The sequence below is a fragment of the Hoplias malabaricus genome, chromosome 8 (genome assembly GCF_029633855.1).
Source record: "Hoplias malabaricus isolate fHopMal1 chromosome 8, fHopMal1.hap1, whole genome shotgun sequence".
Classification (NCBI taxonomy): domain Eukaryota; kingdom Metazoa; phylum Chordata; class Actinopteri; order Characiformes; family Erythrinidae; genus Hoplias; species Hoplias malabaricus.
The window spans coordinates 37,387,936-37,460,024 of NC_089807.1; the positions used below are offsets into that span (position 1 = coordinate 37,387,936).

At 38.4% G+C, this 72,089-nt stretch overlaps 4 protein-coding genes and 1 pseudogene across 5 annotated transcripts; 2 read left to right on the plus strand and 3 right to left on the minus strand.

Moving 5' to 3' along the window:
• The first annotated feature begins 822 nt into the window (after positions 1-822).
• Positions 823-50,859, plus strand: wu:fc21g02. 2 transcript variants are annotated; one of them, XM_066678213.1, is made up of 9 exons: positions 823-924; positions 1,801-1,847; positions 2,060-2,344; positions 2,473-2,754; positions 3,782-3,993; positions 4,540-4,656; positions 7,757-7,843; positions 13,276-13,386; positions 50,716-50,859. In XM_066678213.1, the coding sequence occupies exons 2-9, from the start codon at positions 1,805-1,807 to the stop codon at positions 50,812-50,814; spliced, it is 1,236 nt and encodes a 411-aa protein (XP_066534310.1). In that variant the 5' UTR covers positions 823-924; positions 1,801-1,804; the 3' UTR covers positions 50,815-50,859. The 2 variants fall into 2 exon arrangements, with proteins under 2 accessions (XP_066534310.1, XP_066534309.1); XM_066678212.1 differs by lacking the exon at positions 50,716-50,859 and adding an exon at positions 14,110-17,540.
• On the plus strand, positions 28,277-38,870 carry LOC136705490 (ecto-ADP-ribosyltransferase 5-like). Its single transcript, XM_066679093.1, has 6 exons — positions 28,277-28,325; positions 28,636-28,775; positions 29,066-29,185; positions 29,563-29,829; positions 33,439-33,600; positions 38,067-38,870. The coding sequence occupies exons 1-6, from the start codon at positions 28,277-28,279 to the stop codon at positions 38,868-38,870; spliced, it is 1,542 nt and encodes a 513-aa protein (XP_066535190.1).
• Positions 41,527-42,311, minus strand: LOC136705491 (GTPase IMAP family member 4-like; annotated as a pseudogene).
• On the minus strand, positions 43,925-44,709 carry LOC136705492 (GTPase IMAP family member 4-like). The gene is given in 2 exon segments (XM_066679094.1): positions 43,925-44,082; positions 44,085-44,709. Coding segments are annotated over 2 exon segments (783 nt in total).
• On the minus strand, positions 46,323-47,107 carry LOC136705494 (GTPase IMAP family member 4-like). Its single transcript, XM_066679097.1, is given in 2 exon segments — positions 46,323-46,480; positions 46,483-47,107. Coding segments are annotated over 2 exon segments (783 nt in total).
• Positions 50,860-72,089: the final 21,230 nt, after the last annotated feature.

The window sequence follows — 72,089 nt, forward strand, 5'->3', positions numbered from 1 at the left end:
AAGCCACAAACTGTGTGTATGTCTTGTGCCCTGTGATAAACTGGCATCCAGTCCAGAGTGTGTTTCTAACTTGCAATAAGTGATTCTGGGTAGGTTCCAGACCCACCTCAACTGGATAAGCAGTTAAAGGCAAGGAATGAATGTATTATAACCTAAAGTTCACCAAAGATCTACGTTCTGTAACAGATATATCCAGCTCCATATGTAGTGCATATGGGTTAATTATAACTATATTATAAATGCGTTAAAAGTGTATGAGAATTGGTATAATTACTAAATATTACTATATAATATTAATTATAATTATAATATTAATATATATATATATATATTTTTTTTTTAATGCGGTGTATTATCTACCCAGTAAACATTTAGCCGTTGATTCAACGTTGAAATAACGTAATGAATGCCGTCTAATCAACGTTCTCTTAAGGTTGAAATTATTAATTGGTCCCGAAATAAATTACTTGTATAAAAGGCATTTTGGACGTCCACTGACGTTATCGATTGGTCACCACTTGATAACTAACTTATTAAGATGGATTTTGGACGTCCATTGACGTTTAAAATATGTCCTTGACGGACAGACTACTTTTAGACCGATTTTGAACGTCCGGGGACGTTCCTTGTTTACTGGGTAACTAATTTCAAGTGTCAGGTCTCAGGCTTCGATCATACTGATGAATAAAGGAATTCGACATTTTCATCTGGTTAAGAATTCAAATCAGGTGCCTTGTGGGAAACGGGAAAATGACGGGAATTTAGTCCGTGCATTTGAGTAGGTGTTTGTTATCTAATCCAAGCCCAGTGGGCGTTGCTATTGCTGGGGGATGGGTTATAAAAAACGCCCTTGTGGCGCTCAGGAAACTAGCTAAACCACAGTAAAAGATTCTCCATTTTCTTACTGAATTCAACTCAGATTAAGTGAGTATTGTATATATATATTTTTGTTTGTTTTGAAAGAATTGCACGTATTTGACTGTTTTTCGGTTTCTAATATTCGTTTAAGTGTGGTTTTATGGCGGTTTATTTTTGTTCTATGCCAGTATAAAGTGAATAACGTTGTTGTATTTACCAAACTCAGTTTTTCGTTCCGTATTAAAAGGCTGCTTTGGTTAGGTTCTGGTGTCTCAACATTTCATGTGGATTTAATTAATATTTAAGAAAGTCCTGTGAAGAAGCGGTCTTTTACCGCGGCTTTTTCCGTACGAAAGAATGTTTTTGTTCCAGTTTCTGTCTTTATTGTACGCGAGATGTCCACTAAAATTATTTATATGCTTTACGCATATCTTGTTTATCGACTTTCGTGCGTTTTTAAGTGTCTGAAGCCATTTCTTTGTCAATAAAAACCGTGTGGTTCCCCTGCCATTAAATCCCAGCCCATATTACATTAGTCTGGATGATGTTGTAGAGAGCAGCCAATAATAGCACTGATCACGCTAGCATCACAAGCAGATGTTTCAGATTATTTGCGATTTCAGACCTTTCTTTTTGTCCTTTTAAAGTGTACATTTTGTAAATAATATATTTACATATATTTTGTGGAGGATTTTCTTATACTCTTTTTTAAAGGAGAAATGTAATGTCTTTTTGTGCTGTAACTGCAACAGAGGAAGATGTGATGCTTTCCACCACTCATGTTTTTAAAGCATTAAAGAGGTTAAATATGTTATTAATGTCTTAATGTATAACAAAGACAGGACAATAGCATAATTATAAAATATCAGAGCATTTCTCACTTATTTGTATTTATTATTCTAAGATATTGGCTGGTAACCACTAACATATTTCCTTCCACAGAAAAATGTGGGGCTGTTGGATCCTGCTCTGTGCCGCCTTTTTTACAGGTAGGATAAAACACACTAATTCCCCCACATTCATTATTACCGTTCTCATTTTCATGTAATGTGTTCAAGTCTGAAAAATAATTTTACTAGTCTTTGGTGAGGAAGTTAAATTTCCTGTATTTTAATATGTGGATTTTGCATTACATTTTTTCTGCTTTTAAATTTCTGTGGCTGTTTGTTAAAGGTTTTTTTTTTGTAATCTCCTCTCCTAGGGTCTTGTGACACTAAGGTTGATTATGTGACTTTGATGCATGGACACCAGTTGTCTATCTCATTGTCGGCAACTGTGACAGACACATTGGAGTATGCAACTCCTGATGAATCCAAACATTACGTTCTCTGTTCAAAAACTGGTATTTGTCAAAGGGGAAGATTAACGGGAGTGAGTGATCGGAAGCGTTTTACAATTACCTCTGTGAATTTTGACGATGAGGGAACTTACATTCAGAAAAACTTTTGGAACGTTGTGACTCACGTCACTAAAGTAAAGGTTGCTGGTAAGTGACTTTGGACTTTATGCAAACTCTATCCTGTTTTTATCCTTCTTTTTCGTGGTTTTTATGCTACAATACAACCATACTGTTATTTACAGCCTAACACCACCATTCTATTCATGTTTTAAAAGCCAAAAAAACCACCAAGGATTGTATACCTGGTGAAACCCTCAGTATTTCAATGGATGGCCTTAAGAAGGAAGATGTCAATCTGTTTTTCTCCAACTATAATGAGCGGATCCAGCTTGTGCAGCGAGGCACACCTTTGAGGGGTGTCTCTGACTTCTCTGACCGTATAAAAGTGACCAGCAGCTATATCGAGGTGCTCAAAGTCAATGTGTCAGATGTGGGCAATTACACTCTCTATGACGGTCAAAATCGTAAGGTTGTGACTGTGCTTCTTAACCTGGTTGGTGAGTGTCTCTTGTTAAGATTTTCTTGTCCATTATGTTTTGCTGTCTTTAATTATATTTAAAGTTTTAATCATTTCTGCAGTCTGGGTTAGCAGATATCCATTTAGATTTCTATTTGTCATTATCAGAGAGTAAGGTTAAATCATTTTTGGAATTTTCCTTACAAAAAAAAGAAGCAAGCATTTGCAACAAATCAGATCTAAAAAAAAACTATTTGCAATTTGTTCTGAGCCTACCCACAGTCACAGGGAGAAAGGCAGGGACAAACCCTGGACAGGGTGCCAGTCCATGGCATGCTTACACAATCACTTGTACACTTATGCTTATGGGCTCTTTTGTATTGGTAGTCCTCTTGCCAGCATTTGCCTTTGACCCGTGGCCCGAGGTGGCGTTTGGATTCACAACACCAGAACCTTGGAGCTGTATAACAGCGACCCTACCTGTTGTACCACCATGCCGCCCCTTCATTGTGCTGCAATACATCCTTATATTTGTTATGTAATTACAGCAAGCTCTCTGGTGATCGTTAACATAACAGAGTTTTGTAATCTGATCATAGAAGTTTGTGTGGTTGCTAAGGGACACTTTTGCAATGGCAAGTGACTGATATTTAGAGTGTGAGACCCTGCACACATGCCTCACTAAGAAGGTCTATATTTAGAATAAGCTGTAACGTGTGCCCCAGATGAAATTCTAACTATAGAACTATTTTAGCTGACGGGGACAGATGGACAGCATACCTTGTTATAAAATTGACCAAATGCTCACTAATGTTCATTATCTTCATAACATTTATTAATCTTCATGATTTAAATGGAAGGACTGGCGCCCCCTCCAGGACCTTGCACCCAATGACACACCGTGGCCCTGAACTGGATATGCGGTTAGAGACAATGAATGAAATGAATTAATGAATGATTTAAGCTTCAAAAAACAAAATAATCTCCTAAATGTATTTACTGCATTTTGTGTAGGCATAAACTGTAGTAATGCAATATTATCTTTCGTATTATCATTCTCTGTGTAGATCATCATGAAGGCGTAAGTGGAGGTCCTCTCATGGCTCTTCTGCTGCTGTTGGGCATACCAGCTGGTATTTGCTGTTGCTGTAGGAAGAGGATCTTTAAAAAGAGTTATCAGTCCACTACCACAACTGTAATGCAGTCTGAAAATGTAGTTGCCCCTCCTGGACCCCCACCAACTTACAACAGCAATATGACGCCTATGGGCCCTGGTCAGGTAAGACTCTTACAACAAAGTGATGGATAGGTTAAAGAAATGTCACTGAAATATGTGCAAAATGTGGAATATTCTATCATAGGAATGCATTTATTTCTTAATTGTTTGTGTTTTAACTGTGAAAGTCCAACATCTGACCTGTGGCAGTCAGTAGCACATTACAAAGAATGTGTGTGACTGCTCATTCTGGGTTGAGGAACCGGTCTGTCCACCGGTGTGTTACAATTGAAATGTACACAAAGGCACAGTTACAGTAGATGGGGGTGTTGTTTATTTTTTATATGTTTTTGCTTTGGGTGAATATGATGCTTAAAGTAAATAAAGTAACATAATAATAGCAAAGGTAAGTAAAAACTGATAAGAACATATTGTCATTCTTAATTCTGTCTTTTAATTTAGAACAGATGTTAATCTAGGGAAAACATGGATTTGTAAAGGTCACCTTGTCTCTATATTATAATTTATTATTATTATATTAAAATTAGCTCAAACAAAACAACAGTAATAAGAATTAATAATAACTTTTTGTTTGGTGCTGTTTTGTAGATGTATACCCCTGGTTATCCTGCTCCAGGTGGGAGTACAGTTCCTCCTCCTCCTGCTAACGTTGCTTATCCTCAACAGCCTTCGTACAATGTTCAACCTGCCATGCCCCATAACCCTGTAAGTCAAATACACCTACACATGCAAATTATCACACACACACACTCTCTCACACACACAGACACACACACACAAGAATTCAAACAATTCTGTATACAGGTCAGCATTCTTGGGTGCTGGGAGACACTGAAAAATATGTATATTAATTGTTTTTAACTTCAGATTAAGTTTACTGATATAAACCTTTCAAAGAGTCAGGGTGCTATGTGTGCAAAAGTGTTTGCCCCCTAAACGCAATAACTGGTAGGGCCACACTTAGCTGCAACAACTGCAATCAAGCGTTTGCAGTAACTTGCAATGGGTCTTTCACAGCACTGTAGAGGAATTTTGGTCCACTTATCTTTGCAGAATTGTTGTATTTCGGCCACGTTGGAGGGTTTTCGAGCATGAACCACCTTTTTAAGGTTATGCCACAGCATCTCAATAGGATTCAGGTCAAGACGTTGATTAGGCCACTGCAAAGTCTTCACTTTGTCTTTCTTCAGCCATTCAGAGGAGGACTTGCTGGTGTGTTTTGTATCATTGTCGTGCTGCAGAACCCAAGTTCGTTTCAGCTTGAGGTCACGAACAGATGGCCGGACTTTCTCCTTCAGGATTTTTTTGGTAGACAGCGGAATTTATGTTTCCATTTATCACAGCAAGTCTTCCAGGTCCTGAAGGATCAAAACAGCCCCAAACCATCACACTACCACCACCATATTTTATTGTAGGTATGATGTTCTTTTTCTGAAATGGTGTGTTACTTTTACACCAGATGTAATGGGACACACACCTTCCACAAGGTTCAACTTTTGTCTCATCAGTCCACAGAGTATTTTCCCAAAAGTTTTGGGGATCATCAAGATGCCTTCTGCCAAAATTGAGATGAACCTTAATGTTCTTTTTGCTCAGCAGTAGTTTTCGTCTTGGCCATTTTTTCCCAGTCTCTTTCTTATGGTGGAGTCATGAAAGCTGACCTTAACTGAGGCAAATTAGGCCTGCAGTTCTTTGGATGTTGTTGTGGGGTCTTTTGTGACCTCTTGGATGAGTCGTGGCTGCGCTGTTGGGGTAACTTTGGTCAGCTGGCCACTTCTGGGAAGGTTCACCACTGTTCCAAATTTTCACCATTTGTGGATAATATAATCTTTATAATATTTTCCAGACTTATGGAATTCAATTACTTTCTTTCTCATTTGTTCCTGAATTTCTTTGGATCTTGGCATTATGTCTAGCTTTTGAGGATCTTTTGTTCTACTTCACTTCGTCAGGCAGGTCCTATTTAAGTGATTTCTTCATTGAGCGTACTGAGGGCAGTAATCAGGCCTGGGTGTGGCTAGAGAAATTGAACTCAAGTGTGATGAACCACAGTTAAGTGATGTTTTAACTGGGAGGCAAACATTTTTTCACACAGGGCCATGTAGGTTTGGATATTTTTTCTCCCTTATATACATGCAAACAGAGACGTCATCAGCCCACGTGCACTATTGTTGGGAATCAAAGCTCAAGAAATGAACGAGTCATTATTCAGTGTTATAAATATCCACTGATTTTATGTAGGGTGGGCCATTTATATGGATACACCTTAATAAAATGGGAATGGTTGGTGATATTAACTTCCTGTTTGTGGCACATTAGTATATGGGAGGGGGGAAACTTTTCAAGATGAATGGTGACCATTGCGGCCATTTTGATGTCGGCCATTTTGGATCCAACTTTTGTTTTTTCAATGGGAAGAGGGTCATGTGACACATCAAACATATTGGGAATTTCACAAGAAAAACAATGGTGTGCTTCTGACCACTTATAAAATGTGTTCAAAGTGCTGCCCATTGTGTTGGATTGTCAATTGTCTCTTCTCCCACTCTTCACACACTGATAGCAACACCACAGGAGAAATGCTAGCACAGGCTTCCAGTATCCGTAGTTTCAGGCGCTGCACATCTTGATGGTATGGTGTGGTATATGGGGTACAAAGATAGTGAGGTCATTCTTCATCAGTGGAAACCTCAAGGCCACTGGATATGCGAAATTTCTACATGATGATGTGTTTTCCTGTTTATGCACTGAAGCTGGCAAGTTCCCTGAGTTTTTCCAGCAAGGCGGTACACCACCACATTATGGGTGTCAGGTCCGAGCATTCCTAGATGAACAGTTTCCTGGAAAGTGGAATGGTCCCCAAGGTCTCCCGATCTGACCCACTTAGACTTTTATCTTTGGGGTCATCTGAAGGCAATTGTCTATGCTGTGAAAATACGAGATGTGCAGCACCTCAAACTACGGATACTGGAAGCCTGTGCTAGCATTTCTCCTGCGGTGTTACTATCAGTGTGTGAAGAGTGGGAGAAGAGGGTTGCATTGACAATCCAACACAATGGGCAGCACTTTGAACACATTTTATAAGTGGTCAGAAACTTGTAAATAACACATGAAAGAATAAAGTTACATTAAAACCAAGCACACCATTGTTTTTCTTGTGGAATTCCCAATATGTTTGATATGTCACATGACCCTCATCCCATTGAAAAAACAAAAGTTGGATCCAAAATGGCTGACTTCAAAATGGCCACCATGGTCACCACCCATCTTGAAAAATTTCCCCCCTCCCATATACTAATGTGCCACAAACAGGAATATATATATATATATGCAACACTAAAAAGAAGAGAACAAGAAAACGTTTGGAAAACACTCGATTATGGTATCATTATCTTTGCATTTCTTTATGGGGTTTTTTAATACTGAACAGTTCAGTCTGAATGTTTTTTTTGATGGCGTGAACAAGCCAGTTTTGGAGATGACATCCATTTTATAACATTTCAAAACATTGCTTAGCTCCTTTGATTTTCTTACTCACATTTAATATTTTCCTTAATTTACTTTTGTTTGGTTTGCAAATCAGGGGTGTGCATGTTTCCAGAAATTTGAGGCAAAGAACAAAAAATCAAATAAAAAATTCCACTGGTTCCAAAGGCTCTATATATTTTTGCTGTCAAAATGTAATTTTTTCCCCCAGATATAGACAGTTTTGCTAGTTTTTGGAAATTATTATAGAGTAAACATACAAACACAGGACATACGACAGAAGTAAATGTTCTCATGATTCTGTTTTGTTGTCTGACAGAACCCTGCTTATCCACCTGCGGCTGTATACCCACCTGCCCAACCTCAGCAGTGGCCTGGTGCTCCATATAATACCCCTGCTCCTGCTGTATGATTTGCTTAATTTCTACACATTTTTCTACATTTCATACTTTTTCCTTCACAATTTTTTTTACTCTGAACACAATGTGAGCATTATACCAACATTTTGAGCATATTACTATTAACATATATGTAGTATGATATGATGAATGTGTATTAATTCCTAATAAGAAATTTGACTTTCTGAGATGCGATTTTAAATACTCAAACTTTAGCTGGTTTCAGAGACATCTCCTTGCACAAGCAGATGGAAGGTGAGATAAACCTTCAGAGCAGGCTCATAAACCCCTCTCCAGGGACCTCTTTTATGACCCAAGACCACAGGGTCAAGAAAATAATCTTTTGGGAGACACTCCTGAGGATTAGTTTATGCTCTGTAGAAGAACTTTTCAAACTATAGAATTAAACCTTAATTCCAATTGGTTTAAAACAATTTGAAGTTACATATGTGCACAACTGTTTGAAATGAATTCCATTTGGACAATCAAAATGGGTGGGATTAATTTACATGTGTTTAAAGTCATTTTTGTTTTATATGAATTTGTGTAGAATCAAGGTATCCGCATACTATGTGTGTAGTTGGTTAATAATTATGTAGAAAATGGTTGTCTTAATGATATTACTTTGTGTTAACATCTAATCTTTTATATTGCAAAAGTATGATTCAGAATTCTGGGATGGTCAGGAATTGTCTTCAAGCCTTTGTCTTGTCAAGGGTCATAAATTGTATGTAATGTCACTACCAAGGTACAGGAAGCAGTCAATCAGGAGCAAGAGAGGCTCCAATCTTATCCAATCAGTATTAAAGGCGGGTCTTCTAAACTCTGGTTAAAACCAGTGGCGCCAAATTCTCTGCTCCTTCTCTTCTCTGCCCTTTCTGCTTCTCAACTCTTCACTTCAAGACTTCAGACACTTGGGGCGTTTTCTCTTTTAGCCTTGTTCAAGGCTAAAGAGGAAAACGACTCTGGTTTTGAAATGACTCTGCAGGCTCCTCTGCAGGCGTCAGACTCATGGCTTTCTTAAACTGTCTTGGGCTCCTTAAACATGGCCCAAATAGACAGAAGTTCTATATTAATTTTGTCCCTAATAGAGAACTATAGTAAACAGGGCTGTAGTTATGCCAGCAAGAATTCAACACCACACCCAGAGCATGAAGGGAACCTTAAACCTCTGACCCTCAAAAGGACGACACAGCTTCCAGATCAGCAACAACGAAGACTGCCACACACAGAGGTCCCTGTTTTGTTTTAAGACTGGCAATGGTGTGCTTTCCCTTCAGTGTCCAAACTGGAATGGCCAAACCAGTGAACCTACCCCCAGGGGGAGGAGTTAAGTAAATAGGGTGTCGCCACTGACCCAGCCCTGGAAACACCAGGAGCCCTGTGGCTGACTTGTGCTATTGCAACTGAAGTCAATTTATAGTGCCCCCTTTCGCATGACTTGCGTTACTGCATTTAAAGTTTCTCTGGTGCAAATTAATTAAAAGCATTTGTTTTTCATACACTAAATTCACATGTAAATTGTAAGTTACCTTTGATGTACTGTTTCTATCATTTTCTCATTCTTCCATAAGTGGAAGTAACCAATTACTGATTATAAAGTCTATATTGGTTTAGGTGAAATAAAATTAAACTGCAATAATTAACCATTAATTAGTATTAAATCTGACACACAACCCAGTCACCAAGCAACAGTGGTAAGATCCCTGACTGAGGTGTATTTTTAATTAGCAAGCTCAACAGGAGCCACATTGTCAGAATATACAGCCATGATCCACATAACGCGCTTCAAGCCAAAGCCAGATGGCTCAAATGAAATCTACTCGTACCTAAAAGATATAGATTTCTTTTTGCAAAGGCTCCCCCGGAGCCACGGTAGATGACAGAATCTACCTGATCAGAATAACATCCAGCAGGGAAGTCAGCAGTTTCATTGAACGGCAAACTAACTATGTCAGGAGACAATATGATGTGCTCTGTGACACTTTGGAGTTCTCCAATCAGCTGTCACAGGCAGGACTGATGACAGCACTGCAAGTTAAACAACAAAGGCAGGAGTCACCCCATCAGTACTATCACCACCTTAGACAAGCTTATTTCGGGCCCCGAAATGAACCAGGAATGGAAGAAGAGTTAAAACACTTTGGCTTAAGTCTCCATCCCAATACTAGTTATTATCTAGGGGTTGCAGCATGTCCACACACCCTGTCTAGCAAACAGCTGCATGACTTAGCACTCAAAGGCTTTTTAAAAGACCTGCAAACTTTAAACCAACGGCCAGAAATGCCACAAAAGTTTAGCCATTATGCTCAGCCTTACCCTATGGAGCTAGACGAAGCCCCTAGGGCTGAATCATGGTATCCAAAGCCCACTCGATCTCACAGGCTTACAGAAAATCAGGAGAATAATAAACCTTTACAATCCAATAGAAGTTGTCCTCACTGGTCAGGTGAAACCCAACACCACTCAAACCCCTGTGTTAATCAGTTAATGTCAGGGCACCCTCAGAATAAATTCCCCCCTAGTAGGCATGAGAGTCCAGCACCCAAGGAAAATATGTTTGACCACGGATGGCCCCAAAACTCGCACACACGGGACAAAACCCTAGACAAAAGTCCATGTCCTAACTCGACTAACGAGAACAAGGATGATAACTGGCACCATTGTGAAAGCTCAGATGATGCGAATGAGTCAGAAGTATCTGGAATTAGCACGGAAATTCCAGTAACCGCTAATGTCACGGTTGTTCAAGGTGATCCACCTGCATCACAGTTCATGGGCCATATAATAGAAAAGGGGGGTGCTCGTAGATTAAACCTGACCACAATCCTAGAAAAGAAGCTTAGACAAGAAGCTCTCTTGGACACAGCATCAGACATCACTCTGATGTCATACACACTCTTTGATGAAGTGTGGGCTGCAGCAGACCACGCCCCACGGAGATTACAGTTACAAAACTGTTCCCTCCAAATTGTGCCTTATTCATACACTGGTATCGAAATAAAGTCTGTGGTAAGAGTGCTCATAAAAAGAGGACCCATAAGTCTTGTTCACCCTGTATATGTGTCTCCTTTTGAAAACATTCCCTTCCTTATTGGGAAGGACCTGCTCAACAGGCTTGAGTCACTCCGGGCCCAGGTGTGAAAATCTGGGCCCAGGTTCACAAACCCCTGCCCATCTCACACTCACATCACCTTGAAGCTCAGTCGTGTCAGCTAAACCCCAGGTTCTCAGAGATTATTAACACCTTTCAAAGTCCAACAATGACAAAGGATGCCATGAGCCAGGGGATCTCAGCTCATGATGAACAAATGACTGTCCACACTATAACAGTCCCTTTTTCTAACACCCATTCAGATCCCAAATGGCCTCCAGAAAGTGATAAATTAAAAGACGTGACAAATCAGGGTAACCACAAAAACACCCCATGTGATTTTGACTCACTCCATTCAATTCCCACGTGCAGGACAAAAAGGGAAACATCACATAGTCCAGCAAAATACATACAACACACAACAGTATAAGGGCAGCTTGCAAAACTCCTCAGAGCCGCATTTGAAGTCAGCCAGCAGAGACTGGAAAAGAGCAAAAAGATGCAAAAATGGTTATGACCAAAATGTGTTCTGTGAAAGGCTGAAAAGGGGGGACAAGTTGCAAAAGTACAACTAACTCATGTATCGCCGTCCGTTGCTATGCACAGCTAATTCATTAAGCCACGACGAACTATTCAAAAGGGGGGTGACGCAGTCAGCACATAGTACTGTTTAAAAAAAATTTCCCTCTGGAAAACTTATTTTTCTTTCTTTCTTCAGCAATCTAAGGTGACAATGCTCACATTCAATGCCTAACAGGCTTCTGCCCACTAGTCATGTTAAATCAGAGTTCTTAGTAGTTAGCTTAACTATAGAGGAACACACTGCTTATCCAGTTCACTAAGGAAAATATTTTTTTAAGTATTTGCATGGGTAACTCTTCCTGAAAATTTCCTTTGATAACAATAATATTTCCTAGATAACAGACACTTTTAAAGTAAGGTGAACACTCATACTAGCATATTGAATCAAGTCCAATAAAGGTTTATTCCCATATTAAATCATCCCAGAAAGGTATCAACCCTGAGTGTATGAACGAATGATTCCAATGACCTTGCTGTTCACATTCATCTCTACATTATCAGCTCAATGCTTCTAGAAAGAAAGCATGATCTGATGAATGTAGAATGATATAATGAATGACCCAAGACCACAGGGTCAAGAAAATAATCTTTTGGGAGACGCTCCTGAGGATTAGTTTATGCTCTGTATGAACTGCTTAATGAAGAACTTTTCAAACTATAGAATTAAACCTTAATTCCCATTGGTTTTAAACAAATTGAAGTTACATATGTGCACAACTGTTTCAAATTAATTCCATTTGGACAATCAAAATGGGTGGGATTAATTTACATGTGTTTAAAAATCATTTTTGTTTTATATGAATTTGTGTAGAACCAAGGTAACCACATACTATGCGTGTAGTTGGTTAATAATTATGTAGAACATGGTTGTCTTAATGATATTACTTTGTGTTAACATCTAATCTTTTATATTGCAAAAGTATGATTCAGAATTCTGGGATGCTCAGGAATTGTCTTCAAGTCTTTGTCTTGTCAGGGGTCATAAACTGTATGTAATGTCACTACCAAGGTACAGGAAGCAGTATCCAATCTTATCCAATCGGTATTAAAGGCGGGTCTTCTAAACTCTGGTTAAAACCAGTGGCGCCAAATTCTCTGCTCCTTCTCTTCTCTGCCCTTTCTGCTTCTCGACTCTTCACTTCAAAGCTTCAGACACTTGGGGCGTTTTCTCTTTTAGCCTTTTTCAAGGCTATAGAGGAAAACGACTCTGGTTTTGAAATGACTCTGCAGGCTCCTCTGCAGGCGTCAGGCTCATGGCTTTCTTAAACTGTCTTGGGCCCCTTAAACGTGGCCCAAATAGACAGAAGTTCTATATTAATTTTGTCCCTAATAGAGGACTATAGTAAACAGGGCTGTAGTTATTCCAGCAAGAATTCATTTTATTAATTAATTCATTAATAATAGTTAATTCTAGCTAATTTTGCTGTATAATATGTGAAGATGGCCTACTTGTCTAAGCTAAAATTAGACAGGTAAAGACACTACATATTATTTAATGGCTCCCAAACATGGAGATTATCAAAATGAATTAAATAATGAATTATTAATAAAATAATAATTATCATTGACTTCGCTATGTAGTACTTATGCCACCACAACATGCTCATAACTATTTCCACTACATATACTTACTGTTTAAATGGCTCATATAATGAAAAACATGTAAATACTATGTATGTTCTGAGAGTAGATATTCTTTGTGGACCTTAGAGGCCTTGTGTCTGATGTCATGTTAATTGTGAAATGCTTTGCGTGTTTTTGCAGGCTTTTCCCCCAATGATGTATAGTGCCCCTCCTGGCTCTGAGATGGAAAAAAACCAAGGGGACATAATGTTGAACCAAGGGTTATCCACTACTCCACTGATTGGACCTGAGGTAAGTTTATTTACCTATATGCATAAAAACACACATTGGTAGGTGGAATTGGTGACTGAAAAGTGGACACGGACGTAGGTGTGAGTGTGTGAGTGAATGTGTGTGTGTTGCCCTGTGAAGGACTGGCACCCCCTCCAGGGTGTATTCCCGCCTTGCGCCCAATGATTCCAGGTAGGCTCTGGACCCACCGCGACCCTGAACTGGATAAGCGCTTACAGATAATGAATGAATGAATGAATGTCTTTAACTAAATCATCTCATTGGATTAGAGAAACATATACAGCTTGTTGAATTGCTGTGTATAACACTGTAAAGTAACATTTATGAAAATGATTCCTGAATTGTTTTACACCAGAACTTAGTTGTGGCAAAATAACTTTCATCAATGTTTATGTCAAAGGTGAATAACACCTTAAATACGACCCTGTTTGGGGTCGGGTGGTCTAGAACACAGTCTAGAACCACAAATATTTGGATCATGTTTGTGGTTAACTGGTTTAGAGGGGAAAACATTCCAAGGGGTTCCAGAGAAATAAAACTATTGATGTAGATACTTTCTGTGTGGTTCAGGGTTCAGAAAGCACTTCTGGACAAGTACTGTTTTTTTTTTGTTTTTTTTTTGCTTTTTGCTTTTGAGTAGATTAGAAGATTTAAAAGAGAACTAATATAACATCCGATATCTGTCTTTGATTTCTCATTCTAATCATTAATTTCCCCTGCTAGGTGGGACAACCTCCAGCCACTGATGTCCTTAATTCTTCTGACTCTGCTATCCAGTTCAACATTGGCACAGGAAAGGGCCCTGCCCAAAATTTCCTGTAGTTCTTTGTTTGTACACACATTAAGCATTAAGTAAAAGGGACCAAAGGAAAGACTATTCATTCACAATAGAGTGTAATTGCTCAGTTCATGATGTCCTCAAAAGAAAACAGATGCTCATAAAGTGATGGTATTGCCAAGAAATACTCAGTTACTGATTTTGGCCTTTTATAAATGTATCAGGGTCTGCCCGTGGAAATCTGAAACTACTGTGAATTACTGGCTGAACCGCTGAAGTTACTTTTCACTTGCAGTTTTTTCAAACATGTATTTAGTATTTCTTTTTAGTATTTTTAATGCTGCATTAATGTGTGTTATAAGGAGTATCAAGATAAACTTTTTGTGAGTTTTACATACTTCACTCTGATAATGTCCAGGGAAATGACCATATCACTGTTTCAGTTGTCTTCCTGCAAATGAAAGTGAGTCATATTAAGTAAAAGTACTGAAATCCTCTCTCATATAGGTCAGGGCTTTTTCTGCTTTAGGTTCAGCTCATTTCCAGGTCCAATGTGAACTGAACCGTGCATGTATAAGCAGGGAAGTCAAAAAATATGACTGGAATTGCATGAATTGTAAGTACAGATTAATTAAGTTATTCTCCACACAATCACGCAATATTAAGAAAAATTAACAAGAGGACGGTGCATGTATTTTTAATCGTGGTGTATGTTCAGTTCTGTGCTTACCTGTCCAAAGTAGTAGCTTGAATATAAATCTGTAACTAGTGTATACTGTTTGTCCTCAATGAAATATACTTGGCATGAGTGGTTGCTGCAGTCTTGTACAATGAAGTGCCGGTTTATTAGGTCATATCCAGAAAACTTTTGCATTATCTTTGCTCTTTAGAGCAGAACTTGTTTGCCAGGGCATGGATACAGTGATATGTGTTGAGCAGATATTCTGTACACTGACATATTGTGGTCCCTAATTCTGTTCTCTGCCCTGAATATGAGAGTTAACTGCCCTGAATGTGAGAGTTAACTTTTGCAGGTTTCTACGAGTAACCATGTGTAACCATGCGTAACCATACGAGTTTCCTGCCATGGTTCGAAAACATATGTTAGTAGGTGGATTGGTTGCTCAAAATTGTTCGTAGGTGGGAGTGTGTGAGTGAATGTGTGTGTGTGTGTGTTGCCTTGTGAAGTACTGGGGCCCCCTCCAGGGTGTGTTCCTGCCTTGTGCTCAGTGATTCCGGGTAGTCTCCGGACCCACCACAACCCTGAACTGGATAAGTGGTTATATATAATGCATGAATGAAGAATGCTATTGCTAAGATTAAATCTCCTTATTGAAGTCATACGATTGTAGAAACGGTTAAAACCATAATTACTGTAGAGCGTATGTTACTTAAAAATAAAAAGGAAATAACCTGCAGACAAAAAAGCCTTAAAGCTAATATTTGTCGATATTCACTTCAGCTTCTTTTGCCTGGCAGAAAATTATAGCACGTTTTTTTTTTAATCCTTATTTAACCATTGGAGGGATCATTAGGATAGGTCAGGAGTTTTTACTTTATTTTATTTTATGTAGTATTATTATTACTATTATTTTTGTTTGTTACACAAATATATTTTCTAATGTACAGGGGTGGACAATCAAACTGAAAAACCTGGTTTTAGACCACAATAATTTATTAGTATGGTGTAGGGCCTCCTTTTGCGGCCAATACAGCATCAATTCGTCTTGGGAATGACATATACAAGTCCTGCACATTGGTCAGAGGGATTTCAAGCCATTCTTCTTGCAGGATAGTGGCCAGGTCACTACGTGATGCTGGTGGAGGAAAACGTTTCCTGACTCGCTCCTCCAAAACATCCCAAAGTGGCTCAATAATATTTAGATCTGGTGACTGTGCAGGCCATGGGAGATGCTCAACTTCACTTTCATGTTCATCAAACCAATCTTTCACCAGTCTTGCTGTGTGAATTGGTGCATTGTCGTCCTGATACACGGCACCGCCTTCAGGATACAATGTTTGAACCATTGGATGCACATGGTCTTACTGGTGCATTGTGCAATTAATGAAGATTGGCCACCAGGCTGCTTCAATTTTGCCATGAAACCTCCCACACTACAATGACAGGTGTTTCAGTTTCATTGTCTAACCCCTGTATATGTACTCCTAAAAATTGTCCAAATGAGTATAACACCATTAGAAGTTCCTTTCTTAGTGTAGTTTTTCTCAGTACAGTTGTATGCAGTTTTGGACTTAACTAAAGTGGTGCTCTCTGGCTAGGAAGGCTATTACACAGCTTTGGACCCGCCACACAAAATGCTCTATTTCCAATTATTTGATCTTGGATTGATTACTAATATAAACCTGCAGTCACTTAAAAATCACTGGTAATGTGCAAAATTTTATTTCTCTTTGATTTACCACATCATTTGTTGGTAAACCATTCCATTTGTAGCCATTCTAATGTAATTATTTTAAAACTTTATACAATCTAATTAGTTGCTCTTAACAGACATTACAACTACAGCCCTACCAAGTAATTACCTCATACAATTTAATGCAGCATTACAGTACTCAACACAGATAATGCAGAATATAATTGTTCTCAAAGTCCTTCAATGTTAGCTATCAGGAGAGAGAAAATTTCTTAATGTTCAGCACATTTTTAAAATAATTGAGACATCCACTGAGACATTTTCAGAATATAAAATTGAGCTAATCTTTCAAATTATTTAAAAACAAAAAATTGCAATTATTTGTTCCCACAGAGATGATATGATGTGTTTTTAATAATTTAATGAATGATATGTTCTCAAAGGAGAGAGGAGAAGCCATTTTATATGAGCAGTGTTGGGTGCCCAGAACTGACATTAGCAACTCCTGGTATACTACCTCACCCTCATTATAGCTGCAGCTTTGTTATTTCATTCTGTGACGTTCCCCTAAAACTGCATCTAGTGCCTGAGATTATAACTGATTATTAAACCAAAAACCTCTATGATAATTAGTGTGCAAAAGTATGATGTATGTGTACGAATATTGTGATAATATGTTACATTATTCCTATAGATAAACATGTTTATAGCTAATATTGTTATATGTTTAGTACAGTAGCCCATTATACCCTCAATTAATATGCAGAAATACGAATCGTATGATATACTGTAGGTCTTAGCCATATATTGTATCTAGAACTGTGTATTATTGTGTAAAATAGTCAATCACAGCTGGAAATTTAAAACATTGTCAGACATAAGAAACACACTTTTTCTATATATTATATGAAAAGGTGTGAGATGACACTTCTACTTAAGTGCTCTTCAGGAAACAAATTATACACATTAAACAAAATAATAAAGAGAAATAAAGAGACATCTGCCTAAACCCTGTATTATGTCTTTATTTTTTAGGTGAAACACTAACACTAACCCTAACCCTTGTGTTGCACTAAGCTATTTTTTAAATACTACATCTTTATTAGATGAAAAGAGCTTCAGATCTTTGAAATATATCTGAATAATTCAAATGACCTTGTAACTACACTCATTGATCATTTAATCAGCTCCACTGGCAGAAGGTGCAGTTTGTAATTCTGTAATTACAGACTGAAAGCCATACATTGTTAGCCCCAGGAAAGGTTTGGCTGGTGAGACTTTCTCAGTAGTGAATCATTCTGTGGTGGTGTGTAAGTTTGTGTTGTACTACAAATGTGTCAGACAATTGTTTATATCTTCTTCAGATTTTTTTTTCTGTTGGCTCTCTTTGTGTAATATAAATTAGTCATTAAACAACCTACCGTGTCCCAAATAATGTTTATGAGTGTGGGCCAAACTGGGTAAATGGTGATTTTTTGATTTGATTCAGGTCTAAAGTCATAAAGACTTGGATATGACAGCATATAAAAAAAGCCAAAGGGTTTTATTATTATTATTATTATGTAGGTTATACATTTCCCTTGTACTTTAGAATTTAGATATTCCTAAAACTTTTCTCTTCACATGGAAAGGAATGTTCATTCATTCATTCTTCTGCTCCTTGTGTTATTTCCTTTGAATTACCACAAAGCTCTTGCCCCCAAAAAAGTGTTTCATGAAGTATTACATTTTTCTCACACTTGATTATCACTAGCTTAACCAAAAACACAGAGGTCTCTCTGCATTTACATTTAGGGCATTTAGCGGACGCTCTTACAGCGACCTACCATAACTAGTGTGTATAGGCTAAGATCCAAAAGAAACATCAAGCTTAGATGCTGCCAAATACCACAGTCGGCTGCCTAGATACACAATGCTCACATTCTACACTTTGCATGAATGTCAAATAAAGTAAGACATGAATACAATTTTAAGCCTTTAACAAGTTCAAGATACGTGCTGATTTAAGTACTCTTGACAGAGATAGATCTTTAGTTGGCGTTTGACGACAGCAAGGGACTCTGCCATTTGGATATCCAGGAGAAGTTAATTCCACCTCAAAATTGACAGGACTGAAAAAGTCTGGGTGCTTGGGTCAAGCTGAGTGGGTTGTGGGACACCAGTGGAGAATCTACAAGGAACTGATGTGGCCTCTTTCCATGTCACCTGAAATAATAATAATAATACATTTTTATTTGAAAGCGCCTTTCAAGAGACCCAAGGGCACTGTATAATAGATAATAAAAGAAAAAATAAAAGGTAAATAAAAAGGTAAATACACATGCATAACCATAAACACATACACATAATATCATCCATATGCAAGTGTAAAAAGATGTGTTTTGAGTCTGGTTTTAAAAACAAATACAGATGAACAAGCTCGCAGTTCATCAGGAAGACTATTACACAGCTTTGGACCCGCCACACAAAATCCTCTATTTCCAGTGGTACTTAGCTTAAAATGTGGGACCTCAAGCAAATGGAGGCTTGAGGACCGAAGAGTACGCACTGGAGAGTATGATTGAAGTTGTAGCGTATGTTGGGTTTTTAATCATACGCCGAGAAATATAAATATATTTCTATATTTATATTTATAGTTTGTGTTTATAGCGTTGACCTTATTCAAACTCCTATAATCTCTGATATTTGACTTAATGATATTAATTAAAGTTTATAATTGGCTTAAGCAATTAAAACGTTAATAATTAGTTTGAGAATGGATAATAATCACGCTAAGTGAGTTCTTCAAGATTTTCAGAAATTCTAATGAACAAACTGCATACACTGTGATTTCAAATAATGAAAGTTTTATTAACAAGAAGAAAGATATTTAATTAACATAGCATAGCCTTGTAATCTCACGGCATCACCGCAGGGGAAACCGATTTGACCTTAAAGGTGAGCTAGGCACTTCTGGCTTGTGACTAAAGTGTTGCTAATTGAGGTTTAATTAATACAAAATTTATCAAGAAACTTGATTCAATTTTCAGCTCTGGAGATGCATAAGTTTAGCTTACTTTTTTCGTCGATTCTCACCACTCGTTAAATACAGAGGCTCTATGAGGTCCTGGGAGTGAAGGCGTCTCACTTGGTCTCGCGGTTCTCCCGCGGAAGCGTCCAGGCTGGGTCAGCGTGGAGGTCTTTCTTCGTAGGTTGAGTCGCATCGGCGTACTCGGAGCGTGATGACGCAAGCGGCAGGATCCTCTCTTTGGCTTACGGTCTTGAGCAGGAGTGTCCAACCATATGGACGTTTTGGATGAGAAGTTTCGCTAGTTACTGCAGATCCAGAACTGAAAATCGATTCAATAAACTTACTTATTCTACGACTTTCTTTATCTCGGCGGTGTTTCTCACTCTGGCCACGAATAAGTTCACCTGCTTTGATCAGTCGTGAGATTAAACTTAGATTGGGCGATAAAACATAAACACGATTAAAAGAAAAGAAGATATTCAAATCACTCGACGTATTAGTAAGGCTTCATACTCTAGCTAATTCAAGACGTCTCTTGTGAGGTTTGATGAAGGCTTTAAGGTTCTTGTGTGAGTTCGAGGCTCACGTGACTCTCACGAGGGGGAGAGAGTAGGGGGAGTTTGAATCAGCGATTCACAGAAACGGAATATAACTTTCGCGTATTGAAATTCCTTATACATTTTAGTAACATATAACAATGAGTATTACAGTTACAGTAATACGTTAGAAGTATTAATTCTGGTATTAATTCACTTTTCTAATCAGAAACAGAACTTCTTTTCATGGTTGACAACAGCAATACACATCATTTCATTAGAAGGTGGGCGTTCATCTGAGGACACAGAAAGTGACATTAATACATTTGTTTATACACATTTAATCAGAATTTGATTTCATTTCCGCTATTGTTTAGGCGACCCCGAGCGAGGCGTAGTTTCGCCAGTGTCCCTTTGGGGTCGCTGTTGGTCCATGTCGTTGGTCCGGTGCGGATGGTTAACGAGAGGTCACGTCGAGTTCAATCAGTTTGGCCATCTGGGATGTCTGTTTAGTGGGCTAGAGATTAGGACTGAGACACTTAGGAGCCATTGTCATATATGGCTTATGACTCCCCACTCTTGTTTGATGTCCTTTTGGTCTAAGAGCATCATCAAATCAAATCAAATCAAATTTATTTATATAGCGCTTTTCACAACTGATGTTGTCACAAAGCAGCTTCACAGAATTCCAGTAAGACAAGATTTGACATGAAATGTAAAGACAAATGTAAAACCCTCAAGTGAGCAAGCCAGGGGCGACAGTGGCAAGGAAAAACTCCCCCAGCTGAGGAAGAAACCTTGGGAGGAACCAAGGCTCACAAGGGGTGACCCATCCTCCTCTGGTCAATCTACTGGTGATGATAGTTAGTAGTCCATTAGAACTTCAGTGTAGGGACAGCTTCAAGGCACTTGGTGGTTGCTGGAGCGTGGGCAGCTGGTCTGAAGCGTGGAGGAGGATCTCGACAGTCATCCATCAGTGTCCAGACAGACAGGTGGGCAGTCGTTTACTCGGAAAGATGTAAAGGGATGGAATTAGTTTTGAACTGTTTTGTGTTTGTAAAGTAGAAAATATGAAAATTTCCAGAGTGTGGCTAATGACTCCGGCAGATCTGACTATGACAGCATTAACTAAAAGGAGAGAACCAGGAGGACACACAGACACGGGAGCATCCTGAAACACTGGCATCCCTCCGCTCCACCGTCAACAAACCTGAGTGATCGCGAGAAGCGGCGGGACGACAGCACCAGCGTCTCAGTATACTATAATTCCCTGTGTCCATGGACCCCCCAGATCTGCTGCCTTTATCTATGGGGGAGCATTAGCTACCAAATGATAAACTAAACAAATGAGTTTTTAGCCTACATTTGAAGATTGCGACTGTGTCTGAGTCCCGAACATTTTCTGGAAGATCATTCCAGAGTTGGGGGGCTTTATAAGAAAAGGCTCTTCCCCCAGCTGAGGCCTTCTGAATTCTGGGAACATTTAAAAATCCAGTATTCTGTGATCTGAGTGAACGTGGAGGCTCATAATAGGAAATTGTATCTTGAAGATATTCAGGAGCAAGCCCATGTAGAGCTTTATATGTTAATAACAAAATTTTGTAGTCAATGCGGAATTTAACAGGCAGCCAATGAAGTGATGATAAAACTGGGCTGATATGTTCAAATTTTCTAGTTTTAGTGAGGACCCTAGCTGCAGCATTTTGAACTAGTTGAAGTTTTCTTAAATTGCTGCTGGTGCATCCTGACAGTAGTGCGTTACAGTAGTCAAGCCTTGAAGTAATAAAGGCATGTACTAATGTTTCTGCGTCCTGGAGGGATAAGGCATTTCTAATCTTAGCAATATTGCGAAGATGTAAAAAAGCTGTCCTAGTGATACTACCTATGTGTTGATCAAATGATAAATCCGGGTCAATTATGACACCAAGATTTTTTGCTGCTGAACCAGGTTTAACTGGAAAGTTAGCTAGATTTAAAATTAAGTCTGATAATTTATTTCTTGTCACTTTTGGACCCAAAAGCAGGACCTCTGTTTTGTTGCTGTTTAGAAGGAGGAAGTTACGCAACATCCAGCCTTTCACGTCTTTTACACAGTCCTCTATTTTCTTTAATCTGTGTTTGTCATCGGGCTTGGCTGAAATATACAATTGTGTGTCGTCTGCGTAACAGTGAAAGTTAATGTCATGGTTTCTTATAACTGTGCCTAGCGGTAACATGTATAATGTAAATAATAATGGTCCTAAAATAGAGCCTTGTGGAATTCCAAATCTTACTTTAGAATAATTTGAATTTAGATTGTTTACTTTTACGAATTGATAACGTTCCGTTAAGTAAGATTTGAACCATAATAGGGCTGTCCCTGTGATTCCAACCATGTTTTCTAACCTTTCTATGAGAATATTGTGGTCTATTGTATCGAAGGCTGCGCTTAGGTCAAGAAGCATCAACAGGGATACGTGGCCTTGATCAGAGGCAAGAAGAAGATCATTTGTTATCTTGACTAGAGCTGTCTCTGTACTATGATGTTGCCTGAATCCAGATTGGAATTTTTCATATATATGATTCTTATGTAGATATGAACTAAGTTGTTGGGCCACAGCTTTTTCTAAGATCTTAGACAGAAATGGCAAATTAGAAATAGGCCTGTCATCATAAAGTGGATTTGTTATCTTTATGTTTCTGAAGGGAGGAAGGGTGTCGGGGCCATGTGTCCCGGTCCGTCTTTTGATGTAGATTTTATGCGTGTGCGTAAGGTTCTGTGTGTGTGTGGGGGCTGCAGGATCTTTGGCATCCCTGTGGTTTGTGGAATGTCGCAGACAAAAGGTCCTCTTCAGAAAGGGAAAGTTTTAATTCAAAACTTTTCATTTCTTCATTTCTTCATTTTGATTTTTCATCCTTTATCAATATTCGGTCCATACTCCACTACAAAGTAAACTACTTAGATAAGAAGGGGCAAGGTCATGCAAGGATTTAAACACCAACACAAGCAATTTGTATTGTATACGGTACTGCACTGGGAGCCAATGAAGACGACTTAGGACCTGAGTAATATGCTCCCATGATCTTGTATGGATCAGCACCCTAGCAGCAGAATTCTGCACATACTGCCGCCTGCTCAAAGCCCGAGCAGGGAGGTCACACAACAGAGCATTGCAGTAGTCGAGTCTGGAAGTTACAAATGCATGGACTATGGTCTCAGCAGCAGTGAATGAGAGAAAAGGGCGAATCCTAGAAATATTTTTAATGTGGATAGAAGGCTGTTCTACATGTGTTGTTAATATGTGATTCAAATGATAATTCATTCATTATCTGTAACCGCTTATCCAATTCAGGGTCTCGGCGGGTCCAGAGCCTACCTGGAATCAGTGGGCGCAAGGCAGGAATACACCCTGGAGGGGGCACCAGTCCTTCAAAGGGCAATACAGACACATACACATTCAGTCACCAATCCATCTACCAACGTATGTTTTTGGACTATGGGAGGAAATCGAAATCACCCGGATGAAACCCACGCAAACACAGGGAGAACACACCACACTCCTCACAGACAGTCACCAGGAGCGGGAATCCAACCCACAACCTCTGTGTGACTGCGACACTACCTGCTGCACCACCGTGCCGCCCTCAAATTATAATGTAGAATCAAAAATTACTCCAAGATTTCTCACCAGTGTTGAGGTAGAGACAACAAAACCAGGGATACAAACAGTAGGGTCACTAAGCCTCCTGACTGTTACAGGAGAAGAAATTATGTAGAGAGAGAGAGAGAGTTTCACTCATTCTGGTAAAGTATAATTATTTAAAGAGCTCTAGCAAAGTAACAGCTATGCTAGGTTAGCATCTCAGAGAAGACAAGTGAAGGAGTAGAGGAGGATAATAGTTAACTCATTCTGTATAAAAAAATTCAAAGTAATATTACATTATTAACAGTAAGGTTTTTGACTTATTTCAGCAGGTCTGGGTTGCAGTTACATACATGCCACCTTGCTAACAATGTGAATGTTAACCAAATATCAAAAGAAGTACTGGAAAGTAAAATCATACAATACCATTTGCGCAGGCCACATTTGTGCTTTTCCAAATATGTGAAAATCATCAGATGAACGGTACCAAAACATTTATATATGATACAATATTTTGTTAGACTGTTCATGCTCCCAAAGATTTAACTGAAATATGAATGTTGTGAGGAACACTAATGCAAGTATGTATTTTATTATATTGTAGAATTAATAATAATATTTTAAAACATATAAGCGGTGATCAGATTATTAATGAAAACATACAGGTTTTGAGTCAATACTCTCCATTCTCCAGCACACCTTGCATGTGTCACTCAAGCAAAAGCTAGAAAATGTGCCACTTTTCAATGTTGCAGAGATCTGAAGGTTTCAGTAATTTTATCAGGCGAGGAAGTCAACAGATGCATCAACAGCATTGTCACCAAATGCCCAGTGCTGGTAGCAAGTGAACCAACATCATATAAGTATTATTGTATATTTTAAAATTCTGAAAATATTTATGGTTTTGTACAGATCATAGTGACTGGAATACTAGATATATATTAGTTTTTTACCGTAAGACCATTATTAATATTTTTTGTCTAATACCGTTTCCTTATTCTAGGTTATTTGCGCTACACTATTGTCTTTATTTATATAATTTATTGGAATATTATAATGAAGGTTTCATCTATTGCTTTCTGCTTTGTTTTTACAGTTTGATGAAGTTGATGGAATTCATACTCTAACAGTGAACAAAATTCACCAGTTCAGTGATGGATTTACAGCTGTACACATCGCCACACTGACGTTGAGATGAGAGAGGACTTCAAAGAAGCTTGCAGGTTGTTATTTGACCTAAATAATAATTTAACAATTATTGCATCAATGTGGCTTCTGTGCTTTCATTCATTCATGTATTCATTCATTGTCTTTAACAGCTTGTCCAGTTCAAGGTTGGAGTCACTCTGTGCAAGGTGAGAACACACCCTTCACAGGCCGGCTGCAAACCGCACATTCACTCATGTACTCACACTATTGACACTTTATTAGCCAATCCACCTGCCAATGTGTGTTTGGATCATGGGAGGAAACCAGGAGCACACAGAGGAAATCCATGTGTGTTAGAAAGTTAGAAAACACCAAACTCCAGAGGGGGGCACCAATGTAAATTGATAGCTAATAGGTATGGGATCATTATTATTAAAGCATTTTCCTTGATGATGTATAGGCATTAACTTCAAGAATAAATTTGTTTTGCTTGACTTACCACTCTGACCCCCTCACTAAGTATGATATAGTAAACTGTTGCAACACCAACTGAATTAGTCACAGTCAAAGTCCGTATTATGTCTTAGTGTGTCATGCAAAGTCTATCTCTGTTTTTCTGTAGGGTGAACCTACAACATTATATCTGATAACTCCAGAGGAAGCCAGAGTGTGGTGAAAGCTGAGTTGAGGTTTGCTGTCATAGTGCAGCAGATGAGGCCATCTTCATAAACTCCTGTATGTATCATGCCTTCAAAATTGAATACCCTTCCCACCTTAAAACACCATGACATTTCTTCAGAGATGCATTTTAAACATGGAGTTGCAGAGTGTGACTCAAGTGATCAACCTCCTGTATTAAACCTTTCATGCCTCCACTGAACCAATGCACACAATTCCTGCATAGAAAGTTTACCTTTGCCAAACTCAAGCAACACATTGGCCTGTGCCTGGACATGTACAGTATAACTTATGGTATATGACTGCCAGTACACTATTTTCAAGTTTCATTCTTACACTGATATATTTTTATTAATTAAATGTATTGGGTTAAACAGATTAAAAAAAAGGTGAAATTTAATGTATATTTTAAAATGTCAGTTTTGCGTATTTCCTCTTCATGTGGATTTTTATTAATTCAAAAAATTGCTATATTTTTGATTTTGCTTTTTTACTTAAGTAATTGTTTTGTACACTGTTGATTATGGAAGCTTATCAGTATTAAAATTAAAATGTAATATGCAAAATGGCAATAAAATCCTAAGTTTGAATTTAAATTTCCCTTTTCGTACATGCAAGTTTTATCTCAAAATTACAATTCAATAATTCCATTACATTTGTAATTTCATAGACTTCTATTAACATTTATTTTTTTTAACTGATGCTATATTGTGCATGTTTACAAATAAGTAAACAGCACAGAAAGTCATTATGAATATTTGTGTGAATAATTCTGGTACACTTTAGTCAGCACAGGGTCCAAAATGGTTTGTCACTGGGGTGGTATATATAAAGCTAATGTTAATGATACATTTTAGCCCCTTATGGTTCCAAGTATATTAACTAGTACAAAAACATGGCTACATGAAAGAACTTACACTGAAAGGTACTGTATTGTACCTAAAAGGGGTACAGCCCCAGTGACAAGCTTTTGTACACTCTGTACTTTGTACTTTGTTCAAATCTGTACTTCATTTTCTTAGTATGTAACTTTTTGTTTCATTTACATGTGTAATCAAATAAAAAAATATATTTTTTTATATTTTCATTAAATATATATATATATTTTAAATACATTTATACATGTAATTGTGTGCCATATTTGAGTCACATACATTAGGCTAATTACAAAAATTTGCAAATATGTTTATAAATATTTTGCTTTTACCTATGGGTGTAATGTTTTTTCCAACCGGGACTGTGAACTGACAGGTACAATTAAATACTAATAGAAGTGTTACATAATGGAAACTGTTAGAGAAATAATGGTTAAACTATTAGGAACCATTAAGTGCATTAAGCTCCGGTTTCCGCCCACAGTCCAAAAACACACGTTGGTAGGTGGATTGGCGACACAAAAGTGTCCGTAGGTGTGAGTGTGTGAGTGAATGTGTGTGTGTCTGTGTTGCCCTGTGAAGGACTGGCACCCCCTCCAGGGTGTATTCCCGCCTTGTGCCCAATGATTCCAGGTAGGCTCTGGACCCACCGTGACCCTGAACTGGATAAGCGGTTACAGATAATGAAGGAATGAATGAATAAGTGCATTAAATGTAGACACCATTAAAAACCAGTACAAACCATTAAATTCTTAATGAAACGTATTGTACTTTGAAAGTACATTTGTAATGTGACTCAGTCGTCTTTTCAAAGTTTATGTTTGGAAGTCTTTTCAACTTTAATTCAATGTTTATTGAATGACATTTAGGTACGTGATTTCAATGTTGAAATAACGGCTTTAAAAGAACGCCTTTAATGTGACTTTGTTAGTCATCTTTTCAACGTCAGTGTTTGGACGTCTTTTCAACTTTCATTTTCAACCTTAAAAAAAGCTGATTTGAACGACATTTTGGTACGTGATTTCAACGTTGAAATAATGGCTTTAAAAGGACATCTTTAATGGGACTTTGTTAGTCGTCTTTTCAACGTCTGTGTTTGGACGTCTTTTCAACTTTCATTTTCAACCTTAAGAAAACGTTGATTAGACAACGTCAAAAAAATCAAAGACTGAAGAGAGATGAAGGAGAATCAGGACTGAAGACAGTTTGACTTATCTTTCACAGCATGGAGCTTTTCTGTAACTGTAATCAGACCAGACTCTGTAGAGTGCAGCACTTTGAAGTGAAACTAGATTGAGTCGTGTTGAGAAAGAGTGACAGTTGGTAGCAGGCAGAATTTTGAGGAATTTTTGGGAGGGAAGAAAGAAGAGAAACGGGTCTCTAGTTGATAATGCCCAAGTTGTCAAGAGCTGGCTTCTTCAATATGGCAACAACTCTGGCAGTCTTGAAGGTCAATGATAAATCATCTTTAAAACTAGGAGCTGTTAAAAATGATAAAAGGCATAAAAAGAACTTCTAATACACACAATAAAGAAAAACTGTACAAAGTTTACAGATTAGGTCAAGCAGTCAGCAAGAAAATGAAAGCAAAAAAGCAGCTTTGCCCATCCTGTCTCAGCAGTTGTTTTTTTCCTCTGAACTTCACTTCAGCATAATTTTTTGTTCCATTGTCTGTTCTACTTTTGTAAATTTTTGTTTAATTTACATGTGTAATCAAATAAAGAAATATAATTTTTTAAATATTTTCATTAAATATATATATTTTAAATACATTTATATACGTAATTGTGTGCCATATTTGAGTCACATACTTTGGGCTAATTACAAAAATTTGCAAATATGTTTATAAATATTTTGCTTTTACCTATGGGCCGCGACCTACCCCTGGATCCAGGCCTGGGGGTAGTGTCCGATGGTGAGCGCCTGGTGGCCGGGCAGCCCACGTAACCCGGCCGGGCTTAGCCCGAAATGGCAACGTGGGAGGATCATGTGGGCTCACCACCCGCAAGATCCAGAGTAGGGGTGTGGTGCAATGCCCATCAGGAACTTGTCAGCGGAAACTGGTTCTTGGTACGTGGAACATAACCTCACTGGGGGGGGGGAAGAGCTAGAGCTGGTGCGTGAGGTTGAGAGATACCAGCTAGATATAGTTGGGCTCACCTCTACACACATTGTAGGCTCTGGAACCAAACTCCTTGATAGGGGTTGGTCTCTCTCCTACTCAGGAGTTTCACAGGGTGAGAGGTACCGGGCAGGTGTGGGGATATTCACAAGTCCCCGGCTGGCGCCTGTACAGCTGGACTTTGTCCCAGTAAACGAGAGGGTCACCTCAATTCGGCTCCGGCTTGCAGAGAGGAAAACTTTTGTGTGTGTGCATATGCACCGAATAGCAGCTCAGAGTATTCTGCCTTCTTGGAGGCAGTGAGTGGACTTCTAGAGGGGATTCCATGCACTGACTCTATTGTTTTACTGGGGGACTTCAATGCTCATGGTGGCAATGACTGGGAAATCTGGAGAGGAGTGATTGGGAGGAACGGACTGCCTGATCTAAACCCGAGTGGTGTGATGTTGTTGAACTTCTGTGCTAGCCATGGTTTGTCCATAACGAACACCATGTTCGAACATAAGATTGCTCATATGTGTACTTGATACCAGAGCACTCTGGGCCAAAGGTCAATGATCGACTTTGTGATTGTGTCTTCTGACCTGAGGCCGTACATTTTGGACACTTGGGTAAAAAGAGGGGCTGAGCTGTCAACCGATCACCATCTGGTGGTGAGTTGGATACAATGGCAGGGAAAGCTGCCGGACAGACCTGGTAAACCCAAACCTATAGTGAGGGTGTGCTGGGAAAAGCTGGCAGATGACTCTGTCCGGATGGATTTTAACTCTCACCTCCGAGAGAACTTCTCACATGTTCCGGAGGAGGTAGGGGGAATGGAGTCTGAATGGACACTGTTCCGGACCTCCATCGTGGAAGCGACTGCATGTAGCTATAGTCAAATGCTTGTCGGTGCCTGTTATGGCGGCAACCCAAGAACCCGTTGGTGGACACCGGGGGTGAGGGAAGCTGTCAAGCAGAAGAAAGGCTTTTTTTTTTTCGAGATTGGCTAGCTCGGGGAACTTCCGATTCTGCGGATGGGTACCGGCAGGCGAAAAAGGCTGCAGCTGTGGCAGTTGCTGAAGCAAAATCTGGAGCATGGAAGGAGTTTGGAGAGGCCATGGAGAATGACTTCCGTGCGGCCTCAAAGAGGTTCTGGAAAACACTCCGACAGCTCAGGAGGGGGAGGGGGGACACTGTCCAAGCTGTGCTCAGCAAGGATGGTGAAACTCTGAACTCGACTGAACGTATTGTTGTGCGTTGGAAGGAGCACTTTGAGGAACTCCTTAACCCGAGAGACATGCCTCCTGTGCAGGGGGTAGGGCCAGAAGTGTCTGGGGGGTCAGATTCCATTTCCTTGGCTGAAGTCACTGAGGTGGTGAAAAAGCTTCGCAGTGGCAAAGCTCTGCGGATTTTGTCCTGGCCGTGGAACTATGGACCAACTCTTTACTTTTTCACAGATGACTGAGGGGGCGTGGGAATTTGCTACTCCACTCTACACATGCTTTGTGGATTTGCAGAAGGCATATGACCGGGTTCCCCGAGAGATTCTGTGGGAGGTGCTCCGAGAGTATGGGGTGCCAGGGTCGCTCCGGCGAGCCGTACGGTCCTTGTACTCTCAGAGTTTGAGTTGTGTTCGCATCCTTGGTAGTAAGTCAAGCTTGTTCAGTGTGGGCATTGGACTCAGTCAGGGCTGTGCCTTATCTCCACTCCTGTTCCTGATATTCATGGACAGGGTGGTGCACCGTAGCCTGGGGCAGGAGGGCTTCTGTCAAGGAGCTCAGGAGGTGGCATCTCTGCTTTTTGCGGATGATGTTGTTCTTCTGGCTTCTTCGCACGGAGGTCTTCAGCGTTCACTTGAGCAGTTTGCAGCTGAGTGTGAAGCGGTCGGTATGTGGATCAGCACCTCCATGTCTGAGGCCATGGTTATCTCCCGGAAACAGATGGCATGCTCCCTTCAGGTAAGGGGTGAGAATCTGCCCCAAGTGAAGGAGTCCAAGTATCTCGGGTTCTTGTTCACGAGTGATGGGAAGAGGGATGGTGAGATTGACCATAGGTTAGGTGCAGCGTCTGCAGTAATGCGGTCACTGTACCGCACAGTTGTGGTGAGAAGAGAGCTGAGCCATAAAGCAAAGCTCTTAAATAAAGCAAAGCTCAAAACGTACCGGTCAGTCTACGTCCCCACTCTCACCTATGGTCATGAGCTCTGGTAATGACCAAAAGAACAAGATCGCGGATACAAGCGGCCAAAATGAGCTTTCTCCGACGGGTCGCTGGGCGTACTCTCCGTGATCGGGTGAGGAGCTCAGTGCCTAGGGAGGAGCTCGGAGTAGAGTCGCTGCTCCTTCGCATTGAGAGAGGTCAGTTGAGGTGGTTTGGGCATCTGATCAGGATGCCTCCTGGACGCCTCCCACTGGAGGTATACCAGGCACATCCAACTGGAAGGAGGCCCCGGGGTAGACCCAGGACACACTGGAGGGATTATATCTCCCGGCTGGCCTGGGAACGCCTTGGGATCCCCCAGAAGGAATTGGTGGATGTTGCAAGGGACAGAGACGTCTGGGCTTCTTTGCTCACCCTGTTGCCACCGCGACCCTGAAATGGAAAAGCGGAAAAGAAGATGTATGTATGTATGTATGTACGTATGGGTGTAATGTTTTTTCTAACCGGGACTGTGAACTGACAGGTACAATTAAATACTAATAGAAGCATTACATAATGGAAACTATTAGAGAAATAATGGTTAAACTATTAGGAACCATTAAATGCATTAAACGTAGACACCATTAAAAACCAGTCTAAACCATTAAATTCTTAATGGAACCTACTGTACTTTGAAAGTACATTTGTAATGTGACTCTGTTAGTCGTGTTTTCAAAGTTTGTGTTTGGATGTCTTTTCAACTTTAATTCAATGTTTATTGAATGACATTTAGGTACGTGATTTCAATGTTGAAATAACGGCTTTAAAAGAACGCCTTTAATGTGACTTTGTTAGTCATCTTTTCAACGTCAGTGTTTGGGCGTCTTTTCAACTTTCATTTTCAACCTTAAAAAAAAGATGATTGAATGACATTTAGGTACGTGATTTCAACGTTGAAATAATGGCTTTAAAAGAATGTCTTTAATGGCACTTTGTTAGTTGTCTTTTCAATGTCTGTATTTGGACGTCTTTTCAACTTTCACTTTCAACCTTAAGAAAGCGTTAATTAGACAACGTCAAAAAAATCAAAGACTGAAGAGAGATGAAGGAGAATCAGGACTGAAGACAGTTTGACTTATCTTTCACAGCATGGAGCTTTTCTGTAACTGTAATCAGACCAGACTCTGTAGAGTGCAGCACTTTGAAGTGAAACTAGATTGAGTCGTGTTGAGAAAGAGTGACAGTTGGTAGCAGGCAGAATTTTGAGGAATTTTTGGGAGGGAAGAAAGAAGAGAAACGGGTCTCTAGTTGATAATGCCCAAGTTGTCAAGAGCTGGCTTCTTCAATATGGCAACGACTCTGGCAGTCTTGAAGGTCAATGATAAATCATCTTTAAAACTAGGAGCTGTTAAAAATGATAAAAGGCATAAAACAAACTTCTAATACACACAATAAAGAAAAACTGTACAAAGTTTACAGATTAGGTCAAGCAGTCAGCAAGAAAATGAAAGCAAAAAAGCAGCTTTGCCCATCCTGTCTCAGCAGTTGTTTTTTTTCTCTGAACTTCACTTCAGCATAATTCTTTGTTCCATTGTCTGTTCTACTTTTGTAAATTTTTGTTTAATTTACATGTGTAATCGAATAAAGAAATATAATTTTTTAAATATTTTCATTAAATATATATATTTTAAATACATTTATATACGTAATTGTGTGCCATATTTGAGTCACATACTTTGGGCTAATTACAAAAATTTGCAAATATTTTTTTCAAGCCAGACTCTGTAGAGTGCAGCACTTTGAAGTGAAACTAGATTGAGTCCTGTTGAGAAAGAGTGACAGTTGGTAGCAGGCAGAATTTTGGGAGGGAAGAAAGAAGAGAAACGGGTCTCTAGGTGATAATGCCCAAGTTGTCAAGAGCTGGCTTCTTCAATATGGCAACGACTCTGGCAGTCTTGAAGGTAAATGATCAATCATCTTTAAAATCTAGGAGCTGTTAAAAATGATAAAAGCCATAAAAAGAAGGAGGTCAAACAGTCTAAAACACACAGCAAAGAAAAGCAATGTACAAAGTTTACAGATTAGGTCAAGCAGTCAGCAAAAAAACGAAAGCAAAAACATAGCTTTTCCCATCCTGTCTCAGCAGTTTTATGTTTTCCTCTGAACTTAAATGCAGCATAATTCTTTGTTCCCTTGTCTTTTCTACTTTTCACCAACTGGATTAACACACATTCCCAAAATTCTCCTTGGTAAGAGCATGAAATAACTAATGTTTTGTAAATGTAAAATGTAAACATTATGAATTTTATGAATTGAGTTCTAAATTAATGCATCGTTAAAAACTGAACTAATTTTTCCGGGAGTTGTTCTTCTGATGTTGCTTACTATACCGAGGTCAAACTGTCAAACTTCTTGAAATGTTGGCATCTTCTTTTTGGTCTATACAAGCACAGTTAATATTACATTGGAAAAATTAATAAAATGGTCAGGTGTTTTGTGATGGATTTGGTTAATATTGAACTAAAAATATGAAAGAAATGTAAAAATGTATTTAAAGTGAATTTTGTTTGAGAAAACATTGAGACATTTTTTAATTTTGTAGTTGTCATTTTGCAATGAGCTAAATCTCAAACACAGGGTCTAAGTTTGAATTTACAAGTATGCTTATATTTTTGCATTCTAATGTTTTATGCAATGGACCTCATGCCTGAAAGGACATTAAAGCAAGTTGTATGTGCTTCAGTGAACTGATTTTATGGTTATAGAACTGATTTTATTGTTATAGGTTTGTGATGTACAGTGTTATTATTATGCTGAGTTTCTCAAAATTACTGGTTTCTCTGCAGTGTGTGGTTGTCTATTAGAAAACTACATCTGTGTGAAGATCACGATGTCTTTGATCTGTGCTTTTCTGTTTCTGTTGACAACTTCTTTGTCTGAAAAGAAGGTAGGTGCCAAATATCTACACAGTGATTAAATCTCATCTCCATCCTTGGAACACTAACAGTGACAGTTTCCGTGCCAAAGTATCTTTGTAACAGTAACATTTAGAAATGTTTTGAAAACATTGCCAATGAAGGATATAGAAACGAGAATTGTTGATAATATTTTGAGAATAATGAAAACATTTGAAAAATGGCTTGTTAGTAATTCAGTTTTTGACAAAAATTTGGGAAGTGTCTTTAAAGCAGATTGTTCGCGTGAACATTAACAGATTCATTAACAGATACAAACCCTATTTCTGGAAAGTTATTCATTTTTTTTTTTTTTTGGTATAAAAGGAGCATACACTGAAGGCTCAGTCTTGGCAAGTCTTTTAGAGAGTTTTCAAAAGGCAAAAAAAAATTTGCAATCTTGCATTTACAAATGTTAGCTTTTACTTTAAATGCCATTTTGTTGGTTGTGTGGACTACTTATTCAAAATAACCATTTTATAAAACATCAAATTTGAGTCATCATTAGAAACAATGGAAAATTATGGGGATTTTGAATATCATTTACTCAAGAAATATACAGTAAAATCACTTTATATTTCATAGGTACATAGTGTGGTACACACTGAACTGATATCTGTTAGTTGTATGGACTACTTATTAGAAATGAACACATGTTCAAAAACAATGGACAAATATTGTGAAATGACCATATTATAAAGCAGTACACTTGAGTCATCATTAAAAACAATGGAAAATTATGGGGATTTGAATGTCATTTACTCAAAAACTATACAGTAAAATAAATTCATATTTTATAGGTACAAAGTGTGGTACACACGGAACTGATATCTGTTGGTTGTGTGGACTACTTATTAGAAATGACCATATTATAAAGCAGTGAACTTGACACATGTTCAAAACAATGGAAAATTATGGAACTTTTGAATGTCATTTACTCAAAAACTATACAGTAGAATCACTTCACATTTCATAGGTACATAGGTACATAGTACACTGAAGTGATATCTGTTGGTTTTATAGACTACTTATTCAAATTAACCATTTTATAAAACATCAAACTTGAGTCATCATTAAAAACAATGGAAAAGTATGGGGATTTTGAATATCATTTACTCAAGAAATATACAGTAAAATCACTTCATATTTTATAGGTACATGGTGTGGTACACACTGAACTGATATCTGTTGGTTGTGTGGACTACTTATTAGAAATGAACACATGTTCAAAAACAATGGACAAATATTGTGATTTCGAATGTCATTTACTCAAGAAATATACAGTCAAATCACTTCATATTTTATAGGTACATAGTGTGGTACACACTGAACTGATATCTGTTGGTTGTGTGAACTACTTATTAGAAATTACCATATAAAAAACAATGGACAAATATTGTGATTTCGAATGTCATTTACTCAAAAACTATACAGTAAAATCACTTCATATTTTATAGGTACATAGTGTGGTAAACACTGAACTGATATCTGTTGATTGTGTGGACTACTTATTAGAAATTACCATATTATAAAACATCAAACTTGAGTCATCATTAAAAACAATGGAGAATTATGGGGTATTTAAATGTCATTTACTCAAAAACTATACAGTTAAATCACTTTATATTTCATAGGTACATAGTATGGTACACACTGAACTGATATCTGTTGGTTGAGTGGACTACTTATTAGAAATGACCATATTATAAAACATCAAACTTGAGTCATCATTAAAAACAATGGAAGATTATGGGAATTTTGAATATCATTTACTCAAGAAATATACAGTAAAATCACTTCATATTTTATAGGTACATAGTGTGGTACACACTGAACTGATATCTGTTGGTTGTGTGAACTACATATTAGAACTTACCATATCATAAAAAACAATGGACAAATATTGTGATTTCGAATGTCATTTACTCAAAAACTATACAGTAAAATCACTTCATATTTCATAGGTACATAGTATGGTACACACTGAACTGATATCTGTTGATTGTGTGGACTTCTTGTTAGAAATGACCATATTATAAAACATCAAACTTGAGTCATCATTAAAAACAATGGAGAATTATGGGGAATTTAAATGGCATTTACTCAAAACTATACAGTAAAATCACTTTATATGTCATAGGTACATAGTGTGGTACACACTGAACTGATATCTGTTGGTTGTGTTGACTACTTATTAGAAATGAACACGTTCAAAAACAATGGACAAATATTGTGATTTCGAATGTCATTTACTCAAAAACTATACAGTAAAATCACTTCATATTTCATAGGTACATAGTGTGGTACACACTGAACTGATATCTGTTGGTTGTGTGGACTGCTTATTCAAATTAACCATTTTATAAAACATCAAACTTGAGTCATCATTAAAAACAATGGAAGATTATGGGAATTTTGAATATCATTTACTCAAGAAATATACAGTAAAATCACTTCATATTTTATAGGTACATGGTGTGGTACACACTGAACTGATATCTGTTGGTTGTGTGGACTACTTATTAGAAATGAACACATGTTCAAAAACAATGGACAAATATTGTGATTTCGAATGTCATTTACTCAAGAAATATACAGTCAAATCACTTCATATTTTATAGGTACATAGTGTGGTACACACTGAACTGATATCTGTTGGTTGTGTGAACTACTTATTAAAAATTACCATATCATAAAAAACAATGGACAAATACTGTGATTTCGAATGTCATTTACTCAAAACTATACAGTAAAATCACTTTATATTTCATAGGTACATAGTGTGGTACACACTGAACTGATATCTGTTGGTTGTGTGGACTACTTATTAGAAATGAACACGTTCAAAAACAATGGACAAATATTGTGATTTCGAATGTCATTTACTCAAAAACTATACAGTAAAATCACTTCATATTTTATAGGTACATAGTATGGTACACACTGAACTGATATCTGTTGGTTGTGTGGACTACTTATTCAAATTAACCATTTTATAAAACATCAAACTTGAGTCATCATTAAAAACAATGGAAGATTATGGGAATTTTGAATATCATTTACACAAGAAATATACAGTAAAATCACTTCATATTTTATAGGTACATGGTGTGGTATACACTGAAATGATATCTGTTGGTTGTGTGGACTACTTATTAGAAATGAACACGTTCAAAAACAATGGACAAATATTGTGATTTCGAATGTCATTTACTCAAAAACTATAAAGTAAAATCATTTCATATTTTATAGGTACATAGTATGGCAAACACTGAATTGATATATGTTGGTTTTATGGACTACTTATTCAAAATAACCATTTTATAAAGCAGTAAACCTGAGTCATCATTAAAAACAATGGAGAATTATTGTGATTTTGAATGTCATTTACAGAAAAATTATACAGTAAAATCACTTCATATTTCATAGATACATGGTATAGTAAACACTGAACTGATATTTGTTGGTTGTATGAAATACTTATTAGAAATGACCAATATATAAACCGGTTAAATGCTGTTGCTTTCTTTAAAATGAAGGGCATAAGCTCAGGTCTTCACGCGCATTGAGTATTACCACTCTGTCACTAGCATATGCGCACAAAAATCTGACGTGCGGCTAGTTTAACCATGATATCAGGTGCTCTCATGTACTCAATTAAATTAACAGAAGTAAATTTAATTCATTACTTTCTACCTCAGTAAATAACCATACTAACTAACATACTTTTGTTGTTGTTGACACTACGCTTCGTAACACCCCAACTTTTTTGGAATGTGTTGCAAGCAAAAAAATTTAAATGTTGTTTACAAAATACAATCAAGTTTATCAGTGAAAATATTTAAAATCTTTCTTTGTATTTTCAGTTAAATAAAATTGCAAGGAAAAAAATAATCACAGATTCTTGTTTTTGAATCCAAATTATTTCCTATGTAATACAATGCAGAAGTCAAAAAAACATCTAGAATTAAATAATTCATTAAATGTTTGATGGCGAGTCATACGACTAAATATAAATGATTTCCTGTTGGGTGTGGGAGCATAAGCCATTGTTTCAGGAAATACATAGTGCAAATACAAAGAAGGTAACTTATTTTAAAGGCAGCCTGTTTTAAAAGAAATGGTCCAACAGTTATTTATGACAAACAACATGGCCTTTAGCATCACAGATAAAATGGCAAAACAAATAAGAAAATAATAATTAAAAAACATTTAAAATATACACAGAATATACTCATAATTTTGGGAATGTTTCATCTGATCTGAAATTAGAGGGTGAAACATGCTATATTCATTAACCATTAACTAGGCAACAATATTTATGGCAGAAAATAACAATACATAAAATAATTTATTGCTACAAACATTGATGTATAAAGCCTTTATTATTAAATTTGCTGTTATGTAACACATTAAAAGTAACACAGAGCATCTGACTGTTTTAAATGTTCTCTTGCAGGTCAGTGGTCAGGTTTTTCCCTTGGACATGGCTGACAACTCAGTGGATGATTGCTATAATGGCTGTAGAGAAGACATGAACAAATTAGTGGTGTCAAAGTACAGTGAACAAGAGAAAAAAAACACTCCTGGATTCTCAGCTGCCTGGGAATCTGCACTTATTAAATGCAACAAAAATGGACTTGGCATAAACCAGTCTGCTGCCATATACATGTATACACAGGAGCCTCAGTGTAGGAATGATTGTTCCTATACAAAGTTTAATATAGCAACAAGTAAAGGATCAGAAGCCTACAAGTCAGGTGACTTTCAGTTTTACACACTGCATTTCTTTCTGACTGATGCCATTCAACAACTCAAAAGAAAGCAAAAAGGCTGTGTGACCACATTTCGCCGAACTAGAGCTAGGTTTGTCACCAATGTTCTCAATAGAAAAATGAGATTTGGGTCTTTCACTTCCACGTCCACAAATAAGAATTTGATCGACTTTGGTGAAGAGTCCTGTTTCAAAGTAAAGACTTGTTTTGGAGCTGCAGTGGATAAATACTCAGCTTTCCCAGGTGAGCAGGAGGTGTTAATCCCTCCATACGAGGTTTTTTTAATCACTGCCATTAAAGAGAAAAACAAGCAGAACAATCTGTGGTGTAATGTAGTGTATGAACTCGAAAGTGTAAATACATATAGTAATCTCTGTTGTGCAAAAATCACCAATAGCTTATTAGGAAGTCAGTGCTCTAGTTCACAGGGGCTAGTTAATTCATTTTTTGTGACGGCTCTGCTGATTGCTGTTGTGTTGGCTGCTTAAAAGAGTAATGAATACATGAATACTTTTTAGAGTAATGTATTACTCTAGTTAGTAAGTTAGCAAACAATTTTCATTAAAAAGCTTTTCTGATATATATTTTATGTGATAAGCAAATCAGATTTGCCGAGTGGTCTACATTTTTGTTGTCTTTGAATGAAATAGTTTATGCTCATACTTTATGGTGTGGGTTACCCTCATGGACATGATTAAAATATAATCACTGTCTAATTAAAAACATGTATCTCCCAAAATAGTCACTTTACAGTAGAAGGAAATAACCTTCTTAACCTTCAATAGACGTGAATGTAAACAGATTTAATTTCTATTGGTCCATTCATCATTTTCACACAATGTGAAGGACAGCTGCTGTGTTCAATTGATAAATTAAAGGAAAAATTGACAAAAATTGAGATATGACGATATGTTGAGTGCAGAATCTCTGGCCACTAGGTGTCAGTATAATGGCTGCTTCATAATGTGATGAAAAATCATTGACGAAGTGGCTGATAGCTACTCCAGGGAACATTTAATAAAGGTTGTGCATGAATGCAGCTTAGACCTCTGTGTATAAAATTCCTGTTCAGTTCTAACGATCAAGACCTGAACAGCGACCCTCTGGCCTCATGATAGCTTCTCTAACTTCAAGGCCACAGCTGCAGTATAAAATAAATTATTGTATATAATAGTATAATAATAATATAATTACTATATTGTTGAGTTTTAATGGGTTTTTACTGGTTGGAGTTATTGGGCTGAAGTAATGCTAGTGTTCATCACATGCTGTCACTGTTTACATCACTTTATGAACACCCTGTATTCAGATGATTAATTCGTATATGCATTGTTGTATTGATTTACTGTAATCAATTTTTTATTTACTTAGAGAGAGTCAGAGAGTTCTAATTTACTGACTTTGTTATATTAATGACAAAATGTTTTATGATAAAAAATTAATGATTAATAAATAAAAAAAGTGTTTCCTATGAATAAATGTCAAAATATTTGTTTGAGAAAGAAGAAAAAAATTATCTATTATTTCCATCTTTTTATGTAAATTAATATAACAATCCTGTTTTGTTATGAACTAAATGACTTCTACAAACCTAAACACACAAACATTGTAATTCTTGAACTTCAGTATCCCATGATTATTAATAAAATTTAAGGATCTTATTTTTTCTAAGGACTTGCTGTGTGGATCTTATATTTAATTTGATTTGACAGGACCAACATGAGTCACTGAAGTAATACTCGATGAACAGGATTTATTCAAATGTCAGAAAAAAACATGGCTGTGCTCATGTTTTTTTCATATCTGTTTGCCAGTCAATTGCAGGGCATGACTAATTTGCGTTTTACTGATTACTCTTTTATTATCTTTAAAACCTCATGTGTCTGCTTTGCTGTATAAAAATATTGAACCTTTATTTACCCCCCAGACATTTCCAGTATATTTTACTTTATCTGTTATCAGAAATTCTGTTGCATGCTAAACATACTTAAAGACATAGCAATCTAAAAAAATAACACAGTTAAAACTGAACAACACAAATGGAAAGAAATGTTAGATTAGCCAAAACAACCAAACGAGCTAACAAACAAGAAAACAAACGCCAGCTTATGTGAGTTGAACACTAATATCAGAGGGCTTCTGTTTCGATAAGGACATGTCCCACGTTGTCATGACATTTGCATGAACTTCACTACACACCCATTTGACATGTCTAACCTTTGCAATTATCTTTTCTGTAGTTAAGCAAGGAACAAAAGAAATTGTCATACTTTATATGACACTGATTGCAATAGACATATTGAGTTGAAAGCAGGTAACCAGTCTGACTAGACTGTGTGGCCATACAGAATACAGGGGTTGGAGAATGAAACTGAAACACCTGGTTTTAGACCACAATAATTTATTAGTATTGTGTAGGGCCTCCTTTTGCGGCCAATACAGCGTCAATTCATCTTGGGAATGACATATACAAGTCCTGCACAGTGGTCAGAGGGTTTTTAAGCCATTCTTCTTGCAGGATAGTGGCCAGGTCACTACGTGATGCTGGTGGAGGAAAACGTTTCCTGACTCGCTCCTCCAAAACACCCCAAAGTGGCACAATAATATTTAGATCTGGTGACTGTGCAGGTCATGGGAGATGTTCAACTTCACTTTCATGTTCATCAAACCAATCTTTCACCAGTCTTGCTGTGTGTATTGGTGCATTGTTGTCCTGATACACGGCACCGCCTTCAGGACACAATGTTTGAACCATTGGATGCACATGCTCTTACTGGTGCAATGTGCAAATTTATGAAGATTGGCCACCAGGCTGGTCCAATGTAGCCATGAAACCTCCCACACTTAAATGACAGGTGTTTCAGTTTCATTGTCTAACCCCTGTAGATGCAGAGCCAAAAAAAACGAAACCTGATATAAACCAGTGCTCAATAAATACAAGCCAAAATAAGGCCATATTAATACGCCTGGCCAGAGCTCCTACAAATTGATTTTTCTTTACTGAGTTGTACATTTTGAATAACCCTTGTGGGAAAAGGGTCTAATAATGTGTGCCAGTTTGCTTTCTTTCTCTGCTTTATTTCTAAGCTTTAACCCTCTCTTTTACAGTTTGGCTTTATCAGCTTTCACTTGCTCATACTGCTTCTACAGCCTTTGGATCTTCTCTTCTTTCACCCTGAGATCACAGTCTTTTAGTCTCAGCTCAACCATCATTTGCCAAAGCTGTGTCTCCATGTCTTCTTTTTCCTTCAATTCTTTCTCATATTTTAGCCGCAGTTCATCATGTTTCCCACAGTGACGCTTTCCACCTGCTGATACATCTCATTAGTGTAGAACGTCCCTTTGTTGTCCTCAGTCATCTGCTTTATCTTATCAAGCAGCTCCAAGACCTGATGTGGGCCTTGGCTCATGTTGTTGAAGACATGGTAGCGGTTCTTACACATTTTGAGGAGCTCCTGAAGATCCTCGCCAGCCTTTCTGAGGAACTCTTCAATGTTCACATCCTTCAGTTTGTCTCCATGGGTGAACAGGACCATTGTATGCCTGGAAGCTCTCTCTCCAAAGATGTTCTGGATTCGCTCCACAGCTTGCTTCTCCTCCTTGGTGAAGCGGCCCAGTGCAATGACCAGGAGAAAGGCATGGGGCCCTGGAGAAGAGAGAGCGATGCACTCCACCAGCCGGTTCATGAGTGAAGATTCTGAGAGCTCTGTGTCAAAAAGGCCAGGTCTATCAACCACTGCAATCTTGCTTTCCATCTCACTGCTCTTTTGGCACTGTTTGGTCACCGACTGGGCAGCAAAGTCCACCCTGAACTCATTACTGCCCAGAATGGTGTTTCCAGAGGTGCTCTTTCCTGCTCCAGTTTTTCCAACCAGCACAATCCTCAAGTCTCTCACTGCCACAGACAGAACAAAGGCATTAGTGCACATGTAATACTTAATGTTAAAGTTTTATCTTTTTTATTAAGTATTTACACTTTACTGTAATTTTAGTAGTCCCAAAAGTATCTGGACAGTGCTTTTTCTTTCTTTCTTTTTTTCTTTCTTTCTTTCTTACTTACTTAAGGAAACTCATTTGTTTCAGATCATAGTGACTATTAACATATTGTAAGAAAAACAACCAGAGACTTTAATGTTTAAACCTTTGTGATTTGCAGGTGACTTAGTGCAGTCTGGTTACAATGCTCCACCAGGAGTTCTCCACTAAGACTCTGCCATCAGTTTAATGTTATTTTAGAGGAGATTTCCCCTTGTAAATCCTTTGGTGAAATATTTTTATGAATTATACTCAGCATTTTTATTCAAATGGAAAGTTATAAGTGTCCAGATACATTTTGGGCCTCTGTCTCTGTACTATGTGTATGGTGGTGGAGTTTTGCTGTGTCTTCTCATAAAAACTTCATTGTGATCATACGATGTTCCTGCTGTAAATGAAGAACCACACTCTTAATTGTTAGTCACAGAAATAGGTTAATTTACCCAGCAATTTACTGGATGTTTTGTTGTCACTCACTTTATTTATTTATTCCCCAAAACTACATTACATTTTATAAACTTCATAAAATAAAGAAATTAAAGTACAATGTCAAAGGTTCTACATGCATGTCATGCAATCCAAAGGCATTTGGATTAATGTTTACACTTAAGCACATTGATAAGGAATCTAGAAAATAAACATGGGCTAAAAAAACAGGCCAATTTTTCCTTACTTTTTCTCTGCATGGTTATGTTTTTCTCTTTCTGCTGTCTATGCTTGTGTTACGATATATATATATGTATATCCTGGCGGTATTTTACACAATATAAGGCAATATGCAACAATATCTTAACAACACAAATGACATATTTGATCATTTTTCAAATGATCTACAAGTCCTGCACAGTGGTCAGAGGGTTTTTAAGCCATTCTTCTTGCAGGATAGTGGCCAGGTCACTACGTGATGCTGGTGGAGGAAAACGTTTCCTGACTCGCTCCTCCAAAACACCCCAAAGTGGCACAATAATATTTAGATCTGGTGACTGTGCAGGTCATGGGAGATGTTCAACTTCACTTTCATGTTCATCAAACCAATCTTTCACCAGTCTTGCTGTGTGTATTGGTGCATTGTTATCCTGATACACGGCACCGCCTTCAGGACACAATGTTTGAACCATTGGATGCACATGCTCTTACTGGTGCAATGTGCAAATTTATGAAGATTGGCCACCAGGCTGGTCCAATGTAGCCATGAAACCTCCCACACTTAAATGACAGGTGTTTCAGTTTCATTGTCTAACCCCTGTAGATGCAGAGCCAAAAAAAACGAAACCTGATATAAACCAGTGCTCAATAAATACAAGCCAAAATAAGGCCATATTAATACGCCTGGCCAGAGCTCCTACAAATTGATTTTTCTTTACTGAGTTGTACATTTTGAATAACCCTTGTGGGAAAAGGGTCTAATAATGTGTGCCAGTTTGCTTTCTTTCTCTGCTTTATTTCTAAGCTTTAACCCTTTCTTTTACAGTTTGGCTTTATCAGCTTTCACTTGCTCATACTGCTTCTACAGCCTTTGGATCTTCTCTTCTTTCACCCTGAGATCACAGTCTTTTAGTCTCAGCTCAACCATCATTTGCCAAAGCTGTGTCTCCATGTCTTCTTTTTCCTTCAATTCTTTCTCATATTTTAGCCGCAGTTCATCATGTTTCCCACAGTGACGCTTTCCACCTGCTGATACATCTCATTAGTGTAGAACGTCCCTTTGTTGTCCTCAGTCATCTGCTTTATCTTATCAAGCAGCTCCAAGACCTGATGTGGGCCTTGGCTCATGTTGTTGAAGACATGGTAGCGGTTCTTACACATTTTGAGGAGCTCCTGAAGATCCTCGCCAGCCTTTCTGAGGAACTCTTCAATGTTCACATCCTTCAGTTTGTCTCCATGGGTGAACAGGACCATTGTATGCCTGGAAGCTCTCTCTCCAAAGATGTTCTGGATTCGCTCCACAGCTTGCTTCTCCTCCTTGGTGAAGCGGCCCAGTGCAATGACCAGGAGAAAGGCATGGGGCCCTGGAGAAGAGAGAGCGATGCACTCCACCAGCCGGTTCATGAGTGAAGATTCTGAGAGCTCTGTGTCAAAAAGGCCAGGTCTATCAACCACTGCAATCTTGCTTTCCATCTCACTGCTCTTTTGGCACTGTTTGGTCACCGACTGGGCAGCAAAGTCCACCCTGAACTCATTACTGCCCAGAATGGTGTTTCCAGAGGTGCTCTTTCCTGCTCCAGTTTTTCCAACCAGCACAATCCTCAAGTCTCTCACTGCCACAGACAGAACAAAGGCATTAGTGCACATGTAATACTTAATGTTAAAGTTTTATCTTTTTTATTAAGTATTTACACTTTACTGTAATTTTAGTAGTCCCAAAAGTATCTGGACAGTGCTTTTTCTTTCTTTCTTTTTTTCTTTCTTTCTTTCTTACTTACTTAAGGAAACTCATTTGTTTCAGATCATAGTGACTATTAACATATTGTAAGAAAAACAACCAGAGACTTTAATGTTTAAACCTTTGTGATTTGCAGGTGACTTAGTGCAGTCTGGTTACAATGCTCCACCAGGAGTTCTCCACTAAGACTCTGCCATCAGTTTAATGTTATTTTAGAGGAGATTTCCCCTTGTAAATCCTTTGGTGAAATATTTTTATGAATTATACTCAGCATTTTTATTCAAATGGAAAGTTATAAGTGTCCAGATACATTTTGGGCCTCTGTCTCTGTACTATGTGTATGGTGGTGGAGTTTTGCTGTGTCTTCTCATAAAAACTTCATTGTGATCATACGATGTTCCTGCTGTAAATGAAGAACCACACTCTTAATTGTTAGTCACAGAAATAGGTTAATTTACCCAGCAATTTACTGGATGTTTTGTTGTCACTCACTTTATTTATTTATTCCCCAAAACTACATTACATTTTATAAACTTCATAAAATAAAGAAATTAAAGTACAATGTCAAAGGTTCTACATGCATGTCATGCAATCCAAAGGCATTTGGATTAATGTTTACACTTAAGCACATTGATAAGGAATCTAGAAAATAAACATGGGCTAAAAAAACAGGCCAATTTTTCCTTACTTTTTCTCTGCATGGTTATGTTTTTCTCTTTCTGCTGTCTATGCTTGTGTTACGATATATATATATGTATATCCTGGCGGTATTTTACACAATATAAGGCAATATGCAACAATATCTTAACAACACAAATGACATATTTGATCATTTTTCAAATGATCTACAAGTCCTGCACAGTGGTCAGAGGGTTTTTAAGCCATTCTTCTTGCAGGATAGTGGCCAGGTCACTACGTGATGCTGGTGGAGGAAAACGTTTCCTGACTCGCTCCTCCAAAACACCCCAAAGTGGCACAATAATATTTAGATCTGGTGACTGTGCAGGTCATGGGAGATGTTCAACTTCACTTTCATGTTCATCAAACCAATCTTTCACCAGTCTTGCTGTGTGTATTGGTGCATTGTTATCCTGATACACGGCACCGCCTTCAGGACACAATGTTTGAACCATTGGATGCACATGCTCTTACTGGTGCAATGTGCAAATTTATGAAGATTGGCCACCAGGCTGGTCCAATGTAGCCATGAAACCTCCCACACTTAAATGACAGGTGTTTCAGTTTCATTGTCTAACCCCTGTAGATGCAGAGCCAAAAAAAACGAAACCTGATATAAACCAGTGCTCAATAAATACAAGCCAAAATAAGGCCATATTAATACGCCTGGCCAGAGCTCCTACAAATTGATTTTTCTTTACTGAGTTGTACATTTTGAATAACCCTTGTGGGAAAAGGGTCTAATAATGTGTGCCAGTTTGCTTTCTTTCTCTGCTTTATTTCTAAGCTTTAACCCTTTCTTTTACAGTTTGGCTTTATCAGCTTTCACTTGCTCATACTGCTTCTACAGCCTTTGGATCTTCTCTTCTTTCACCCTGAGATCACAGTCTTTTAGTCTCAGCTCAACCATCATTTGCCAAAGCTGTGTCTCCATGTCTTCTTTTTCCTTCAATTCTTTCTCATATTTTAGCCGCAGTTCATCATGTTTCCCACAGTGACGCTTTCCACCTGCTGATACATCTCATTAGTGTAGAACGTCCCTTTGTTGTCCTCAGTCATCTGCTTTATCTTATCAAGCAGCTCCAAGACCTGATGTGGGCCTTGGCTCATGTTGTTGAAGACATGGTAGCGGTTCTTACACATTTTGAGGAGCTCCTGAAGATCCTCGCCAGCCTTTCTGAGGAACTCTTCAATGTTCACATCCTTCAGTTTGTCTCCATGGGTGAACAGGACCATTGTATGCCTGGAAGCTCTCTCTCCAAAGATGTTCTGGATTCGCTCCACAGCTTGCTTCTCCTCCTTGGTGAAGCGGCCCAGTGCAATGACCAGGAGAAAGGCATGGGGCCCTGGAGAAGAGAGAGCGATGCACTCCACCAGCCGGTTCATGAGTGAAGATTCTGAGAGCTCTGTGTCAAAAAGGCCAGGTCTATCAACCACTGCAATCTTGCTTTCCATCTCACTGCTCTTTTGGCACTGTTTGGTCACCGACTGGGCAGCAAAGTCCACCCTGAACTCATTACTGCCCAGAATGGTGTTTCCAGAGGTGCTCTTTCCTGCTCCAGTTTTTCCAACCAGCACAATCCTCAAGTCTCTCACTGCCACAGACAGAACAAAGGCATTAGTGCACATGTAATACTTAATGTTAAAGTTTTATCTTTTTTATTAAGTATTTACACTTTACTGTAATTTTAGTAGTCCCAAAAGTATCTGGACAGTGCTTTTTCTTTCTTTCTTTTTTTCTTTCTTTCTTTCTTACTTACTTAAGGAAACTCATTTGTTTCAGATCATAGTGACTATTAACATATTGTAAGAAAAACAACCAGAGACTTTAATGTTTAAACCTTTGTGATTTGCAGGTGACTTAGTGCAGTCTGGTTACAATGCTCCACCAGGAGTTCTCCACTAAGACTCTGCCATCAGTTTAATGTTATTTTAGAGGAGATTTCCCCTTGTAAATCCTTTGGTGAAATATTTTTATGAATTATACTCAGCATTTTTATTCAAATGGAAAGTTATAAGTGTCCAGATACATTTTGGGCCTCTGTCTCTGTACTATGTGTATGGTGGTGGAGTTTTGCTGTGTCTTCTCATAAAAACTTCATTGTGATCATACGATGTTCCTGCTGTAAATGAAGAACCACACTCTTAATTGTTAGTCACAGAAATAGGTTAATTTACCCAGCAATTTACTGGATGTTTTGTTGTCACTCACTTTATTTATTTATTCCCCAAAACTACATTACATTTTATAAACTTCATAAAATAAAGAAATTAAAGTACAATGTCAAAGGTTCTACATGCATGTCATGCAATCCAAAGGCATTTGGATTAATGTTTACACTTAAGCACATTGATAAGGAATCTAGAAAATAAACATGGGCTAAAAAAACAGGCCAATTTTTCCTTACTTTTTCTCTGCATGGTTATGTTTTTCTCTTTCTGCTGTCTATGCTTGTGTTACGATATATATATATGTATATCCTGGCGGTATTTTACACAATATAAGGCAATATGCAACAATATCTTAACAACACAAATGACATATTTGATCATTTTTCAAGTGGACACTGAAGGAGTGAGAGACATGTTAAATACATAATTAGAGAAGTTCTGCAATCTCATTCTGAGCTCCAACTTTCAAAATAACTCCACATTTGAGCATGAATCAGCAGAAATGAAGCAGCCAAGAGTTAATAGACAAACCTGCTGGATTTTCATTTTTTGAAGTAACCATTATTGTTAGGAAATATAGCACTGATTCTGCAATAGCTCTTGTTTTTCTCTCCAGTATTCTCTGAAATATTCTCGTGACCTTGAATGTGTTGGTATACAGAACATAATACATTAACAATGTACCCAAAGTTAATACATTAACAGAGCAACCAAGCGTTGTTCCTCTTTCCAACATCTTCTATAATAAAGAAAAATTTAAGTAGGTGAGAGTGGTGAGAAAAATTTCATACAGACTCAGTGCTAATTTCACTTTCAATTTTTCATACCATGAAGAACAGCCAGGGAGAAAGAGCATAGTGTCCTGGACCATTAAGGTAAGATCATATTTGTTTCAATTTATGTTCAAGACATTAGGTTGACACTTTCATCCAGAGCAATGTATAATTACAATTGTGTCACAGAGGTAGGTGAGATAAACCTCCAGAGCAGGCTCATAAACCCCTCTCCAGGGATCTCTTTTATGACCCAAAGCCACAGGGTCAAGAAAATAATCTTTTGGGAGACGCTCCTGAGGATTGCTTAACTGCTTAATGAAGAACTTTTCAAACTATAGAATTAAACCTTAATTCCCATTGGTTTTAAACAATTTGAAGTTACATATGTGCACAACTGTTTGAAATTAATTCCATTTGAACAATCAAAATGGGTGGGATTAATTTACATGTGTTTAAAAAATTTTTTTTTTTATATGAATTTGTGTAGAACCAAGGTAACCACATACTATGCGTGTAGTTGGTTAATAATTATGTAGAACATGGTTGTCTTAATGATATTACTTTGTGTTAACATCTAATCTTTTATATTGCAAAAGTATGATTCAGAATTCTGGGATGGTCAGGAATTGTCTTCAAGCCTTTGTCTTGTCAAGGGTCATAAATTGTATGTAATGTCACTACCAAGGTACATGAAGCAGTCAATCAGGAGCAAGAGAGGCTCCAATCTTATCTAATCGGTATTAAAGGCGGGTCTTCTAAACTCTGGTTAAAACCAGTGGCGCCAAATTCTCTGCTCCTTCTTTTCTCTGCCCTTTTTGCTTCTCAACTCTTCACTTCAAGACTTCAGACACTTGGGGCGTTTTCTCTTTTAGCCTTGTTCAAGGCTTTAGAGGAAAATGACTCTGGTTTTGAAATGACTCTGCAGGCTCCTCTGCAGGCGTCAGGCTCATGGCTTTCTTAAACTGTCTTGGGCCCCTTAAACGTGGCCCAAATAGACAGACGTTCTATATTAATTTTGTCCCTAATAGAGGACTATAGTAAACAGGGCTGTAGTTATTCCAGCAAGAATTCATTTTATTAATTAATTCATTAATAATAGTTAATTCTAGCTAATTCTGCTGTATAATATGTGAAGATGGCCTACTTGTCTAAGCTAAAATTAGACAGGTAAAGACACTACATATTATTTAATGGCTCCCAAACATGGAGCTTATCAAAATGAATTAAATAATTATTTATTAATAAAATAATAATTATCATTGACTTCGCTATGTAGTACTTATGCCACCACAACATGTGCATAACTATTTCCACTACATATACTTACTGTTTAAATGGCTCGTATAATGAAAAACATGTAAATACTATGTATGTTCTGAGAGTAGATATTCTTTGTGGGCCTTAGAGGCCTTGTGTCTGTTGTCATGTTAATTGTGAAATGCTTTATGTGTTTTTGCAGGCTTTTCCCCCAATGATGTATAGTGCCCCTCCTGGCTCTGAGATGGAAAAAAATCAAGGGGACATAATGTTGAACCAAAGGTTATCCACTACTCCACTGATTGGACCTTACAACTCTGAGGTAAGTTTATTTACCTATATGCATAAAAACACACATTGGTAGGTGGAATTGGCGACTGAAAAGTGTCCGTAGGTGTGAGTGTGTGAGTGAATGTGTGTGTGTTGCCCTGTGAAGGACTGGCACCCCCTCCAGGGTGTATTCCCGCCTTGCGCCCAATGATTCCAGGTAGGCTCTGGACCCACCGCGACCCTGAACTGGATAAGCGCTTACAGATAATGAATGAATGAATGAATGTCTTTAATTAAATCATCTCATTGGATTAGAGTAACATATACAGCTTGTTGAATTGCTGTGTATAACACTGTAAAGTAACATTTATGAAAATGATTCCTGAATTGTTTTACACCAGAACTTAGTTGTGGCAAAATAACTTTCATCAATGTTTATGTCAAAGGTGAATAACACCTTAAATACGACCCTGTTTGGGGTCGGGTGGTCTAGAACACAGTCTAGAACCACAAATATTTGGATCATGTTTGTGGTTAACTGGTTTAGAGGGGAAAACATTCCAAGGGGTTCCAGAGAAATAAAACTATTGATGTAGATACTTTCTGTGTGGTTCAAGGTTCAGAAAGCACTTCTGGACAAGTACTGTTTTTTTTTTTGTTTTTTTTTGCTTTTGAGTAGATTAGAAGATTTAAAAGAGAACTAATATAACATCCGATATCTGTCTTTGATTTCTCATTCTAATCATTAATTTCCCCTGCTAGGTGGGACAACCTCCAGCCACTGATGTCCTTAATTCTTCTGACTCTGCTATCCAGTTCAACATCGGCACAGGAAAGGGCCCTGCCCAAAATTTCCTGTAGTTCTTTGTTTGTACACACATTAAGCATTAAGTAAAAGGGACCAAAGGAAAGACTATTCATTCACAATAGAGTGTAATTGCTCAGTTAATGGTGTCCTCCAACGGAAGCATATGCTCATAAAGTGATGGTATTGCCAAGAAATACTCAGTTACTGATTTTGGCCTTTTATAAATGTATCAGGGTCTGCCCGTGGAAATCTGAAACTACTGTGAATTACTGGCTGAACCGCTGAAGTTACTTTTCACTTGCAGTTTTTTCAAGCATGTATTTAGTATTTCTTTTTAGTATTTTTAATGCTGCATTAATGTGTGTTATAAGGAGTATCAAGATAAACTTTTTGTGAGTTTTACATACTTCACTCTGATAATGTCCAGGGAAATGACCATATCACTGTTTCAGTTGTCTTCCTGCAAATGAAAGTGAGTCATATTAAGTAAAAGTACTGAAATCCTCTCTCATATAGGTCAGGGCTTTTTCTGCTTTAGGTTCAGCTCATTTCCAGGTCCAATGTGAACTGAACCGTGCATGTATAAGCAGGGAAGTCAAAAAATATGACTGGAATTGCATGAATTGTAAGTACAGATTAATTAAGTTATTCTCCACACAATCACGCAATATTAAGAAAAATTAACAAGAGGACGGTGCATGTATTTTTAATCGTGGTGTATGTTCAGTTCTGTGCTTACCTGTCCAAAGTAGTAGCTTGAATATAAATCTGTAACTAGTGTATACTGTTTGTCCTCAATGAAATATACTTGGCATGAGTGGTTGCTGCAGTCTTGTACAATGAAGTGCCGGTTTATTAGGTCATATCCAGAAAACTTTTGCATTATCTTTGCTCTTTAGAGCAGAACTTGTTTGCCAGGGCATGGATACTGTGATATGTGTTGAGCAGATATTCTGTACACTGACATATTGTGGTCCCTAATTCTGTTCTCTGCCCTGAATATGAGAGTTAACTGCCCTGAATGTGAGAGTTAACTTTTGCAGGTTTCTACGAGTAACCATGCGTAACCATGCGTAACCATACGAGTTTCCTGCCATGGTCCGAAAACATATGTTAGTAGGTGGATTGGTTGCTCAAAATTGTTCGTAGGTGGGAGTGTGTGAGTGAATGTGTGTGTGTGTGTGTTGCCTTGTGAAGTACTGGGGCCCCCTCCAGGGTGTGTTCCTGCCTTGTGCTCAGTGATTCCGGGTAGTCTCCGGACCCACCACAACCCTGAACTGGATAAGTGGTTATATATAATGCATGAATGGAGAATGCTATTGCTAAGATTAAATCTCCTTATTGAAGTCATATGATTGTAGAAACGGTTAAAACCATAATTACTGTAGAGCGTATGTTACTTAAAAATAAAAAGGAAATAACCTGCAGACAAAAAAGCCTTAAAGCTAATATTTGTCGATATTCACTTCAGCTTCTTTTGCCTGGCAGAAAATTATAGCACGTTTTTTTTTAATCCTTATTTAACCATTGGAGGGATCATTAGGATAGGTCAGGACTTTTTACTTTATTTTATTTTATGTAGTATTATTATTACTATTATTTTTGCTTGTTACACAAATATATTTTCTAATGTACAGGGGCTGGACAATCAAACTGAAAAACCTGGTTTTAGACCACAATAATTTATTAGTATGGTGTAGGGCCTCCTTTTGCGGCCAATACAGCATCAATTCGTCTTGGGAATGACATATACAAGTCCTGCACATTGGTCAGAGGGATTTCAAGCCATTCTTCTTGCAGGATAGTGGCCAGGTCACTACGTGATGCTGGTGGAGGAAAACGTTTCCTGACTCGCTCCTCCAAAACACCCCAAAGTGGCTCAATAATATTTAGATCTGGTGACTGTGCAGGCCATGGGAGATGTTCAACTTCACTTTCATGTTCATCAAACCAGTCTCTCACCAGTCTTGCTGTGTGAATTGGTGCATTGTCGTCCTGATACACGGCACCGCCTTCAGGACACAATGTTTGAACCATTGGATGCACATGGTCTTACTGGTGCATTGTGCAATTAATGAAGATTGGCCACCAGGCTGCTTCAATTTTGCCATGAAACCTCCCACACTAAAATGACAGGTGTTTCAGTTTCATTGTCTAACCCCTGTATATGTACTCCTAAAAATTGTCCAAATGAGTATAACACCATTAGAAGTTCCTTTCTTAGTGTAGTTTTTCTCAGTACAGTTGTATGCAGTTTTGGACTCAACTAAAGTGGTGCTCTCTGGCTAGGAAGGCTATTACAAAGCTTTGGACCCGCCACACAAAATGCTCTATTTCCAATTATTTTATCTTGGATTGATTACTAATATAAACCTGCAGTCACTTAAAAATCACTGGTAATGTGCAAACATTTTTTTTTTATTTCTCTTTGCTTTACCACATCATTTGTTGGTAAACCATTCCATTTGTAGTCATTCTAATGTAATTATTTTAAAACTTTATACAATCTAATTAGTTGCTCTTAATAGACATTACAACTACAGCCCTACCAAGTAATTACCTATTTATTTAATGCAGCATTACAGTACTCAACACAGATAATGCAGAATATAATTGTTCTCAAAGTCCTTCAATGTTAGGTATCAGGAGAGAGAAAATTTCTTAATGTTCAGCACATTTTTAAAATAATTGAGACATCCACTGAGACATTTTCAGAATATAAAATTGAGCTAATCTTTCAAATGATTTAAAAACAAAAAATTGCAATTATTTGTTCCCACAGAGATGATATGATGTGTTTTTAATAATTTAATGAATGATATGTTCTCAAAGGAGAGAGGAAAAGCCATTTTATATGAGCAGTGTTGGGTGCCCAGAACTGACATTAGCAACTCCTGGTATACTACCTCACCCTCATTATAGCTGCAGCTTTGTTATTTCATTCTGTGACGTTCCCCTAAAACTGCATCTAGTGCCTGAGGTTATAACTGATTATTAAACCAAAAACCTCTATGATAATTAGTGTGCAAAAGTATGATGTATGTGTATGATTATTGTGATAATATGTTACATTATTCCTATAGATAAACATGTTTATAGCTAATATTGTTATATGTTTAGTACAGTAGCCCATTATACCCTCAATTAATATGCAGAAATACGAATCATATGATATACTTTAGGTCTTAGCCATATATTGTATCTAGAACTGTGTATTATTGTGTAAAATAGTCAATCACAGCTGGAAATTTAAAACATTGTCAGACATAAGAAACACACTTTTTCTATATATTATATGAAAAGGTGTGAGATGACACTTCTACTTAAGTGCTCTTCAGGAAACAAATTATACACATTAAACAAAATAATAAAGAGAAATAAAGAGACATCTGCATAAACCCTGTATTATGTCTTTATTTTTTAGGTGAAACACTAACACTAACACTAACCCTTGTGTTGCACTAAGCTATTTTTTAAATACGTAAGCTCTTTATTAGATGAAAAGAGCTTCAGATCTTTGAAATATATCTGAATAATTCAAATGATCTTGTAACTACACTCATTGATCATTTAATCAGCTCCACTGGCAGAAGGTGCAGTTTGTAATTCTGTAATTACAGACTGAAAGCCATACATTGTTAGCCCCAGGAAAGGTTTGGCTTGTGAGACATTCTCAGCAGTGAATCATTCTGTGGTGGTGTGTAAGTTTGTGTTGTACTACAAATGTGTCAGACAATTGTTTATATCTTCTTCAGATTTTTTTTTCTCTTGGCTCTCTTTGTGTAATATAAATTACTCATTAAACAACCTACCGTGTCCCAAATAATGTTTATGAGTGTGGGCCAATCTGGGTAAATGGTGATTTTTAGATTTGATTCAGGTCTAACGTCATAAAGACTTGGATATGACAGAATATGAAAAAAGCCAAAGGCCTTTATTATTTGTATTATTATTATTATTATTATTATTATTATTATGTAGGTTATACATTTCCCTTGTACTTTAGAATTTAGATATTCCTAAAACTTTACTCTTTGTCAGGGTGGTGTGATGAGGAGATTCACGGGAAGCGGACACACTCGCTACAACACGGAAAGGTTTTAATAGAGAGATAACAAAACGAAACAAACTTGAAGAGAAACACGAAATAACATGACTGATAAATATAGGAAAGAGAAGGAAACAACACTAGAGGACTCGGGCAGGAAACAGGCAAGAGAGACGGGTATGAGCGAGGAAGAAAACACAACAAACGACAACGACGAAAACAAAGCAAAAAGTGTCAAGATGTGACAGACGCCCCCCCCAAGACACGCAACTCCCGGAGCGTGAAAAACGAGACTCTCCAGGAGCTGGCGCAGGAGGGGGCCAGAAGAACCAAAAACAGGAAACCAAAAGATTCAAGACAAGATAGGAAATGGAGATGGGAACAAGGGACTAGACTTAAACGGACACTTGACAGAACTAGAGAGAAGAGACGGAGAATAGGCAGGAGAAAACACACGTGACTGGACCTTGGGCTGAACACTGAACGGGGACTGAGACAAAACAGGAGCAGATACACGTGACTGGACAGAGGACTGAAGAGGACTAACAGGGAATTTGACATGAGACTGGACAAAGGGTTTAACTGGAAACTGGACTTGAGGTAAGGGAACAGGGACCATGACATTAACAGGAACTGACACAAACACGGTGACAGGGACCGGAATAGAAACAAAAACAGACAAAGGCACAGGGACAAGAAGAGAAACAGGAACCAAGACAGGGATAGACATGGGAACAAATATCACTGGTGGGTGCCCAGGACTGGCCAATGTCCGTGGAAATGTCTGAGGGACCAGCCTGGGCACAGCTCTGGGGATCGGCCCCGAAGTCCTTGGGGCCGTCCTACGGGTTTGACCGGGAGCTGCCGTAGCCCCAGTCTCGGGGGCAGAAACGGCCGTAGCCACAGTCACAGGTTCAGAAACGGCCGGAGCCACAGTCACAGGTTTCGAAACGGCCGGAGCCACAGTCACTGGCTTCGAAACGGCCGGAGCCACAGTCACTGGCTTAGAAGCGGCCGGAGCCACAGTCACAGGCTTAGAAGCGGCCGGAGCCACAGTCACAGGCTTAGAAGCGGCCGGAGCCACAGTCACTGGCTTAGAAGCGGCCGGAGCCACAGTCACAGGCTTAGAAGCGGCCGGAGCCACAGTCACAGGCTTAGAAGCGGCCGGAGCCACAGTCACAGGCTTAGAAGCGGCCGGAGCCACAGTCACAGGTTTCGAAACGGCCGGAGCCACAGTCACTGGCTTCGAAACGGCCGGAGCCACAGTCACTGGCTTCGAAACGGCCGGAGCCACAGTCTCAGGGGTAGGAACAGCTGAGGGAGCCGTACTCACGGAGACTGGAGACCCTGCGACGACGTCCACGGAGACAGGGGAACCTGCGTCGCTCTCATGAAGACAGGAGAGGCGCGCGCCGCCTTCAAGGAGAGCTCCAGGCGTGCCATGAGGCCTGTAAGCTTCTCCTGAATGTCATGAGTGAGCGCAGAGCGGTGCTTGGGAACTGGGGGCCTAGCGACGACGTCCATGGAAACAGGAGGCCCTGCAGCGACGTCGTCCATGGAGACAGGCGCGGCCGTAGGCGCCGCGCTGAGGAAGACAGGCACAGTCGTAGGCGCTGCGCTCAAGGAGATAGGCGCGGCCGTAGGCGATGCGCTCAAGGAGACAGGCGCGGCCGTAGGCGATGCGCTCAGGGAGATAGGCGCGGCCGTAGGCGATGCGCTCAAGGAGATAGGCGCGGCCGTAGGCGATGCGCTCAAGGAGATAGGCGCGGCCGTAGGCACCGCGCTCAGGGAGACAGGCGCGGCCGGAGGCACCGCGCTCAGGGAGACAGCCGGAGGTGTTACTCTTCCAGGAACAGGAGTGGCTGGAGGAGCCGCGCTTAGGGAAACTGGAGCAGCCGTTGGCGCCGTGCTCTCGGAAACTGGAGCTGAGGCGTCCAACGAGGCAGGTGCTCGTGCTGCTCGCCGAGCACGAGTTGTGGATTTATGATGTTTAGGGGGTCTGATGGGCGCACTCTTGAGGGATTCCCTCAGAGGTGCGCCTCTGTTAGCCTCACCTGCGTTGTCCTGCGGTAAGAGGCTAACAGCCCCTACACATAACCCCCCCCCAAGAATTTCCCCGGACCTGAGGGGATAATCCTCCAGCGAAGGGGAGCTTCCAGCCTGTTTTCTTCTCCGGCTCCGTCGATTCCCGCTGGAGGAATCACTCGATTCATGAATCGAGTCTTCTGTTTGTGGGAAATGAACCGCACCGGATATGAGCTGAAGCCGTTGACTCCACTCCGAAGCCGCTTTCAACGCCTCCTCCACGGGATCTTGGCGGAACGGAGTACGGCGAATTACACCTCTCTTAAAAGGATAGTCCGTGTTAGCTGTGTCCATCTTTTGATCGGTCATTCTGTCAGGGTGGTGTGATGAGGAGATTCACGGGAAGCGGACACACTCGCTACAACACGGAAAGGTTTTAATAGAGAGATAACAAAACGAAACAAACTTGAAGAGAAACACGAAATAACATGACTGATAAATATAGGAAAGAGAAGGAAACAACACTAGAGGACTCGGGCAGGAAACAGGCAAGAGAGACGGGTATGAGCGAGGAAGAAAACACAACAAACGACAACGACGAAAACAAAGCAAAAAGTGTCAAGATGTGACACTCTTCACATGGAAAGAAATGTTCATTCATTCATTCTTCTGCTCTTGGGTTATTTCCTTTGAATTACCACAAAGCTCTTGCCCCAAAAAAATTGTTTCACAAAGTATTACATTTATTACTTACCTCAAAATTGACAGGTCCAGCTGAGTGGGTTGTGGGACACCAGTGGAGAATCTACATGGAACTGATGTGGCCCCTTTCCATGTCACCTGAAATAATAATAATAATAATACATTTTTATTTGAAAGCACCTTTCAAGAGACCCAAAGGGCACTGTACAATAGATAATAAAAGAAGAAATAAAAGGTAAATAAAAAGGTAAATACACATGCATAACCATAAAAAACATACACATAATATCATCCATATGCATGTTTAAAAAGATGTGTTTTGATGAACAAGCTCGCAGTTCATCAGGAAGACTGTTACACAGCTTTGGACCTGCCACACAAAATGCTCTATTTCCAATAGTGCTTAGTTTAAAATGTGGGACCTCAAGCAAATGGAGGCTTGAGGACCGAAGAGTACGCACTGGAGAGTATGATTGAAGTAAACTACTTAGATAAGAAGGGGCAAGGTCATGCAAGGATTTAAACACCAACACAAGCAATTTGTATTGTATACGGTACTGCACTGGGAGCCAATTAAGATGACTTAGGACTGGAGTAATATGCTCCCAAGATCTTGTATGGATCAGCACCCTAGCAGCAGAATTCTGCACATACTGCCGCCTGCTCAAAGCCCGAGCAGGGAGGCCACACAACAGAGCATTGAAGTAGTTGAGTCTGGAAGTTACAAATGCATGGACTATGGTCTCAGCAGCAGTGAATGAGAGAAAAGGGCGAATCCTAGAAATATTTTAAATGTGGATAGAAAGCTGTCCTACATGTGTTGTTAATATGTGATTCAAATGATAATTCATTCATTATCTGTAACTGCTTATCCAATTCAGGGTAGCGGTGGTCCAGAGCCTACCTGGAATCATTGGGCACAAGGAAAGAATGCACCCTGGAGGGGGCGCCAGTCCTCACTGGGCAACACAAACACACACACACATTCACTCACACCTACAGACACTTTTGGGTCACCAATCCATCTACCAACGTGTGTTTTTGGACTGTGGGAGGAAACCGGAGCACCCGGAGGAAACCCATGCGGACACGGGGAGAACACACCAACTCCTCACAGACAGTCACCCGGAGTGGGAATCGAACCCACAACCTCCAGGTCCCTGGAGCTGTGTGACTGCGACACTACCTGCTGCCACATATTGTAGAATTAGTAATAATATTTTAAAACTTATAAACGGTGATCAGATTATTAATGAAAGCATACAGGTTTTGAGTCAATACTGTCCATCCTCCAGCACACCTTTTTTATTATTATCGTTACACTTATATAGCGCCTTTCTAGATACCCAAGCTTTACAATCTACACTGCTCAGAATGCTCAATTCACACACACACACTGGTGAGAAGCGGCAGCCAAACGCACACAGCGTACTCTCAACCAGAAACGACCGTCCACCTGGAGGACTGCATCGGGCACTAGGGTTTCACCCAGGACAGAGCACCAATCCATATCTGGGCACACACACATTCACACTCATTAACTCACAAACCAGGACAGTTATTACAGAAGCCAATTCACCTACCCTTCATGTTTTTGGACTGTGGGAAGAAACCGGAGACCCCGGAGGAAACCCACGCAGACACGGGGAGAACATGGAAAACTCTACCCAGATGGGACTTGAAACCAAGATCCCAGTGCTGGGAGGCGAACGTGCTAGCCAAGAAAATGTGCCACTTTTCAATGTTGCAGAGATCTGAAGGTTTCAGTAATTTTATCAGGCAAGGAAGTCAACAGATGCATCAACAGCATTGTCACCAAATGCCCAGTGCTGGTAGCAAGTGAACCAACATCATATAAGTATTATTGTATATTTTAAAATTCTGAAAATATTTATGGTTTTGTACAGATCATAGTGACTGGCATACTAGATATATATTAGTTTTTTACCGTAAGACCATTATTAATATTTTTTGTCTAATATCTTTTCCTTATTCTAGCTTATTTGCGCTACACTATTGTCTTTATTGATATAATTTATTGGAATATTATAATTAAGCTCTAATCTATTGCTTTCTGCTTTGTTTTTACAGTTTGATGAGGTTGATGGAATCCATACTCTAACAGTGAACAAAATTCACCAGTTCAGTGATGGATTTACAGCTGTACACATCGCCACATTGACGTTGAGATGAGAGAGGACTTCAAAGAAGCTTGCAGGTTGCTATTTGACCCAAATAATAATTTAACAATTATTTCATTGTTGTGGCTTCTGTGCTTTCATTCATTCATGTATTCATTCATTGTCTTTAACAGCTTGTCCAGTTCAAGGTTGGAGTCAGTCTGCGCAAGGTGAGAACACAGCCTAGACAAGGCACTAGTCCTTCACAGGGCACCACACAACCACACATTCACTCAAGCACACAGAGGAAATCCATGCAGACACAGTTAGAAAACACCAAACTCCAGAGGGGGCCATGTCACGCCCTCATCTTGTCATGCCTGTTTTCCTCACCATGTGCTCTCTCTGCACATGGCTCTGTCTGTTGTTGTCCTTGTCTCCGCCCATGTCCCGCCTTTGTTCCGCCTCCTTGTCCGCTGTCCTCGTTATCTGTCTTAGGTGTGTCTCGTTTGTATGTAGTATTTAAGCTCCTGTGTGTTACTTCCTGTTATCAGTCATTTGTTGTTTCACTCCCTAAGTCATGTTGGTCTTTTTTCCTGTATTGCCGTGTTGTGTTACCCAGTCTGGTTTGTCTGTCTCAGTCATCTCCTGTGTCGTGTTATTAAGTCTGTCTATTGTGTTTTCTCTATCCCTCTGTGTTAAGTTTCATATTTAGCTCTGTATTTAGGTTTATCTTCAGCTCTCTGTTTAGTATCCCTGTCAAGGTCTTTAGTCTGTCTGTCTTTCATGTTTGCTTTAGTTCTCCATTTTAGGTTTAGTCTGTCTAGTTCTTTGTATTTAAGTTTAGTCTGCTTACCTCCCTGTGTCTGTCTCTGTTCGCTCCCTTTGTTATCTTTCTGTTAAAGTCTTTTTGTTTTGTTTAGTTAATAAAGTACTGTGTTTCAGCAAGTGCCTCCACCTCCGTCAGTCCACCCGGCGAGTCCCTGACAGGGCACCAATGTAAATTGATATACCTATAGCTAATAGGTATGGGATCATTATTAAAGCATTTTTCTTCATGATGTATAGGCATTGACTTCAAGAATAAACATATTTTTCTTGACTTACAACTCTGACCCCCTCACTAAATATGATAAAGTAAACTGTTGCCACACCAACTGAAATAGTCACAGTCAATGGAAAGTCAGTATTATGTCTTAGTGTGTCATGCCAAGTCTATTTCTGTTTTTCTGTAGGGTGAACCTACAACATTATATCTGATAATTCAGCTGAAAGATCAGGACTGGGAAACTGGTGTTTCCAGAGGAAGCCAGAGTGTGGTGAAAGCTGAGTTGAGGTTTGCTGTCATAGTGCAGTAGATGAGGCCATCTTCATAAACTCCTGTATGTATCATGCCTTCAAAATTGAATACCCTTCCCACCTTAAAACACCATGACATTTCTCCAGAGAGGCATTTTAAACATGGAGTTGCAGAGTGTGACTCGAGTGATCAACCTTCTGTACTAAACCTTTCATGCCTCCACTGAGCCAATGCACACAATTCCTGCATAGAAAGTTTACCTTTGCCAAGCTCAAATAACTTATTGGCCTGTGCGTGGACATGTACAGTATAACTTATGGTATATGACTGCCAGTACACTATTTTTAAGTTTCATTCTTACACTGACAAATTTTTATTAATTAAATGTATTGGGTTAAACAGATTAAAAAAAATGTTTATTTTAAAATGTCAGTTTTGCGTATTTCCTCTTCATGTGGATTTTTATTCATTTAAAAATTGCTATATTTTTGATTTTGCTTTTTTACTTAAGTAATTGTTTTGTACACTGTTGATTATGGAAGCTTATCAGTATTACAATTAGAATGAAAATGTAAAATGCAAAATGGCAATAAAATCCTAAGTTTGAATTTAAATTTCCCTTTCGTACATGCAAGTTTTATCTCAAAATTACAATTCAATAATTCCATTTACATTTGGAATTTCATAGAATTCTATTGACATTTAATTTTTTTAACTGATGCTGTATTGTGCATGTTTACAAGTAAATAAACAGCACAGAAAGTCATTATGAATATTTGTGTGAATAATTCTGGTACACTTTAGTCAGCACAGGGTCCAAAATGGTTTGTCACTGGGGTGGTATATATAAAGCTAATGTTAATGATACATTTTAGCCCCTTATGGTTCCAAGTATATTAACTAGTACAAAAACATGGCTATATGAAAGAACTTACACTGAAAGGTACTGTATTGTACCTAAAAGGGGTACAGCCCCAGTGACAAGCTTTTGTACACTCTGTACTTTGTACTATGTTCAAATCTGTACTTCATTTTCTTAGTATGTACGTTTTTGTTTCATTTACATGTTTAATCAAATAAAAAAATATATATATATTTATATTATTATTATATATATATATTTCAAATACATTTATACATGTAATTGTGTGCCATATTTGAGTCGCATATTTTGGGCTAATTACAAAAATTTGCAAATATGTTTATAAATATTTTGCTTTTACCTATGGGTATAATGTTTGTTTTTACCTATGGGTGTAATGTTTGTTTTTACCTATGGATGTAATGTTTGTTTTTACTTATGGGTGTAATGTTTGTATTTACCTATAGGTGTAATGTTTGCTTTTACCTATGGGTGTAATGTTTGTTTTTACTTATGGGTGTAATGTTTGTTTTTACATATGGGTGTAATGTTTGCTTTTACCTATGGGTGTAATGTTTGTTTTTACCTATGGGTGTAATGTTTGTTTTTACTTATGGGTGTAATGTTTGCTTTTACCTATGGGTGTAATGTTTTTTCCAACCGGGATTGTGAACTGACAGGTACAATTAAATACTAATAGAAGTGTTACATAATGGAAACTATTAGAGAAATAATGGTTAAACTATTAGGAAACCCATTAAGTGCTAATGGGTTACGTGAAGGAAACTATTAGATGTAGACACCAGTAAAAACCTGTCTGAACCATTGAATTCTTAATGGAACCTACTGTACTTTGAAAGTACATTTGTAATGTAACTCTGTTAATGAATGAAATGATAATGAATGAATTAATTAATTAATGTAAAACATTAAGAAATTCTTTAGTAAACATTTGCCAGAATTGATATGAATATTAAAATCACCAAGCAGCAACAGATCACAATAAACAGGAATAAATGTGGAGATTAGCTCATAAAACTGCCATAAAAACATGACGTTTTGGGGGACGATAGATAAGCAGAAACAATACTGGTTTAACAGCAGAGACCAACAGTGCCAAACACTCAAATGGTGTCATATTTGGGATTAAAACTGCTTTAACTTTGAGGCCAGGTCTGTACACCTCTGCAAGTCCTCCACCTCGACCAGTTAAACGAGGTTTATCCACGTATTGATAATGTGGAGGCAGAGTCTGATTGAGCGCTAAATACTCTTTGGGCTGCTGCCAGGTTTCCGTTAGACAGAGCAGGTCGATATCATGTTTTAATATCAGTGACAATCATTGCCTTATTCTTTAAGAAACGAACATTGAACAGAGCACATTTAAGATCATGATCATTGCTCAGGGCGTGTAGAGATGTTGTATACGTAACATAAGTTCCTGTTATTTATGTGATCAGTTGAGCCTGGTGTCGTCTGGGAAGATTTACAGCGATACGATGCCCACAGCCGTAACAGCCCAGTAAAAGCCAGAGAAATAATCCCGAAATAATCCACATAGCACGGGCAACACAGGTGGTACTCTCGCGGCAGGTGTTAAGCACACAGTCACATACGCTCCACTCTTAAAAAAAAGAGCTCAGAGCCACAAGGAGAACTCCACAAGGCTCATATTAGAGTAAATCCAGTACAATTTTCGATACAATGTGTTGGATTCTGCAGCACTTTTGCACACAGCGGGTAGAAAAACCGTTATAAAAACTTTATCACAGGGGGAGAAACCAAACGCGCCAGCGTATCTCTCGCAACCCGGAAATCACCTTCGAGCATGGTCCAGGTACAGTGCACACCACCACCATTCAAAGCGGGTGATTCCAAGACTGCTGAGAACTGACAGGAAAATCTTGTGATCAACTGCATCAAAGACTGAAGAGAGATGAAGGAGAATGAGGACTGAAGACAGTTTGACTTATCTTTTACAGAATGGAGCTTTTCTGTAACTGTAATCAGACCACCCAGCTGGCCACCAACGTCAAAAGACGTTGATATGTGGTTGAATGTTGGTCGTGACATCGGATGACCATAATTTTACGTCAGGGTAACGTCTAATACCGATGTTAAACTGACGTAAGAAACTGACGACATATGACACTGATATTTTGTTAGTTTTAAGTCATGATATTATGTAACCACAATCCAACGTCTAATAAACGTCATATCCTCATGTCAAATAGACGTAAAATACCAACATTTAGTTGTAAGGTATGGTGACCAAATCCCGTCTGATTAACGTCTGAATTTTAACGTCAGTTCAACCTGCCATTCTAACATCAATAGATGTTGATAATTTGTTGGTTTTAAGTAGTGATGTTATGCAACCAAAATCCAACATCTTCCAAACGTCACATCCTGATGTCAAATTGACGTAAATTACCAACATTAAGCTGTAAGGTATGGTGACCAAATCCCAACATCTGATAAACGTCTGAATTTTAACGTCAGTTCAACCTGCCATTCTAACATCAATAGACGTTGATAATTTGTTGGTTTTAAGTAATGATGTTATGTAACCAAAATCCAACATCTTCCAAACGTCACATCCTGATGTCAAATTGACATAAATTACCAACATTAAGCTGTAAGGTATGGTGACCAAATCCCAACGTCTGATAAACGTCTGAAATTTAACGTCAGTTCAACCTGCCATTCTAACATCAATAGATGTTGATAATTTGTTGGTTTTAAGTTGTGATGTTATGTAACCAAAATCCAACATCTTCCAAACGTCACATCCTGATGTCAAATTGACATAAATTACCAACATTAAGCTGTAAGATATGGTGACCAAATCCCAACGTCTGATAAACGTCTGAATTTTAACGTCAGTTCAACTTGCCATTCTAACATCAATAGACGTTGATAATTTGTTGGTTATAAGTAGTGATGTTATGTAACCAAAATCCAACATCTTCCAAACGTCACATCCTGATGTCAAATTGACGTAAATTACCAACATTTAGCTGTAAGGTATGGTGACCAAATCCCAACGTCTGATTAACGTCTGAATTTTACCGTCAGTTCAACCTGCCATTCTAACATCAATAGACGTTGATAATTTGTTGGTTTTAAGTAGTGATGTTATGTAACCAAAATTCAACATCTTCCAAACGTCACATCCTGATGTCAAATTGACATAAATTACCAACATTTAGCTGTAAGGTATGGTGACCAAATCCCAACGTCTGATTAACGTCTGAATTTTACCGTCAGTTCAACCTGCCATTCTAACATCAATAGACGTTGATAATTTGTTGGTTTTAAGTAGTGATATTATGTAACCAAAATCCAACATCTTCCAAACGTCACATCCTGATGTCAAATTGACATAAATTACCAACATTAAGCTGTAAGGTATGGTGACCAAAACCCAACGTCTGATAAACGTCTGAATTTTAACATCAGTTCAACCTGCCATTCTAACATCAATAGACATTGATAATTTGTTGGTTTTAATTTGTGCTGTTATGTAACCAAAATCCAACATCTTCCAAACGTCACATCCTGATGTCAAATTGACGTAAATTACCAACATTAAGCAGTAAGTTATGGTGACCAAATCGCAACGTTTGATAAACGTCTGAATTTTAACGTCTGTTAAACCTGCCATTCTAACATCAATAGACATTGAAAATGTGTTGGTTTTAATTTGTGATGTTATGTAACCAAAATCCAACATCTTCCAAATGTCACATCCTGATGTCAAATTGACGTAAATTACCACCATTAAGCTGTAAGTTATGGTGACCAAATCCCAACGTTTGATAAAAGTCTGAATTTTAACGTCAGTTCAACCTGCCATTCTAACATCAATAGATGTTGATAATTTGTTGGTTTTAAGTAGTGATGTTATGCAACCAAAATCCAACATCTTCCAAACGTCACATCCTGATGTCAAATTGACGTAAATTACCAACATTAAGCTGTAAGTTATGGTGACCAAATCCTAACGTTTGATAAAAGTCTGAATTTTAACGTCAGTTCAACCTGCCATTCTAACATCAATAGATGTTGATAATTTGTTGGTTTTAAGTAGTGATGTTATGCAACCAAAATCCAACATCTCCAAACGTCACATCCTGATGTCAAATTGACATAAATTACCAACATTAAGCTGTAAGGTATGGTGACCAAATCCCAACATCTGATAAACGTCTGAATTTTAACGTCAGTTCAACCTGCCATTCTAACATCAATAGACGTTGATAATTTGTTGGTTTTAAGTAATGATGTTATGTAACCAAAATCCAACATCTTCCAAACGTCACATCCTGATGTCAAATTGACATAAATTACCAACATTAAGCTGTAAGGTATGGTGACCAAATCGCAACGTTTGATAAACGTCTGAATTTTAACGTCTGTTAAACCTGCCATTCTAACATCAATAGACATTGAAAATGTGTTGGTTTTAATTTGTGATGTTATGTAACCAAAATCCAACATCTTCCAAAAGTCACATCCTGATGTCAAATTGACGTAAATTACCAACATTAAGCTGTAAGGTATGGTGACCAAATCCCAACGTCTGATAAACATCTGAATTTTAACGTCAGTTCAACCTGTCATTCTAACATCAATAGACGTTGATAATTTGTTGGTTTTAAGTAATGATGTTATGTAACCAAAATCCAACATCTTCCAAACGTCACATCCAGATGTGAAATTGACGTAAATTACCAACAATAAGCTGTAGGTTATGGTGACCAAATCCCAACGTTTGATAAACGTCTGAATTTTGACATCATTTCAACCTGCCATTCTAACATCAATAGACGTTGATAATTTGTTGGTTTTAATTTGTGCTGTTATGTAACCAAAATCCAACATCTTCCAAACGTCACATCCTGATGTCAAATTTACGTAAATTACCAACAATAAGCTGTAAGGTATGGTGACCAAATCCTAACGTCTGATAAGTGTCTGAATTTTAACATCAGTTCAACCTGCCATTCTAACATCAATAGACGTTGAGAATTTGTTGGTTTTAATTTGTGCTGTTATGTAACCAAAATCCATCATCTTCCAAACGTCACATACTGATGTCAAATTGACGTAAATTACCAACATTAAGCAGTAAGTTATGGTGACCAAATCGCAACGTTTGATAAACGTCTGAAATTTAACGTCAGTTCAACCTGCCATTCTAACATCAATAGATGTTGAAAATGTGTTGGTTTTAATTTGTGATGTTATGTAACCAAAATCCAACATCTTCCAAACGTCACATCCTGATGTCAAATTGACATAAATTACCAACATTTTGCTGTAAGGTATGGTGACCAAATCCCAATGTCTGATAAACGTCTGAAATTTAACGTCAGCTCAATGTGCCATTCTAACATCAATAGACGTTGATAATTTGTTGGTTTTAAGTTGTCCTGTTATGTGACCAAAATCCAACATCTTCCAATCATCACATCCTGATGTCAAATTGACGTAAAATACCAACATTTAGTTCTAAGGTATGGTGACTAAGACCCAACATCTTGTAAACGTCAAACTTCTAATGTCAGATCAACCTGCCATTCTAACATCAATACACATTGAACATGTGTTAGTTTTAATTTGTTACGTTATGTCACCAAAATCCAACATCTTCCAAAAGTCACATCCTGATGTCAAATTGACGTAAATTACCAACATTAAGTTGTAAGGTATGGTGACCAAATCCCAACGTCTGATAAATGTTTGAAATTTAACGTCAGTTCAACCTGCCATTCAAACATCAATAGACGTTGATAATTTGTTGGTTTTAAGTAGTGATGTTATGTAACCAAAATCCAACATTTTCCAAACGTCACATCCTGATGTCAAGTTGATATAAAAAAATGCCAACCTTAAGTTATAATATAGGGTGACCAAAACCCAAGCCTGGTTAACATTAGACTAACATCAATAGACGTTGATATTTTGTTGGTTTTAGGTCGTGGGGTTTAGTACTTCAAATTTAACGTCATCTTGATGTAAAATACCTACATTTATTTGTTAGGTATTGGTAATCAAAATCCAGTGTATGATAAACATCATAATCTAAATGTCAACTCAATGTGACATTTTCACAATATTGGATATACTTAGTTGGTTTAAGATGCAATATTCATTCATTCATTCATTCATTCATTTATTAAATGTAACTGCTTATCCACTTTAGGGTTGCAGTGGGTCCGGAGCCTACCTGGAATCAGTGGGGCACTTGTCCTTCACAGTGTGACACACACTTACACACTCATTCACACACTTATACCTATGGACAGTTTTGAGTAGCCAATTGAGCTACCAACATGTGTTTTTGGACCATGGGAGCAAATTGGAGCACCCAGAGAAAACCCACATGAACACAGGGAAAACACACCCAACTAATCACAGACAGTCATGCGGAGCAGGGTTCGAACCTACAGCTGCAGCACCCTAGATTTGTGTGACAGCGACACTACCTGTTGCAGTCCCAAGTTGAATTTTATAAAAAATTCCAAACATCATTCTGATACTCTACCATACTAAAATTAATTAATTAATTAATTCATTGTCTGTAACTGCTAATCCAGTTCAGGGTTGCAGTGGGTCCTGAGCCTACTCGGAATCACTGGGAGCAAGGCAGGAACACACCCTGGAGGGGTCGCCAGTCCTTCGCAGGGTGACACACACTCATACATTCACACCTATGGACACTTTTGAGTTGCCAATCCACCTAACAACATGTGTTTTTGGACCTTGGAAGGAAACTGAACACCTGGAGGAAACCCCCGTGGACACAGGAAAAACACACCAAACTACTCACAGTCACCTGCCGCTCCAGGACCCTAGAGCTGTGTGACAGCGACCGTACCTGCAGCACCATCATGCTGCCTCAAGCTGCAATGTTAAGAAACCAAAATGCAGTGTGTTCAAAACATTATTCTGATGCCATATTGACATAACATAACAAAATTCAGTTGTGAGATACCATGACCAAAATGTAAAATTATAGAATAAGAAATCATTAAAATCATTTAAAATTAGTTTTAGGAGATCAAAAACTACTGAGATGTTCTTCAGTGGGCAATAATCTGAGCGGTCCAATGGTGGACCAACAGTGGCCTACCATCAGTGGGTTACCAACATTTTCAAGCCATTTGACAGGTATATGCTTGTCGTCTTAAGAATACAAAACACACTATAAATAAATGCTGTAGCGAGTTTGCTACTGTATTGTAATGTATTTTTGAATACAGTATTTTACTGTGTATTGTAATGTATCTTGGGTAACAGACTGGAAGCAGCAATGAAGCAACTAGCTTTACAGTATTTTACTGTATTGTGAGCTGGGGAGGCTGAGAACTGCAAATGGCATCTAAAGATAAGTAACTTATTTACACCATTTATTTATCACTTATTTTATTGTTTTGACAACGTAAATATAGCTTAATTCCAAAATTACATTCGTGTTTTTGTCCCCCCCCCTCCCCCTTTAGGAAATGGTACAATACATTTTTTTAACGTCAGTTGTAGGCCTCACTACAAAACAAAACCAGAACAGGACAAGTGAATACTTTTCGTCCAAATAAAAAAGAGAAAGAATTGTGTTTTTTTATTTCGTTACACCGCGACCCTGAAATGGACAAGCTTAAAAGATGATGATGATGATGGTGATGATTTGCGTTAATATTGTTTTATTTATTTAAATTATTTTGTTGAGGGTGGGGCGGTTAGCGAGAACGGGGCTAACGGTTCCCTGGGGGCGGGGTGACGAGAACAGAGACGGAGAGAAAGAGACAAAAAGTATTCAGAGGCTGCAAGCGTCGTCGTACTTTAGGGATTTTGGAACAAAAGTAATGAGTAAATGTATGTTTTAATCATACAGCTCTAAACGTTTACAACCACATTGTCTTGGTACTGCTTTTTAGCAAGATAGATGGTGCTAGTTATGATAGCCGCGAACATTTAACCAGATAACTCCTGTGGAATTTGCACACTTGTTTGCCCCCAAAAAATGTTAACGTTTTATCATCGCAGATACCGTCAACTGGCATTTCCCCCCCTCAAATTAGTCCGTTGGAGGGGATTGGAGCAGGAGATATCACCGGTTTTGTGACGGCTTACAAGCAGGAGGCTGAGGGAAAGGTAGGAGAGAAGAGGCGGGAAGAAAACAAAGAGAGGGTTCTGCTCCATTGAAACAGGCTGCCGGTGAAAGGACGGGTCAGTCGTAGCATTATTTATTTATATTTAGCGTAGTAGAGGCCACCAGGTAGAGAACGATAATTTAACTGTACAAACAATTGTAAACTCAAAGCCCAGTTTTGGGCTTCTTGCGGGTACTATTCGAGTTTTAGTTAGTGAAGATAAAAATGTTCTTTTGGACCGTTCTCAAAGTATTTAAAATTTAGAAAATATCAAAAAGGTCCAAAATACACCCTCCCTCTTTGGGGAGGCGTGTTCGTTACGGAAGAGTCGCAGACACCAGTCGAGTGAAGTTCAAAGCAAATCAAAGTATTTATTTAACAATACTGGATCCAGGAGAACAATACATCGAGAACAGTGTAATACTCCTCCCAAGTAAAGCTCTGACCTCTCAAGATCTGACTCCGACAGTTATACCCCATATGACGTAATCCCTGCCGGTTTTCTGGCTGATTAGCGTATATTAATATGCATAATTTCACGTGTCAGTACTCAGCTCTTCACGTGCAAGATTCAAGTGCATGCCGTGACCCCGAAGACATTCGTTATCGGCCAGGCTGACAATGGGCCTCTCTTCCCAGCACTCCTCTCCCGAGAGACTAAAATTTAGGAAGTCAGAAATGCACTTGAAGGTCAACAACATGCCCCTACACTTCAGCCCTCCTGGGCCAACACTATGATTAATGTCAGTGTGCTAAAAGCCTGGAGTGCACATCTGTTCAAGGTTAGACGTTAAGAATTAAGAATGTGTAAATATCACGTGAGTTATCATGCCATAGAGTTAGTCGTGCAGGATCAAAAAATGTTTAACTACATGTGTAAGTAATACATAATATAAATGCTGGTTAGTGTCGTAGGAAACAATTTTATTACTTTATGTTTGTGGACAAATATCCTTAAATGATGATTAGTTAAAATTAAGCAATTATAATTACATACTTTTTTGTGTGAAATCTTGTACCTTATATGCATTTATATGAATGACTAACCAGCATTAACTTTATGTAGCATTTACACATGTAGTTAAACATTTTAGATCTTGCACGACTAACTATATGGCATGATGACACACCTGATATTTACACCTTCTTAGTTCTTAAACGTCTAACCTTGAACAGATGTGCCCTTTAGGCTTTTAGCATACTGACATTAATCACAGTGTTGGCTTAGGAGGGCTGAAGTGTAGGGGCATGTTGATGACCTTGAAGTGCATTAGTGACTCCCTAAATTTTGCTCACGGGAGAGGAGTCATGGGAAGAAAAGGTCCATTGTCAGACTGGCCATAATGAATGTTTTTGGGGTCACGGAATGCACTTGAAACTTGCACCTGAAGAGCTGAGTACTAACACGTGAAATTATGCATATTAATATATGCTAATCAGCCAGAAACGCCTCACCAGCAGGGTATACGTCATATGGGGTATAACTGTCGAGTCAGATCTTGGAGAGATCAGAGCTTTACGTGGAAGGGGCATTAAACTCTTTTCTCATGTATTAGTTCTCCTGGATCCAGTATTGTTAAATAAATACTTTGATTTGCTTTGAACTTCACTCGACTGGTCTCTGCGACTCTTCCGTAACGAACACGTCTCCCCGAAGAGGGAGGGTGTATTTTGGACCTTTTGGAGATTTTCTAAATTTTACTTACTTTGAGAATGGTCCAAAAGAGCAATTTAATCTTCATTAGTCATTCATATAAATGCATATAAGGTACAAGATTTCACACAATGAGTATGTAGTTATAAATGCTAATTTAACAAATAATTTAACAGAATTAATTTAATTTAGCAGAAACCCCATGTATGAAAATGGATTAAAAAAATTCTAAAATTATCTGAAGGTAACTGCTTATTAATATTTTGACCCGTTTCTGTTGGATAATTCTTTATGAAATTATTATGAAGAGCAGTTACTGTTTACTGTCATTCATTCATCTGTTGCAACCATTTAATTCTAATCAGGGTCATTGTGGGAATCATTTGATGCAGTTGAAATTTGTGCTTTTGGTATGTGAAATTAAAGGTCAAATACAGGATTTTCTTATTACTATGATA

Bases quoted from the DNA above. Each gene is read 5' to 3' on its own strand.
- wu:fc21g02 (XM_066678213.1), top strand. From the start codon at position 1,805: ATGTGGGGCTGTTGGATCCTGCTCTGTGCCGCCTTTTTTACAG. The intron at 2,755-3,781 runs GTGAGTGTCTCT...TTCTCTGTGTAG, and splicing joins TGTGCTTCTTAACCTGGTTG to ATCATCATGAAGGCGTAAGT. The intron at 3,994-4,539 runs GTAAGACTCTTA...GCTGTTTTGTAG, and splicing joins CGCCTATGGGCCCTGGTCAG to ATGTATACCCCTGGTTATCC.
- LOC136705490 (XM_066679093.1), top strand. From the start codon at position 28,277: ATGGGCCGCGACCTACCCCTGGATCCAGGCCTGGGGGTAGTGTCCGAT. The intron at 28,326-28,635 runs GTGAGCGCCTGG...TCTCCTACTCAG, and splicing joins CCTGGGGGTAGTGTCCGATG to GAGTTTCACAGGGTGAGAGG. The intron at 29,186-29,562 runs GTGAGTTGGATA...GGGTACCGGCAG, and splicing joins CAACCGATCACCATCTGGTG to GCGAAAAAGGCTGCAGCTGT.